General features: G+C 39.1%; 2 protein-coding genes across 6 annotated transcripts; both read right to left on the bottom strand.

The window, feature by feature from the left end:
* Positions 1–1,046: 1,046 nt before the first annotated feature.
* On the bottom strand, positions 1,047–9,079 carry CBLN4 (cerebellin 4 precursor). The gene is made up of 4 exons (XM_069871632.1): positions 8,804–9,079; positions 6,581–6,697; positions 3,733–3,868; positions 1,047–3,642 (listed from the first exon to the last, which is right to left on the bottom strand). The coding sequence occupies exons 1-4, from the start codon at positions 9,077–9,079 to the stop codon at positions 3,434–3,436; spliced, it is 738 nt and encodes a 245-aa protein (XP_069727733.1). The 3' UTR covers positions 1,047–3,433.
* Positions 9,080–10,670: 1,591 nt separating this feature from the next.
* LOC138728525 (uncharacterized) lies at positions 10,671–60,406 on the bottom strand. 5 transcript variants are annotated; one of them, XM_069871948.1, is made up of 18 exons: positions 60,229–60,406; positions 49,555–49,659; positions 48,155–48,241; positions 46,054–46,227; positions 44,401–44,549; positions 42,059–42,235; positions 41,022–41,448; positions 40,672–40,834; positions 38,363–38,474; positions 34,561–34,651; positions 33,911–33,997; positions 31,924–32,076; positions 30,201–30,330; positions 30,033–30,065; positions 28,228–28,331; positions 27,459–27,542; positions 25,142–25,270; positions 10,671–11,615 (listed from the first exon to the last, which is right to left on the bottom strand). In XM_069871948.1, the coding sequence occupies exons 1-17, from the start codon at positions 60,262–60,264 to the stop codon at positions 25,166–25,168; spliced, it is 2,217 nt and encodes a 738-aa protein (XP_069728049.1). In that variant the 5' UTR covers positions 60,265–60,406; the 3' UTR covers positions 10,671–11,615; positions 25,142–25,165. The 5 variants fall into 5 exon arrangements, with proteins under 5 accessions (XP_069728049.1, XP_069728052.1, XP_069728051.1 ...); XM_069871951.1 differs by lacking the exon at positions 10,671–11,615 and adding an exon at positions 19,065–19,083; XM_069871950.1 differs by lacking the exon at positions 10,671–11,615 and adding an exon at positions 23,517–23,754.
* Between the last annotated feature and the right edge of the window lie 542 nt (positions 60,407–60,948).

Consider the following 60,948-nt stretch of genomic DNA (forward strand, 5'->3'; position numbering starts at 1 on the left):
CTTTTTAAGCAAAGACAAAACTGCTGGTGAAATTTTCAAAGCTACCTCAGTGCCCTTTCCAAAACCACTTCCACTACCCAGGCTCTTTTGAACCAGGCTCTTTTTTGGCTCTGCAGTTATTTGGCATACGTAGCCTAAACTCTTCATAGCAAATAGGATTCAACAGGACAGCGCATCCCTCTACACTGGGTGAATCTAGGAGGCCAGGGTATTCCTGGCTCTACCAAGAACATTTACATCACCTGAGGAGGACAATATCCTTATCTTTTTTTTTTCCTTGGTTTTATAATAAACCACGGACAAAATATAAATAAATCACAGATAAGAAGGTAAAAATACTGATCTCCTTTGTAAAGAGATCATAGATAATAACAATATGCGTGTTATTGTCAGGAAGTAACATTTTTCTTTTATCTTTACCACACATGGCCAGAAAGTTTCCCTGCACAATCAATCTTCGTGGGCTATAAAGTTGACTGCAAAGTCGGTATGTGGGTATGGATCCTCAACATGTTCTGCAGCAAGAGATGTGCACAGACTGGGATATTCTGCTCTCACCAAAATCAATAAGACTAGCGTCATCGAATTCAACAAGATCAGAAATTCGGCTCTAACCTTTACAGTGCAGCTCAATGGAAGTTTAAGTTCTGTAAAAAAAAAACAAACCTCTAATCTTAAAAACCCTTTGAAATTTGTAGTGTATTCTGAGCTGTTGCTTCTGAAGAAGGAAACTGCTGTAGTAGTAACATGGGAAGACAGGAGGCAAAGGAATGAGGCAAGAGAGAGAAGAAAATCTGTAGTTTCCAGACCCAGCTCCATCTAGGCCAGCTCATCCTACCCCTTCTGGGAGAAACTCCTACTGATGGAACTGAAGCGTGGGACAACACAATGAAAACGAGCTCAAGACCTGGAAAGTTGCTCAAATTAAAGTTTAAAAACTTCAGTTACTTCTCCAGAGGCCACCTCTGAGTGGAGTCAGTCCCAATGCTGTGTGAAGGTAACACAAGACACTTTACAGTGATTTCTCTGAAGCTTTTTTTTTTTCTTTTAACTAGCAAAATAATTAGTTAGTAATTCTGATTTTAGACACGGAGGAGGAAAATTTAGAATATTGCCATCAAAACATAACTCCTTAATTGAATAACTTCCTAGACTCTCTAGATAAAGTTTAAATAACTGCTAATGACTCTGAAGGGATCAGAAATGTTTTGCCAAAGGGAAATCAATAGTATATTAAGATAGTTCATTATTATTGCTGAATGCTAAAGGCAGCTTTTAAAGATCATATGTTTACAAATTAAAGACATTAGATACCTTTGATCATTCTGAAAATTATACTGACAACTTTAATGCTATATTTCTTCTGTCTGTTTAGGAACAATGTTTCCTTTACATTACATATAATTCAGTGGGTAACGTGAGCTTTCAGATTTTACTAACTTTATACAAAATACTGATGTTCCCCTCTAAAATAAACTCTTATGACAAATAATTTTTTTTTTTAATATCATGCATACTATGTGCTGCAATCCCAGGGAGGGTTGGATATACATATATATATATACATATATATACATACACACATATTTTTGGGGTACAGTGGGGATACATTTTGATTAGTCATAATGGAAAACTTTTTTATATTTTTCCACGATATAAATCATTCACTTTCTTGCCATGTCCTTCCACTTCCTCCCAAACTGCACTGTTCTGTACAGAAACAATACTGTGTCTAACAAATTACCTCCTCATCTGACTTATCTCATAGGAGTGCAAATATATCCAGCCATCCTCCTGAAATTCCTGAAAAATACTGTATGTTGGGTCCAGTATAGTAAGGAATTTGGGCACAATTCTGTGCCACTGATTCCCTGACATTTTTATCAGGAGCATCAACCAGCCATGCATTAGAGTTTAAATCAATGAAATACTCATTTAGAGCAGTTAAAGTAATATGACACACTACACTTGACTAACAAGTGAAGAAATTTGGAACAGATTACCTAAAACAGCAAATCCAAGCCTCAACTGGCCTTTAGAGAAGGTCCCAGATCACTGGATATCCAGAAACATTCTCAAGTATATAGTAATTTTTAATTTAGAACCATATCCTTCATGATATGGAAGGCACAAATATCCATAAAATTCAGTGTGTTTTGGGCATGAGGGATGAAGGTTCAATTAGCAATACATGTGAAAATCATTTTTAATTGATACCCAATTTGATGGCACTGGAGTTGAATGCCAATACAAAACTTAAAGCACAGGTTTCATCCAAAATCCTTTGGAATCAATTTGGTTCTTAACATTAACTTTAGTGAAAACAGGATTTCTGCCTCAATGTTTTTTAAACAAAATGCATAGGTTATTTCTAGATCATTCTGATTACCTCTAGGATTCTGTGAGACTAAATTATGACACTTTGCCTGCCTCCCGGGACAGTTTCTGTGAGGCCAAAAATCTTACACTTTGCATATAATTATTATATCCAATAAAAAAATAGTATGAAGCAACTTCCAAAATCCAAAGCTCAAAAATTCAGCTAACATATATTAATCTTTATTATGTAACAATGATATAATAAATAAGTTTATGAATTCATATGACCTGTACAAAAAGCCAGAAAGATATTGCACCGAGTTAGGTACAGGCTATTTGCATTTAATATTTGTTAAACACGTGATCTAAAATTATATACAATTTTGGAGTTAAGGCAAAACTAGATGATAACTTTAACACAATGGAAGGTTTGGAAAATAGACATAATTACAAACAAGGGGATCTCATCTCCATCTAGTGAAGTGGTTGTGTCTAAGGAAGGAATCTCATAGGTTTTTAATAAAGCAGTTATTATCAACCGTGTTAATTAAAATTTAAGAACTAGTGTGAGATTTCCTGCAGGGCAAAACTGGTTTTCAAAGTTGTGTCTGAATGGTCACCTTTAACCCTGGTAAGAATATTTTACTCAATGGTTATGATCTGCTCTCCTTTTTTTAGAAAACAGCACATGGAAAAGAGGAATATCTTGCACATCCAATTAAAATACAACCATAACCTCTTAGCTTTATGTAGGCTAGACTTGATTGTGACCGGTGAAAGAGCATAAATATACGGGTGAACCATCCAACACACTACACGCAGAGGAGAATTAACGTCAGCCACTTATCAATAATAATTACCTTTCTCAAGACAATGGAATAGATCATGTCAGTTAAGTCCCAATGACAAAAACATTTATGACCAATATATCAATATACAGTTCTTTGGCAGCAACACACTAACTCTTGATTGAAGTCTGAACTCAAACTCTCCTAAATTATAGACCTGGTTGCCAGTCTTTTCATAATTAAAGAAAATCCACTTCTCCCATGAATCCAATAAGTCCAGTAAATGAAATCTGAATAAATCTTGCAGGCAGCTTTAGACTGTGACATTAAGCATAGATATTTATTGTCTCCTTTAGTCTCAATCCAAGTATATTGTATTTAAACACACAAAATTCTGTGAAACCTCTAAGTAGTTCAGATGGTGCCAAAATCCATAAAGAGAATCCATATCCACCCATGAAAAACCAATAAAGAAACATCAATCCCATGATGCTAAAATGATCTTCATGTAACAGAGGCAATGATGAGTCCACACCTGGATGAATGTCACAGGAAAATTGACTTTACAGGGGAAAGACCAGAAAGCCAGAAAACGTAGAATACTGCCATCCACCGACCAGATTACCTTTCTCCAGTTTCAGGTAAACCTTATCCTCCTTGTCTAGATAGAGCAGGACTCCATTAGTGGCAGCTTCACGTGTGACATCCTTGTCCCCAGCAAAAGCAGAAATTACTGGCTTCCCATTTAACATCAAATTAACCTAAAAGAGAAAAAAAAAAACCACTGAAAAACTCTAATTAACAGAAAAAGATCAAAAAATATCACTGAACATTAACTGCAGTGTAAGAGGTCTGCTAGGTCTCAGCTTCACTGCTTTGTTTATTTGTTTTAAACTATTTATTCGGAGCGTACAAGCACATTCATGTTTCATGGGCTTGACCTGCAGCTGAACGAAGCCTGTGGGACACCGTCCACTAACTCCCAAGGTCCAGGCTCAGTCAGTGCCAAAGGTGATGTGACCTTGCTTTCTTCTGCTGCTTTGGCACATTGTTGTAACTCTGGTAATATGGATCTGTGAGCTATTACCTTGGTTTTTTCCACTCTGCCTACCTCACAGGTTATTTAAACATGCACCAGCAAGAAGACATATTCAACAAACTCAGGCACCCAGAGATGCAATATAGGCACTTGATGACACATAAAATGTACTGCAGTGGGGTGAGAGCTTACACCTCAAAACATGTCCCTTCCATTACTGACAGCAGCTTAGGTTTAAAGTCTAGAATACTCCTTTAGCTTCATGAACTACCGCACTGTGTTTTGGTACCAAATCCATTTTTCTCTAAAACACTTCTAAAAGTCAGCACAGCCTCTACTCTGAAAGCAACATCACACAGACACTCTAAATAAAGATGGGCAGGGGCTGGGGGAATGGACAGATCCAGGAATTTTTCACATCCCCAGTGGCAAACTATTAGCTTTCTTTGCTTTTTTCCTTTTTAAGTGGCTATAATGCAGTCACAGAGGAGAGAATTATGAAATGCTTATTCATATCAAGTATGCTGGCCTTGCATATGCTCCCATTAATTATAATGGGAGTCGCCATGGAATAAATTAGTGCTCAGCATAAGTCAGGGCAGCAGAATCTGGCCCTGATTTGGGATTCGCCTATCTAGGAAATCCACTTAATCAGATGTTCCCCAGGGAACCAATTTCAGTTTAATGATATTTAATGGCAATAACAGATGTTCCTGGGGCATAGTAATATCATTTATGTAGGAAGCCTTCGGGTGATTTAGTGGTGTTTAAGTCTGCACGGAGCTACCACTCAAGCTGGTTTGCTCCACTGCAAACAAAGGTCCTCCCCCTTTGTTTTCACACATAAAAATGGGGCATCAGGACCTTACTCATTGCTTGGTTTTTGTCTATCTCATTCCTTCTGTACGATCTCTCTAGGTCAGGTTCGTCCTGCAGATTGTCTTACAGCTAGTTAAATCACAGCCGAAGACACATGACAGGTTTGCACCAGATGGTCTCACGTTAACTATTAAAAAATGGAGCCAACCAAACCTGTCCATCATTTTAGAAACTCTTCATCTATAAAAATTTTCAGGCGATGTCACAGGTTGGAGCCCCAAACTCCCAAGCCTGTCTAGCCGGTACGCGAGATACCAAAGTCTACACTGGACTTCCAGAATCCAAGCCTTGACATCTTTCTTGGCAATATGTCTTTTAAATTCAACAACGCTGGCTGACATACAGTTATTTTAGGCCATGTCAACCTTCAGCATTTAAAAGAGTGAAAGGAAGAATGTTGGAGCATATTAAATAGCTTATAAGCTCATTATGTGGATTTTCATGAGGTCAATATTTCATTTAAGACTTTGACCTGGATGGAATCTGTTGTCATGCACTGGCTTTCTCTGCCTTCCCTACCATTCACACTTTTCTCACGAGCTCTACTGGCAACCAAAAGCCAGAGCTGCCACAAAGAAATGGCTGTTCACTCCTCCTGAAGAAACCAGTTTCATCTCAGCTTTGTACACTGAAAACCAAATTCAGGAGCAAGATAGAGCAGGGAAAAGCTTCAAGTACTCCTACGAATCTGGTGGTCTTAGGGGTGGAAAAAAGGGAAGCCTTGTTATTCCCAATCTAGAAAGCCAGTATGTATGTCACAGAAATTGCATGACTTGGCATGAAGATTAAGGAAAGTACTTTAAGGAATTTACTATTGGCTCAGCAAAGAGATGTTCAGGAACTTAGAAGCTTTTCCTCTAAGCTAGTACATACTTGTATTTAATTAGGTAGTTCAGCTGCTATTAAGCTACAGAAGAAAGTGCAGAATCGCTCTTTTTTTAATATATGACACTCTTTTGTGTATTATATGGTGAAAAAAAAGTTTAAACTGCTATAAAGGTTCCCTAGAAGACATCCCTATAGAGGTATAACATTTCAGCGTAGTTACAGAACAAGTAGATCACCTTAAATAACCTTGATACACAGCAGACTGATGCCATAAACAGATGCCTGGCACCATGAGCCGTCAGCCAGGTCACAAAAGGTTACAAAAATAGTCAAATTTGGCACATATCCCCAGAACTCCTGTGTTGGAGACAGTGAGTTTAACTTGTAGCAAAATATAACTCTTTGATGGTATTTATGCAATAAAGCGGAATTTAGAACTCTGTTCTGCTCTTGGGTGATTAATTCGATTCAATACTTTATATCACCCCAGATATTCAGTTCCTATGGTATGGAAGTGATGCTATAGCAGCTTATCCCAGGTGAGCATCCTACCTTATTACAGCTGTTCAGCTGTACTATTCACTCTACTGCTAGGCACTCTACACCACAGGTTGCTTTAAGCTATTTTTCCTTGAAAGTGTGCTAAATACTCCTGTGTTCAGTCAAGATCCTATTCTAAATAAGCATTTTAAGTAAAAGATATTATAATCATACTTGATCAACGTACCTGAATCGTTTGACTCTGATAGACTTTAATTACGTGAAAACTGAAACTGTAAATTCCTTTTCTTGGTGCTACAAAGACAGACTCCAACGTGAAAAAATTGCCCACGTTTACTAGGATCTACAAACAAAAAATATAGCATGGGAATTAGTAGAGGTATTCAGTGATAAATAAAAAAATACAGACTTTAGAAACCATTCACCAATAGAATTTTTTTAATCTACATCTATGCTATTTTATTCAATGTTCTCTCAATTAATTTGGAGCATTACTCATTAAATGGATATTTAGCTGTATGTCTAGTACAGCTGCACTGTAAACTAACTTGGGTGAAAAATATTTCTTACTTTGCTACTATATCATAACGTCAAGACCTTTCTTCTATACATGTTTAGAGGTGATTAAGATAAGGCAGTTTTGATCATCATTCCCCAAAAATGGCATCAAAAGCACCAGTTCAGAGAGTGGCAGACTGCTTTTGGCTAAAAAGCAATGGCCAAGTCAACACTGCCTTCCTGAAACCATGAAGCTGGCAGGAAGGATGCACACAAATGACACAATCCATTCACCAGTTTAGAGCCAGACTGAGTTACAAAATACCTGGCTGTGAGCCTGTGCTGCTTTATTTGTTTTTGTAAGCATTAATAATAATCTAGGTTTGAGACAATTAACAGAGGGAAACATATTAAAGGAGTGCATCATCCATACACTAAGTATCTTCTCTAATGACTACATTTTGCTTTCTTTCCACTTACTCATGCCTTATTTTCAATTGATATTTTTCAGGTTCCTTTATGCCAGATGCAGCCCTAGAAAGCCACAAGGAAATCCCACAAACTTAAGAGTAATTTGGATTACTGGTGCTAAGCTGCGTGAGACATCTGGCTTCAGTTGTCACAATTCACCACTCATTATGCTATAACATAAAAAGTGAAATAACCATCAGTCTCAATTACTCTGGGGTTGCCCTAGGACAGGGGTGGCTTGTGCCATGTGTGCAGGCACCTGTGTTTTATCACTGACTGAGATCAGAGGGGCTCTACTATGGACCTGTGGTGGTTATAGAAAAGTTACACCATTTTTCCTTAAGATTCCTTCTCCTTTCCCACCTCAAAGGCTGCACCCTCCGTCTAAAAACCATATAAACACCCATCCCCAAGCCTCTCGGGGCCGCGTCCTCGCTCAGCTCCCGTCGCTGGGCTCTGGTCCCTTACTCAGACCCATTCACCGCGGAACCTGCGCTCCGCATCCCTCACTCGGACCCTTCAACAGCGGAACCTGCGCTCCGCATCCTTTACTCAGACCCATCAACAGCGGAACCTGCGCTCCGCATCCTTTACTCAGACCCATCAACAGCGGAACCTGCGCTCCGCATCCCTCACTCGGACCCTTCAACAGCGGAACCTGCGCTCCGCATCCCTCACTCGGACCCTTCAACACTGGAACCTGCGCACCGCATCCCTCTCTCGGACCCAGCCACCGCGGAACCTGCGCTCCGCACCGCTCTGCCCCCACCCCCGAGGGGGGCAGGCGGGACCCCAGGGCGAGGCGTGAGATGCTCTCAGCGGGGGCCTCTCCGCTCCCTTTCCGCGCCCCTGGGGTCCGGGGTTTCCCCGCTGGCAGCCGCCCCCCAACTTTTTTTAAACAACTGGGAGAAGTGGGAGCGTGGGAACCTGCTGCGGGGCGCGAGAAGCTCCCGCGGGGGCGGCTGACGGGTCCCCCCCGCCCGGCCCCTCCCTTTCTCCAGCGCTGGGGTGCGGGGACACCCCAACTTTTTGCTGGAATTGAGGAACTGGGCGAAGCGGGGGCGCTGGGCGGGGGGACCTGTTGATCGCGCCCGGCTGCGTGCCGGGTACCCATCACAGAATCGCCAGGTTGGAAAGAGCTGTTGGATCATCGAGCCCAACCATCCCTATCTGCCGCTAAACCGTGTCCCTCAGCACCTGGTTCGCGCGTCTTTTAAACCCCTCCAGGGATGGGGACTCCACCACCTCCCTGGGCAGCCGTTTCCAGCGCCAGGTAACCTTTTTTGTGAATTTTTTTTTTCCTGATGTCCAGCCTGACCCTCCCCTGGTGGAGCCTGAGGCCATTCCCCATCGTCCTGTCCCTCGGGAGAAGAGCCCAGCTCCCTCCTCTCCACAACCTCCTTTCAGGGCGTTGTAGAGAGCGATGAGGTCTCCCCTCAGCCTCCTCTTCTCCAGGCTGAACCCCCCCCCCGGCGCTCACCTGGTCGAAGTAGATGATGCGCGTCTTGTTGCTCATCTCGGAGGGCTCGTGGTTGGTGCTCCTCACGGCCGAGAAGGCGACCTTGGAGTTGGCCGCCCGCACGGAGATGCCGAGCGGGGAGGAGGAGGACGAGCCCTTGGCGTCGGTGGCCGGGTTGGAGTCGCAGACCACCAGGCACTTGCCCTCGAGCACGATGGGCTCCGTGTCGTTCTGCGCCCGCGCCGCGGGGCCGCCCAGCGCCAGGGCGAGCAGGACGGGCAGCAGCCGCCAGCCCATGGTCCGCGGCGCCCGCGGCGCCTCCGCTCTCCTCCGCCTCCTTCCCTCTGCCTCTGCTCTCCTCTCCTTCGTCTCTTCTCCTCCTCCCCCCCCGCCACCACTTTCAGCCTTTATCTTTTTTTTTTCTTTTCTTCTCTTTCTTCCTTTCTTTCCTCGGGTGCTTTCAAAACGCGCCACAAAAAGCTGCCGGACAAAATAAGCAGTTTCCAGTGCCCCCTTTTCTCCCCTCTCTCCACATCAAAAAAAAAAAAGAGAGTGAGAAGGTTGGATTGGGAAAAAAAAAAAAAAAAAGCAAAAAGCCCTCAGGTGGATTATTGATGAGAGAGAGGAGAAGAGAGAGGTCACGAAGAAATAAAACCATCTGATGTTGCCATGATTGCTGCTGCTGGCTCGTTCTCCCCTTCACACCGGAGATCCGGGATGCTCTGAGTGGTGGAGCGGCGAGGTGGTAGCTTATCCCAAAGCTGCCAGATCCTGTGTCTGGTATCACTGCCAGGCTTCCGCAGGCTCCACTTCGCTCTCTCGCTCTCTCTCTTCCCCCCGTCTCTCTGCCACAACCCCCCCAAAGAGTTATGTCGTAACAAACCTGCCCAGCTCTCACCTAGCTGGGCAGAGAAGATGCCTCGTTACTAGGGTCCCTCCTCTTGGAATTGCCCCCTGTGCAGACGCACACGCTTGTCTCCCCAGACAACTTTTTAAGCAGCTACAAAGCCAAGGGGAAAACAACAACTCATCGCAATGTTCCGTGTTATAGGAGGAAGGGGAGAGAACTGCAGCCTGCTTGAAAGGCAGCGTCTAAACCTGGAGAAGTCTCCCCGCACACACAATTCACGTATTTGCATCTTGCACTTGGGCACGACACCCCAGCCCTGCGCATGCTGCCATTGATTCCCTGTTACAGAGGGGAGCAGCCCTCTTCAAAGCCTCTCGCTCAGACCCTTAGATCACTGCTAGGGCTTTACTCACTGCTCTTTGAGGATTAATGTTGCCAGGTGCGACCTCACGATGCTGCCAAATGGCTGCTTCTGGTGATGTTTTGATGAGACACCTCTGTCTAGTATTTTTTTTGAATTTTTTTTATGTGGGCCGAAAGAATTGGAAAGCTGAGCAGGTACCTTAGCTTTGTACTTCCATGTATTTCAAGATAATTGAAAACATTACTGGTTTGGTGCTGCTGACAGCTTCTAGAGAAGATCTCTCCTGTCCATTGAAATCGTCTCACAGTGTGATCTAAGCCCTCTGCAGGGACTAGTAAAAATGATGCAGTGCTCCCAGAAGCAGAATTGGCTAAACGAATTTCCACCCAAAACAACAACATGCCAATAGCTTGTAAGAAATTGAGCATATGATTTTTAGATAGATACCTTTCAATGCACTGATCTTTCTGTGCCTAAAACAGCTTTGCAATAAACCTGTCCCATGTCAGCTATTAACCACCAGCAGCCTTCATTCACTTCTTATCCAGAGGCACCTCCATCTGGGTGCAGCTTTTCAAACAGAACTGGGAAAGGTGCTGATCTATTTTGGAGCTGTGAAATGCCAGCACATCTTGCTGCCTCCCATTCCTTAGAGGAGGCAGTTTGGGATACAGAAAGTTCACACAGCTCCTCAGCTCTGTGTGCTAACAAATGCTGCCATAAATCTGGACACTAATAGATGAAGAAATTAAAGGAGCAACAGGAAACAAGGAGGCGTACCATAAAGCACTGAAACCCACTCTCTACTGAACACCAAGGCTTTCTGCAGGCAAATGGGAGCTGGGGCTAGTTTTCCCTTGATGCGGAGAACCAGGAGTGAAGAATTAAGTCTGTAGAACTCAGCAAAGTCTTCAAGAAGCCATAAAGCAGCTAAAAGTCCTCTTAGTTGGCAACAAATACAATACTTTCTCAAATTCAGAAAGCTAGACTCAAATTTTAAGGAATCCTATTGGTCAGACAAGAGGTAAGATGAAATTTCACTATTCTCTAGGAATGCATCCATATCCACTTATTCACTGGCACCAACCTGGACAGAAGAATAAAGCTGAGAAATACCATTTTCTGTAAACAACGGAAGGAAACAAGAAATACTCATAGCACAACTTTGTCTCTTTTGTAGAAATTGGATCTGCAGTTTAGAAGATTTTGCCAATGCATAGGGACACCTGTCCAGAGGATTCTTGCAAAACAAAACTGAATGAAAACAAGAGAAGGTTTTGTGGCACAATATTTTGTAAATAAATACAAATGTATAATTAATTACACACTATTTCAACATCTTGTGTTTAAAAACTCTTCTGTAACTCATGCTGCTGAGTAGCCTTTTACACTGCACAAATAAAAGCAAATAAATTTGTAACGTACATAAATTTAGATTGAAATTTGAAACTGCTGGCAGTTTTGAAAGATCAGTCACTTGATAGAGATTTAAAAGTTTACAATAATTTCAGAGAAGTTGTTGTAATTACATTTTGTTATGGACAATGACACCAGCTGTCTCTGTGGTGGGTAAAAAAAAACGGAAAATCAAGAAAATAGCCAAAACTCAGATTAAGAAACTGAAATAAAAAAGGAAAGTAACATCAGAAACCAAACTGGTCAGCAAGACAAGATGTAAGCTGAATCAGATTTTTCAGAAGCTGACTTTCCTTGCCTGCAGGTCAGGCACCCGCTAAGTCTGGCCTGGCAACAGCATTTTCCCCTTCCACTTCTCTCACTTGAATACCTAAGGACTTGTTTTGCACAGAGCAGATTTAGAAGTGCAGTCAAAGCCACGAGAAGCACCTCTCACTCGTGTGCTTGTCTCCCAGAGCTGTGCATACATCTCTGTATGCACGTTACTTTAGCTGTGTGAACAAATTAGGAAGTAAGTATGCAGCTAACTAATTACAGCCATTTGTGAACACAGCTACTTAATTTCAGAGCTCAGCTGAGATTAAGTTCAGCGCAAGCTAGGAACAAATTTGCACACATATTTCGCATGCAGAAACTTTTGAGATCACAGTCTGAAAAAGCTAAGTGCTCCTCATCTCCTATGATCTATTCTGGCAAAGTCAGAAAATATAACAACAATTCTATTAGAAGCACTTGTCGATCTGCACAGATAACACAAGACTAACGATACACGCATACACTAATGATTAACATCATATTTCTCATCACCTGTGAAAGGAGATTGAAGTGAACTCGGTCCTGCAGAATGGATCACATTTTCAGAAATGTCAACAATTTCCAAAAATGTTTTGGCAGATGGCATTTAATTTTCACATCAGGGTACCTAATCTGAAGGAAGTCCAATTAAATGAGGCTGCTAATGTAACATGAAGAAGGGAGCAGATTTTTCCCCTGTATTTTCCCCACACTCATGCTGCAAAGACCCTAATACATGGTTCCGGTCTGAAAATCCTATTTTATTTGAAAGACCTTTTGAATTGTGGTATTGGAAAGGGGAAAATCTCACACACCAGGGCTCCTTTTCCTACCTTGCTGCTTTTGACTTGGGGCATTTCTTCCTATTTACAACAGAGCATGGACAAACCCTTTTCATCATTTCATTATTTTCTTTTCCATCTCTAAAACATATTCTAGAGTACCACTGACTCTGACGTGTTTCTGGCTTGGTTATATCTCAGTAAAATTAGTAATTTGATTGAGTAATCATGATTTAACAGCCAACTGCTACAAGCACAGTGGAAATCTCTGGGAAAAGGAAAGCAAAATAGAGGCCATCAGGGAAAGTGTATTTTAGGGAGAAGAGCTGAACTGAAAATAAAAATTGATTTCTTCCTGCAAATAAAATGAATGCAAGCTGCAATAAAGTTAGCATTCTCAGACATTCAAAAGCAAAGCATTGCAATCAACCATAGTTAGATGCCTCCTCCCAGGTAAGAAGTAATAGGGCAAGAGGAAATGGCCTCAAGTTGTGCCAGGGGAGGTTTCGATTGGGTATTAGGCAAAATTTCTTCACTGAAAGAGTCGTGAAGCATTAGAACAGGCTGCCCAGGGCAGTGGTGGAGTCACCATCCCTGGAGGTGTTCAAAAAACATGTAGATGTGGCACTTCAGGACGTGGTTTAGTAGGCACGGTGGTGTGTTGATGGTTGGTCTCGATGATCTTAAAGGTCTTTTCCAACCTTAATGATTCAATGATTCTAGACAAAGTCTTTTTTGCTACCATGGCACCAAATCACAATTCAGAGTAACATGGTGATTAGAACAAATTCTTGGTGGCAACAGATCAAGCCTTTAAATGGAGACCGGAGCCTGCTATCAATAATTTCTGAACTAATAACGGGGTTGTTACGGCTGATCCTGCAGCCAGGGCCATGAAGAAGGCAGGGATTGGCCATGGCCAGAGGGAGCCCATGCATCGACCAGAGCAGCCGTGAACTTTGTTTATATGACGCTTCGAGGGGGATTGGATCTATAAATAATATACATAATTCAGCCTCAAATCCACGCCTAAGTAAACAGACTGAAGAGACCCCATAAGCAAAATACCTGAAACTCCTTTTTTCCCACTCACGCAGCAGGAGGAGAGCTTAAAGTTTATTAGCAACAGCATTTGCTTAGGTGGTTGGCTGGGTTTTAATTGCTGAACAAAATGAAGGAAGTTTGCTGGGGATGCTGTGGGAAAGCTGAGTGGAAAACTGACGTTTGCTTTTAATTTATAAGCAGCAAAGTTAATGATCGTTCTTATTTTATCTGACAAAGAATTTCTTAGTATTGATCCAGCTCCCTCTAACAGGGATTTTTTTTTTCTTCCTTTGAAAGAAAAATGAGTAAATAAATATCAACAATGCTCAAAATGGAAATTCAGTTAGATTAAGCTCACTGTTTCCTTCCTTTTCTAGACACGTATTGAGGAAGCCTAAAACTGTTTCCAGCTAGAAGAATTTTGCCGTTTCACAGGGAAATTTTTGCAGGTATGCTAGGCATCTTTCTGACAAAGGGAAGAAAGGGAGAACAAGGAAACAGGGAGAATAAGGGGAAAATACCAATTTTATATCTACGTTTTCTTTTACCTCTAGGCTTGTAAACATGCATTAAATACAATTTCTGTATCAGTATTGCATAACACATTTCGAATCTCTTTAGAAAAGAAAAATCTTGCTTTGTATAATTAGTTATTTGCCTTACAAAAGGGAGAAATAATCTGCCTCAGACTTCCTCTCCTGCTTTTGAGCTTCTTGCTCATGTCTAGAGGCCTTACAAATTCTCCCAACCCCTCAGTAACAGGAACCGTCCTTCCTCTCCTTTTCTATTTTCTTTATCCTAATTATATTTCTCTTCTGTCAAGCCGAGCTTTCTGTTTGCTGAATTTGTATCACAGTTTTGTAGTGAGCTGGCTGAGCACCCATCAACCTCCTCTTAGGATTAAACCCCCAGCTCTGGTGCTGCTCTACTTGGCTTTTCGCTGAACTCGTCCTAATGAGGATGCACGAGGTCACCCGGTGCGGGAGGAGAAGGGGGCAGAAAGGCTGCAGAATACTGAAAACAATTCAAACCTGTGCTTACGGAACTCGGTGGTCAGAATTTTACCGTCTTTTGACATTCTTTCAGGCTAAATATTGTATTTCCTAAGTTGGCTATCGTCTCCAGCTGGCTGTTGGCTCCCGTACAGACTAACTCGTCTTTCAGACAGCTGGCCCTGTAGCTTTCAGCTACTTACACAGTTTGTTGGCCAAACCCAAAATTAATTCACCTGGCTAATGAGCTTAGTGGTTCTTTAGAAGATTCTGCAAATGTTTTATATAGTAAATTTCATTTATTTAAGCATAAAATGTACAGAGATACTATAGGAATATAATCAAACCTTCAGCCACACGCATACATATGGCTGGAATTACTTAAATGAACAAGAATTTTTGCTATTTTGTTCAGACAGATGCAGAATCAGACCTACATTTTCCTTGCTTTATTTTAATCCATTTCATGTATATATAGATTTGTGTGTGCATGTGTGTGTGCTTCATCTCTGGCACCTTGCTTGGCTTTTTAAGTAAGCTTTTTCTGTCTGTTTGTCTCTCTTGTACCTCTCTTCATTCCAGTCCATCTACAAGATTTTTTTTAAGCTTTCTGCAGCAGCAGAACAAAGAAACCAGTGAAAAACAATTGTCTACTTATATTTTTTTTGGCTTCTTTAATATCCTCAGTGGTCTTCTATAATAGATTTGTGTTTTGATGGCCAACTTAAGAAACAGAATTCTAAAATTCTGTGTGAATTTTAGAGGTGATTAAGAAAATGAAGTCAGCAGGATGCTGCATGTGTATAAAGGTAAAATTGTTCAGATATGCTGACACCATTGGCATATGAGGTCTTTATTCAGCATTTCTTACACAGCCAGACCTTCTTGCAGCCAACACTGCAAACCTGAGCACACTTTGGGCCCAAAATCAAAATGCAACTGAGGGTCTGAAATGCTTTTGTCTAGATTCTGGAGCTCCTTACAGCAGAATGTTTCTGCAATTACTCCTTGATGGATGTCTGGAAATATTCCATAGTTATACTGTTATATTGAGTCCAATAGACATAGTCCAGATTTACCTGTATGCTCTTTCTACTTCTTCATAGATCCTAGGTAGGAGCCAATTATTTTCAACATCAACAGGACAATAAATTTCATCATTAATCTTGGCTGGGCTATCCAAACATAGTTTAATATTGCTTGTTTCCAGTAAGTCTCTTTCTAAATTACATGTTTAAACATCTTGTAAAAACAAGGCTTTGGTGGACTGAGAATGTAACATCAACTCACATATATTAACTCTCTTTATAGCAGGTACTTGCAACTTGTTAAAAAGTAAAATTTAATTCTTTTTTTTCTACTGCATTTCAGTTCACGTCTAGGAAAAAATCCACAATCCCGTTCTTTTCATTTTTTTCAACTAATTTAGCCGATACATTTGCATAATTTTATGAAATAAATGATTTTGCAAAGAGCTGCACTGACTTATTCAGTGATCTTAGATTTTTTTTCAACTGTATTTTAATGAGACAAGAAGTGACATTTTTGCCCAGATACAACAAAATCATGGTCAGAAAACCAGAAAAAATAGCCTAGCAGGAAAATCTTTCTATTGTAGCAGGAGGAAGGGGAAGAAACATGATTTGTTACTTTCTCTGAGCTTCAGAGCCCATTTCACTGAGCAGGGTGGTTACAGAGAACTCAGGATGGAGTTTATGAAGGCTGCAGCAATCTGCTGGCAGTCAATTTAGCTTAAACTGTTGAATACATTTTGTAGGTATAGTTTGCTAATTTGATGTCAAGGAAACCACAGAAAAATTAGATCATGAAGTGGTATAATTTAGTTCATCTTCTTTGACATCAATCGAGGTACACAGATTACTTCCCCTCAGGAGAAATCGTCCCAGGTAAGTGTCTCACTTAGTGGTTTTCATAGCAAGAACCGATGGAAAACTACAACCAGCATTACTGAGGGAATAATTTGCATTAAAAGAAGTGTGTAAGATAGAGAATTAAGAGACTGACCATTGGTTGTGGTGCTTGTTTGATATTTAAAGAGAGTGGATTGACTGGAAGACTTGTGATGATGTTCAGGAAAGAAGCCACAGGGAATGACTTCGCATTAAGGTTTTTAGTGTTGTCTGTTGAGATGTGCCAACTTTAATAGAAGGAAAAAAGCGATTTTTCTTCCCATATTGTAGGTTTTGGTTTTTGACTTGCCACCTTTCATTGCATCTATTTGCTGCTCAGACTAGTTTCCAGCCTTCTTGCAGCATGAGTCCTGCTACAGTCACTTGCAATTGGAAAACATGTAAAAATCACAGTATGGTACCTTCAAGTAGCTGGTTTCTCTCCTCTCATTTGAAAATAAATATTATAAAAGCAAATCTCTAGAAACACCTTAGCAACTGGGACAGAAATGTGCTACAGCATTTTTTTTTTCACTTCTCCCCAGTATTTGGCTTCCAACAAGTATTCTCTACTCCTCCAACAGATGTTTTAACCTCTCTGCAGCAGGTCAAAGCATGTTGGGATGGCACAGTAGTGCAACAACCGTAGGAAAGCTCCATATGGAGAGCCCTAAATGAGCAAAGCTAAGTTAATAAATTATTTCTTTAAAATTAATTAACCAAAGAAAAGGCTTAAAGGAATAAAACTACCTGGGGATCAATCAAAGTACACTTTCCACTTCAAAGAAATAAGTGGTCTTAGGCCAAATGAATCCCTTCTTTGAGAAAAGTAGAGAGGTTTGTTTTGTCTACAGACTTCACGATTAAATGGTGGTTAATGTCTGAAGAATGAACTTCCAAAGAAAAGTCTTGACATTTGTTTTGTTATGGTATGTTTAACACTTCCACTTTCCTTCCATTTCCTTTTATTTTTTCTCCTTGCTTTTTCATTTGTTCTGCTAGGGACCAGCAGCACTGGAGGGAAAAGAGAAAATTTGACCCTAGTTCTAGAAATTTCCTCTAAAAACTTGACATTTCCAGAAATTATTTGTGACTGTGAATGTGGAAAATTGCCTCAAAGCATCTAAATTTTACTACAGTCTGTCAGAGGGAGAACACGGTATCTCAAACCTTGCTTCTGCTGTTTCCCCAAAGCACATATCTTTTAAAACCAACATGTCATTTTCTCAACTTAATATTTTGGTTAATAGATTTGGAAAGCGAATATTATAATCTCCATATATATTTCCTTCTATAACATGTGTGGCTAACTTATGGAATGTGTATAATTTGTGTAACTTAAATCTTTAAAATATTTAATATCAAGTATCTATTCAGTTCTAATATTTGCAGTTCACAATTGGTAGTGGGTTAGAAAATGATTAAATGAGTCTTTCAATCAGAGAAAGGAAATACTACTATCTAATGTACCCAGATATTGAGGCATCCTGCTAGTAAGTCTTTTGCTGCACCTTTTCAGCTGGTAGATGTCTTTCTCAAGAGATAATCTGTTGTCATTTCTTAAATGCACTTTCTTAAGGAAATGAGGCTCCTGAGCTCACATTTTGCTTTGCTTTTGTCCTCAGCTAATAACCTCTAGAAACATTAAACTCACCAACAAATTGTGGAATGTCCATCTTCTCTATCAGCCAAGATTCAGAACCACACTGGACATGGTCTTGGGCACCCTGCTCTGGAGTAGATTACTTCCAGAGGTACCTTCCAACCTCCATCATTCTGTGATTCTGCTAAAACTCCTTTTTTTTTTTTTTGTTATTTCAAATGAAGCTACCAAAATATGTAAAAGAATTCTAGGCAAAACAGAAAGAAAATGCAACAAATGTCCAAACACCAAATATTTCTGAAGAGATGACAGTATTCAATAATCACTCCAATGTCAAAATACTAAACATGGGTGTCCTTACCTGATACTCCCATTCCAAAGTAATTTCTTTATATGCAGTATCTTGCTTCCCAGCTTTAGTGCAATCCCAGCCTATGGGATTTTGAGCTTGAATCACTGGCATTCTTGCAGCAGGTAAACCTTTAAGCTTTCTCTGTGGCTGCTCAAAGTTCTTCCACAGGCTGACTTCATCAAGATGATTGCTAATAAGCAATTATCTGAGTCTCAAAGGACTCAGATAAAAAAGCTTTGACACAAAAGCTATTTTTTTCCATGTATTCCAACCCTTTGAGGGAGGTGTCAGAACAGCCTTCCTTGCTTGCAGAAAGGGAGAGACATATTGATAGAAAGTATTTAACCACCTAAAACACAGGCTCTGCACAACTTTTGTGCATTTTGTCCCAAGAGCTGGATCCAAAAAACCAAGTGTAGTCACCATGTTCATAGAGACCAGGCTCTAGGGGTTCTACCTCCCCAGTCCACATGCTACAGCCTTGCCCTGAAGAGATAAATGTGAGCTCTGACCTCTGTATTATTGGTGGGTCTTTATTTCAACCAGTGACATTTCAATATAAAAATATACAAACATATCTTGAAATAGTGATTGACACTTAGGTTTCCTCCTTCCTCTTTCCAACTGACTGTCCAAATCTCTAGACAGTCATTTTCTATGTGCACCTCAATAATACTTGACAGATTTTGCACAACTGCAAGAGAAGATGTGGGAGTGAATTAAATTAATCACGACTGTTTTCTAAATTTCATTGCATGAAATGTCTATTTTTCACAGCACACCCGCACGGATACGGTACAATCAGTGCCTTTAAATGAGAAGCTGTGAGAGCAAGAGCTGTGCCCATCAGCTTGGCACGTGGCAGGTTGGTTGCACAGAGCTGGTTCATAAAATGCAGCCAGAGCTGTACTTTGGAGAGCAGAGTCATCACAGCTGGGTTGTCCTTTTGCAGGGCAAGTTCACTAAATCCATAACCAAAAGGATTTTGGTTGTTTTTAATTTTCCTAATCAGCTTAATTCTTGACAACAAAGTGAGACATCAGATTGTTTTAAATGGCAGGATTCCAAATAACAAACTTCAATTTAATCATTAATGACAGCAAGTTGGGATATTATCTAGGAATTATTTTCTGGCTGCGAAAAGTTACTGTTTTTAAATTGAGTCAAGCAAATTTCTATTTTTAATTACATCATTTCTGGCCAAGTCCTACAGAGCGTGTTCAGGAAAATTTCTAGGAGCTACAAGAAGAATTTTAGTATAAATACGCTCATCAGTACTTTACAGACAATAACCTTTGGGGTTATTTCCTTTTTTCAGTTCAATGCTCATGAGCAAATGATGTCACCAAAGCATATATCACCAGCTATTTATCCTTGCACAAGAAAAAGAGCGTCAGTTATTTGTTTCAAAACACATTACAGCATTTTTAAATTGCATCCAGAGACTTAAAACCCACATCTGAAGCCTTTTGTTTCAAATGCCTTATTTGTAAAATGACCTTTAAGCGATATTTACCTTCTTTGTAGTTTTCTGTTGTGTAATTACTGGTGACTGTCCTTGACTAAAATATTCTCAAGGGGTAGAATTCATCCCTGGGTACACAGGCAGCAAGAGTAAGGCTTAAGCATATTTAGCAATCCCTGCAATCATTTCAATGTATGCCCAAAAAAGCACAGTCTGCTTCTTAGACATATCACATCAGATGTAGTAATATGCTGTGACATGGAATACTCAAGTTAATGCGAATTAAAATCTTATTTACACCAAGTATTTATACCTGCATGAATGCAAGTTAGAGTTTTCATTGAAAGACTCTCCCTTTTTTACTCTGGGAATAAAGTAGACAGTTCAGCTTGTAGTACATTCTACTTGGGTGGTGAGCAGTAACAGTGAAAAAAAAATAATATTTGCATTTAGTTTGATGAGAAAACTTACCAGTTGAGCATTTTAGCCATCTGAAAATGTCTTTCAAATTAGGGAATGAAATCTTGAGTTTGTGAATATCCACAGCAAAACTCCTGCAAGCAACGCAGGAATGGATCTCATCAAGGGCTTTTTGAGTCCCTGTTTGAGTCAGAGCACCTCAGCGCTTCGTCAAAGCAAACCTACAGTTTGAATTTTTTAATGTATTCTTCTTTAAGGCAACCAGCTTGAAATATGTTTGTGCTTCTTCTGAGTCATCATTAGCAGCTACTTCTTAAGCACAGGAGTGAGTAGTTTCTAAGAATACTTTCAGGCTTTAGTTGTTGTACACTGAGTGCCCACCAGGTTCCCTTTTAGAGACCTCATGTTTTCATTCTCTTTGTCTAACACAATTTTTTTTCTTCTCTAGCAATTGGTATTTGTATTTGAAAAGCATTAATTCAAACTAAAAGACCGGCATACATAAGTGACTACAAAGCTTTTTTGCACAGAACACCTTCTAAGTGACCATGATTTTTATTTTTGCTTTACTGTTCAACTATACAAATTAGCAGGCGCTTGGCAGATCAAATAGAAAAGAAGAAAACTGGAAAGCAAAGTTCAGCCACTGTCCTGGGATAGAATTGTCCATTTATGGAAACTAATTTTTTTTCCTGTGTTTAATGTTGAATAACCTCAGGTCTTTAGATTTTTGATTTGAGGAAACTCTGGGAAATTTCCCTGGGGAAAGATATTTGTAATTCAATCTGTGAGTTCTTGTAAAACCCTTGTGAGCGCTGGTACACATGTAACACTGGCCTCTCTGGGAGCTCAAGGCAATTCTGTGACCCGCGCCTGTGTAAGCTCTGTTTCTTATAGCATTTCTTGGGGCAACTTGGAATACACTGAGACACTGGACTGGCAGATAAAGTTAGGGATTTTTATCAGAAGCTCCAACCCCAGAGTGCAGGGCTTCTCTCCCTCATGATTTTGCTGAAGGCAACTGATGTCTAATACGAGATCCAGAAGTTATCTTTCCTGCTTTTGCTAAAGTACTGGACGTACTACCAGCAGTGTGCATTTTAAGGAAATAAACTATCAAAAGAGATCTTGATTTCCTTCAGGGGCAAACGGTTCTTACAGAGCTGAGTTGTCATGAAGCGTTTGACCCACAGCCTCACTTTGTGCAACTGGATATTGTGATGAATTTCACTGGGCAGAACGACTTATATAACATCACTATTAACCTTTCATATTTCATCCTGTGCCAAATGTCGGCTTTGTGGGTTTCATCGGGAAACAAATAATCCAGGGGCAGAAATACTACAGTTTTATAGGTTACTACTTGTCAGAGTGCTCCCAATTGTATTAGTTTTCCCAAGCAGAAGGCTCATTCAATGTTTTGCCTTTCACAACTACAGGTCTGCCAGATAAAACTGTCAGCACTAAGGAAGAATTCCAAAGACATTATAGACACTATCCACATGGAGACTTAGGGCTTGTCTATATAATTACAAATAAAACTTAAGATGTAGTAACTGTTATTCTTTATATCACTAAAACTTAGCAATACGGTTGACTCTAAAAGACCTGAAAACCCCAGTCTTATGCAAAACAGCGCTTGGGGGAAAAGTATGAGGTAGCGAAAAAGCTCTATTTATTTATTTTTACATGTAAATCAGGAAGTCTCTGAAACTCACAGGCACTGAAGAAATAGCTTGTTCAAGAAAATTGAAACATGTCTCCTCAGTAAGCTCCCACTCGATAGGAAAGCTTCGTGCTCTCTGAAGAGGCTAGAACTTCTTGCCAAGAAGGATATTTGGACATTAATTTTTTTAATTAATGCTCCAGGATATTCACACAAAGACACAGATATCGACTACTGTGTAAAATATATTTTTAATTGGAAAAAGCCATGCCAGCTGAGCTATAAAACAAGAAGAAGCTGTTAGATATAATAATAGAGAAAAAAGACTAGGGGAAAAAAGTGAGTCATGGAAAAAAAAATTTTAAAAAACCTGTTTAGTTAAAAGAGACTTCCCAGGACTCCTGAGCTAAGGTAATAGTAGAAAAACATGAAACTTATCATGACCATCACGAATGCTGTTCAGGGATGCAGGGATCTTGATACCATGGAAATGGCACTTATATTCAGGTCTATCTTACATGATTCACATATAAATGAAGATAGTTCAGATTTTGAAGCACTAACAGCACATCAAAAACTGCAAGTGCTATTTACTGTTCATGTGCATGCACTGTATAAGGCAATGTGATAGAGATGTAAAAAACTAAAAGGAATTTAATTTTCCTCTTTCAATAATCAATGTGCGATGTAAGCCATAGCTCCCGATACACAGGTAGGTGCCACTGACTTCAGTGGCAACCAGATGTCTCTGTTCCGATCCTGACCTGAGGCAAACATAACAAATATGTTTCTGTGAAATTAAATCCCTTTATTGGCTTCTGTAAATAATTTTCTGTAAAGTAAGTATCAGGGGTACAAACTTTTCTATTTGGTTTTTATTTTTTTCCTTATGGCTCTGGGAAACATGACCACATGTTCTTAACTAGAAGCACAGTCCTAAGAAGACTGTTGAAAAGCTCAAATCATGAACTTTGTCGGAACTTATGGATGGCAGCAACACTGATGATACAAAGCTGAGGGGACACACTGGCTCCTTTGCTGCTGCTGCAATGCAGACCTCTAGCTCAGGCATCCTTTACCTCATGCAGGACAGTCTCTATACATGGTAGGTAGGTCCCTGAAAGATGATATTAAGCAGACGAAATAAAGAGTATGTTGAGCCTCTTGCTCAAAGAGTTTTTTTAGACATCCTCTAAGATAAGGTTTGTATTTAAGGCAGAGAAGTTAAGTAGCGAGCCCCATTGGCATCCACAGCTGGTGCCAGGTTTACTCCTCACAAAGCTGGAGGAGTGGATCTTCTTTGCTCATCAGCACCCTTGCTCAACATGTGATTCCTGGTGTTGAAGACATTTCCCTAGTGTTATCGCTCACTGACCAGGAATGAGATGCTGCCAGCTTAGCACACCGTTTGGCCACAGCGGTCCCCAAGGAGGAGGATTATAGGGATTTGAATTCTTCAGGGCAGGATTCCACTTCCTTGGTGACTCCTCACAATAGAGGTAGGAACTGTGATATTAAAAGAGCGTTTATGATCTGCTTGCTTCTTTGAGAAAGAGGTTGTGTGCACTTTTCCTCAGGAGTAGATTCGGCTTCCGAACAGGAGCACTTGAGAAGGGCAGGGATTCAGCTGCATCCCCTTCCCTCAGCAGATTAAGGTTGGTGTGAAGTGACACCCTTGCCTTTTGTGATGGACACATTAGTTGCAGGAATTCTTTTCTGCCTTTTCACATAAGGGTGCGGTGCCAGTCATGGCACATCAGAAGCAAAACCTGTAAGCTCCCCACAACAGCAGATTGCAGTTGCCCTTTAAAGTTCTGAGGCCAAGACAAGGAAAAAAATTAAACCTTGGACTTCTTTTATCGCTGCTTTCCCTACAGTGTTCAAGTGTTTCTGTATTCCTGGAGATAGCCCTTTGCTGCCTGACATGAGCAGCACGAAATGTCTAGGTCCTGCAGCACCTGGCTGGTGGGTGCCTGGGCTCTGTGCTGGACTTTCCTCTAAACACCCAGATGTTCAGCATTGGTCACATCCAGAACAGCAAACTAAATGCTGGGCATAAAGAAGTTCTGTATGCCAGCTGAAGGAGGGTTGTGATAATGTAATTTTTAGATATAAGTGCATTGAAGTCTTTCAGACAGTTAGCTCTAGCTCTTTTTAGCACTGAAGTCAGGGAGAGTGTACGGCATTTCTATCAAAGCCCGAACACTGTGAGACCCGGGCAGTTAGTCCTAAACTAAGTCAGGTAAAACATTTTTTCTCAGACAACGCTGTTTGCAAAACAGGTAGAGAAAATACCAAATTTTATTGATGACCTTTTAGAATTATTTTCTGCCTTCACTGTTAAATACATCCATTTTATCTTTGCATTCATAGGCCTCCTTTTCTCCTTGCACATTTGAGCTCCAGATAATTATTCTAATTAAAAATATGTAAAAGCCAGCAAATGCAATAGGAGTATTTTCTCTTTTGAGAACCACGGATAATTACCTCCAGTAACCATTACTTAGATACCTCATGACATGTTTTTATTTTGCTTTTCTGATATTTTTCTCTTCTTCCCATTGCAAATCTCACATATTGATTCACTTCTATAGTATTTTATTTGAATACATGACATTAGCCATAAAAAGCACTATTTTATTGCACTGCTCTGGAGGGGAAAAAAAACCAAACCACCCAGCCAGACACTTTCTCCATTACAGACTAAAGCTGCAAGGCTTTAAAAGCAGAAAGACAAACAAAAATTTTTCCTAAATATTCTCCTCTGTGAGTAACAGCTCCCCATTTCATTTGAAAACCTGTAAAGTATTATTTATAAAACTACAATAAAAATAATTAAAAATTAGATTCCCACACAGAAACTTATTCATTGAAAGCAATAGTTAAAACTGAGTCAGAAAACTGGGTATCAAAGGAAAATATTAAAAAGAGAAATTATAAAATGTCAAAAATGTCTTCTTTCTAACTGAAGGGTCACCTCAAGATATGAAAGCAAATACGTTAGAAAACATGAAGGAGAGGCTTGTAAGTGATCTGTGATCCTACAAGTCAAACACCACTTATAAATTACATGTTATAAATTGAATAAAATGAAGGTATACTGCTGTACAGACTGTGTATTGTCTATGTGCTACTTATTGGTACAGAAGCTTTCAAACCAATTAACTTAAGTGTTGTTTCCTGGACTTCTTATTCCCTCACCTCTTTATAAGATTCGTGTTGTCCTTATGGCATGACTTCAGCACAGGCCTTCCTAAACTCACTAATGAATGAAGATATCCATCCAAATAGTTCCTCAGAGTCTAGGTCTTGTGGCTCCCCAAATTTTACCTGTAAATTTGAAAGAAAAGAATATTTAACATTAGCATATCATAGAATCACAGAATGGTTTGCATTGTAAAGGACCTTACAGATCATCTAGTTATAACCCTTTAAAAGAGCAAAAGAAAAGTTAAATATCTTCATTATTACTATTAGAAGACTTAGAGCTGGTTAAAATCTCCAATAAACTGAGATCCAAAGCATCCCAAGTAAACTGGCCCCATGAGTTATCATTGTATTATCTCAGTAACCTGGGTTTCTGTATAATCCAGTCTCTGGCTAGACTATAGATTTCCAGCTGAAGAGGAGAAAAATAAGTAAATCATGAAGGTTCCTGGCTCTGTAGTTTGTCAGATGAACCCATTCATAAAAGAAAATGCGTACATTAGGGAAAAGGTTAATATTCCATAGTGGGTGTGGCAGCGGCATTTTCAAGCCAAAAAGTTTTCCTTTAGTGTCATTTTGCTTTGCAAACAGGCAAAAATATTCATGAGGAAGCAGACATTTTGAGGAGAAAAAATAATTTATCAGAGAGCCACCTTTCCCTATTCTTTCCTTTCCTTCACCTGAACAAGGTGAACAGATAGAAAGTATTTTACAAAAGACATGAGCAATATTGTCATCGTGCCTGCTCTGCTATAAAACAAGAGGTGATGGGCAGTCATACTACAACGCTCAGTACTAGGAGAAGGATTCCTGCATTAATTGAAATCACTACCGTATACGTTCTCCAGTTCCAGGGTAGGAAAGGGGTTTTGACATTAAATCTCTTGCTAAGGTTTAATTCAAGAGGTTTGTCATAATTTTCAAAGATTCCTCCTTAATGAGATCAATGAGTTAAAGAACACAACTCTTCCTACCATGGTTTTCTAATTGAGCAGAACAAATTGAGAGAACATGCTCCAAAGGCTTCATCAAAAAGTGTAAAAAGGCAGCCTGTGTTGCTACAAGTTCTTATCTTGGCTGTAACTGAAGCTACTCTGTAATTGGGGAATACAGATCTCCCAAGGCTGAACAGCACTGCACTTGTACTTGATTATTTCAGATTACAGCTGAAATACACAGAAAGATTTGGAGTGGTATCTGTCATCATCTACACGCATTCACCTGGACATCATCTAACACGTTCTTAGAAACAAACCCTCTGCCTGGGAAATACAGTCAAAGAAACCACTCACATAATCCAGTCACAAAAACTTCAACATTACCCAGTGACACTTGATTAATAGTTTTGCCTGTTGTGCTCCTAATTGCACCTCCTGGGTGCTCCAAGCCTTTGATCTTTGGCACGTCTCACCACTCACCCATGGTGGTACCATCAGTTAAACAGCAATGAGAGGTGAATTTCCTGGAGGCAGTGACCATCTGTGAGAAGCTGATAGCCCACAGCCAGACCACAGGCAGTTATCCCCAATTTATTGTTTGTTCTATAGAAGTGTCACTCGCCAAGGTCATCATTGATTTTATAAGGAGAATATAAAATCATAAAGGTAGGCCTGTGGATTTTTTGGTTTATGTGCAACATGATTTCCATGGCTACCTGCACACATATTTCCAGATCAGACATTTCCCCAGGAAATCTGGACTACTCCTTCCTAGTGCTGTTGAGATTATAGCCTGGTCCTTGATCACTCATCCTATTTTTATATTTGCTTTACATTTTTGCTGCTTTATAAATATGCAAAAAGATCTACCTAGAAATAACATTATTGAAAAGAATAAAAAATCCATTCTAAGAGAGAGAAGTATATCAAATGCCTAACTTTAGAGACTAACGGGGAAAGGAGGGCAAAAAGCAGCTGGATTAAAACTTCCAGCTACATGACCTAACAGACGCACTTGCTGGTAGGTGCCAGAAATCATTTTGTTTTCCATAACGTGTTTTCTGTAACATGGTTAAAACATTCAACAGTTAAACTCATCAAAATTATGAAGTTAGTGAACATTTACTTTTCTTTTTCATACTTGAGTCATAGACTCTCTAAAAAGTGGCCTGTAAGTCCTCAAGAAAACTGAAAGCCAGATTTTCATTCAAAATATTCCACCACTGTTAGATGGGTTGGGTTTTTTCAGTTTCTGTGGACAGTACAACTATGAAGCATGTGGAATTATGGAAACATCTTGCTCTTCTTTCTTTCTTTTTTTTTTAATAAAGAAATGCAGATTTCTTTTCATTGCATTTTAATATGATATATACCAGTATGTTGCTATAAAGCTTCTTCATTTCATCACATCTTTTTGACAGCTGGGATAGATCCCCTTCATATTTTTGAATTAAATCCTGTAATAAAATAAAACTTCTTAATTTGGTATAGGAGCATAATATTAAAGCAGAAATCAAACCACAGTGAAAACAAGATAATTCATGTCAAAATTTTCACGTCACAAAAATTTCACATTTCACAAAAGATAAGCATACATCAAGCGCACACATTTCCTTCCAAGTATTAAGACATCAAAGACAAAAAAAAAAAGAAACATCAACGTTAGAGAATTTTTTACTATATCATCCAATGCCACTACATAAATCTATTAAAATTGACCGAATGAGATAAGCATTGTAAGGTCCTAATTTTCACCCACGTTTGGCATAGTCTAGGTTTTTTGTGTGTGAAGTAAAAACTCCTGGTTGCCAGTTGTTAAGGAGCCAGAAAGAAGGCCTTAGAAAATCAATTTTTTAAAATAAAATTTCTTGATCGCAGATCCTTTGTAACGTATAAACTTATATATACATATACCAGACAACTTAACAAGTATTGAAGAGGGATAGCATTGAGCTGTGTTCCAAGAGTGAAGGAAAAGTTGAAAACCCCTTCCTATTACAGCATGAGAAACTATTAGAGGTAAACAAGAGGCCACTTTCCCTCAAATACTTCTGACCACCTTGCCAGGGCAGGACTCTGCAAAAACTAAGCAGATAACTCATCTTTTACATCCAGCCCACAATATGGTTGTAATAATTTTACCTTTAGTTCTCTGCAGAACTGTGACTCCTGGGGTGCTGCCTTGATTGTCTTGGGTTTAATAAGTCGCCTGCACTGAATAATGTTTTCCAATTCTTTTTTTAATACTAACAAAAGACAAAGAAAATGAGAATTTTCACTAGCATGCAGTTGTGTCCTAAGAACCGCAAATATTGAATTTAGTACACATGGAAAATTTAAGTTATCAGTCTAAAATGTGTTCATCTACCAATATTAACTCCCTGTATTGAAACATAAATCCTAAAATAGGCATGGGTCTTCTGGAAAAAAAGTAGCACATGAACAGTTCACAAGCAACTGCAGAATAATGAAGAGGTCAATGGGATGGTTATGCAGCAGCTGTAAATCTGACCTTTCCTGGCTTTGAGCATTGGGATTAACAATGAAAATAACATTCTTCAATCCTACGTTTTTGTGTGGGAAGTTCAGGATTCCTTTAAAAATAAAAGAATAAAAACTCTACTCAACGTAACAGACTTGTATGGTGGGACCTATCATGGTGTGAAATTGGGTGAGAGGAGGGTACAGACTTGGCTCCAAGGACTCAGTCCTGAACCGATCCAGGCTGCAGTATCTTCCTCTCCTTGTGCTCATTCAGTACTTGCAGCCCCAGGATGTGCCTTGAACTACATGGTAGGAAAGGCTGGTTCAGTGGCATTTGGACCATCTCTTTCTCTCTCTGACCTGCAGAACAGGACTCAGAAGACAGGAGTGATCTACACTGGGCCTATCAGGAATCCATGGAGGGAAGAGGTCAGTCAATCTCTTCCACTTCCCATAATTCGACTCCCTCAATAGCCCCCAACAGTTTCTGGTACCGTGTCTATTGTACCACATTTTATCCATGACTTTCCAAAACTGTCCTTAAAATATTTAGTTATTTTTAATTGCTGCCAACATCGTCCCCAAAGAACGTGAGTGACTGAAGGTAAACAGTGCTATTTTTAGTTATGTATGTCTCCCAAGAAGTTAATTGGAATTTCTTGGAACAGAATATAAACACACTTTGGTAGCTTCAAGCTACATGCCTGGCTGACTCCCAAAGCCCAGCAGAATAGGAGCAAGGGTTTCTCAAACCAAAAGCTGAGTGACTATCATTCAGGTATGTTATCAAAGGCTGAAAGAGCATACATTGGTCTGTAGTTGGAGTCAACGCCCATGCCACATTTTCAGATGAAAGAATTTTTTTTCTTTTTTTATAAACCTTCAGCACAATACAAGTAATTTTCACCAACTCAGACACCTTCTCTTGTCAGCCCTCAAAGGGGACAATCTAAAATCCATTGACTTCACTGGTCACTTTGTGATGCTGTTGTAAATTGTAAATGTCTCCCAAAGTCTATCTTACATTCGAAAAACCTTATCCTATTCCCTCCTGTCAACTTCACTACTGTTGAACCCCTTTCTCTAGAAAGGCAACAGTTTGGCTCAAAGAAATTCTTGAACTCCAGGACTGAACTATAGGAAGTTTTCTCCTGCTGCTTGCCTGCTCCCAGAGACTCTGCACGTGTACCACTTACAAATTTGTAGCTTATGATAAACTCTATTTACCATGGGCAGTATGTTTTTTATACTTCTAAACTACCTAGACACACTTTAATATTTCTTTTTTTAAAAATTCTTCACAGTAACACGACAGGTTAAGTATCACTGTAGCAACACTTTACCTCAACGTTTGGAACCTTCACCTCTCTTTTCAAACTACAGAAGCACAATGAAAACCTGTTCTAAACGACTGCATGATGTATATAAATCTTTCTCTGACTTTAGGAACCACATTTACATACCATCAACTTCAGCACTGAGGCCCTTCACAGAAGCTGGAAAAGAAGACAAAGAGAAAAAAATATTAATACAAGTATCATTCACATCATGAGGACGGGAGCTTCTGCAAAAGTTGAAGGACTTCATTTTTCTATTCGTTGATTACTTTTTTTTCCCCTCCGTCCTCTTACCATCAGAAACAGCTTCAAATTCTGTCAACTCATGAGAAAATTTAGCCAAATCAGGCTCATGTAAGAAGATCTGTTCCACAAGGGCGTGAAGCAAGGTGAACGTCCTCTCCTTACCCCGCAACAGAGGTAACTGCAAAGAGAATAGAGCAATAATTGACAGTCCAAGCTATTATACTTTAAGGAAAAAATAAAATAAACTAAAACAGAAAAAAGGAACACCAGGGATTCTGATAGTTCCCAGGTAAGTTTGACAAGAATAGAAAACACAATGAAATTAAACATCTCCTTTCCAATCTGCCGTTTCAGACATTCTTGATTAAGATCAGCTTTACGTTTTCATATCCATTGACCTGCCTTTCTCTTTTGTATCTTCTTATTCACAGGGGTCTTTTTTAAGTTAAGGTATCCTAACTGATTACAACTGATTTTGGACCTCCAAACACAGCCATTATTCCTTTCCACTTAAAAGCACTGTGCCATGCTCATGGAGGTAGTAAAGTTCATTAATTGAATCTGGGAAGATGGCCTATGCTAGAAAATTATTTTGTAGGCATTTTTCATTATGACAGATGTAGTATGAAAACCATTATATATATATATAAAAAAAATAAAAGAGAAAAAGGCAAGTTGTCAGAAGAGTTACTGAGTTATAAATCACTCACTCATACATTAAAGTCTTGAGATGGCAAAGATACCTAACAAAAACCAAATAAAAATTCTTCTCTCTTCTATTTACAGATCAGACATAATCTTACAGTAGTGTTAAAGGTACAAGGCAGCTTAGGAAATTTGTATCTGTTTCTTACTTTTTAAGATAAGAGTATGATGCTCTGCCACTGTTGGGGGGAGGGGGGAGAACTCTGCTCAGTAGCAGCATTTTCTGATGGAAAAAACTGATGAAGAGAGGAAAGCAGTTCCATGAAAACTAATGGAAAAAGCCTAATGTCACTCAAGTGGTAGGTCAGTGAAAAGACAATTAAAGAACTAAGAGCAAGGTCATGCTTCTTGGAGAGCAGATCTCTTTCAGGAAAGAGTGAAGATCATAACTGCCATTTTCATCCCCCATTAAATCATCCAGCAGAGCAATGACTGGGGGGGGGGGGCACTGAAGACATATTTCACTCCCTTTGAATTTATGAATTTATTTACATTCGACTTCCGAAACTTTAGTTTAAAATGGCATTGTAATACTTTTTGCAAAAGACCTTTACACTGGAGTAAAATGAAGCACTAAGAAATTGCTCCTGTGCCATAAAAGTGCAACCATTGTGGAAGAAAAGCTGTAGTTACAGCATCTGACCACAGTGAAGTGAAAAGAGTCCACACAACAGTGTTCTACACAAAACCACAACATGCTATTTATCTGAACTTGCATCTAACCAGGGACCTGCAGCTCTTCTAGCCAGGGGATCTTAATATCAGGGCAGTCAGCATTTGGATGTTCTACCTCATTAGAAAGTCAGTGTGTTCAACACCAGAGTGCTCCCATCTAGCCAGTGCTGCAGTCTAAAATGGGGAAATGCATCTTGTTATAACACACATTAAACAATACATTGTTAAAGAGGATTTTATTTCTAGTGTGACCAAGAGCAGATGTTAAAATGTTAGCTACTCATTAAAAATGATTGCCTTTCCCCACACTTGGGGCAAAACTGAGTTAATACTAATGGCTTACATACCTTATAATATGATATTTTTAATGAGAAGACGCATATTTACTCACTTTGGTCAAAGACGACAATCTAAATCCTTTAACCTTCTGTTTTCCAGCCTTTTCGTTTAAATGGTTCCCGATGGCTAAAACGTATTCCAAGACACCAACAAATTTCTGGCTGGATTGCAGCTGCTTACTCGCTTGGATTTTCTGGTTTATTAGCTGCAACACATAAATCTTCCTTCAGTTCAGGTTGGGAAGTGCGAGTAAAACCCTGGTGCCTGCACCTTCCTCCACCTGAAGGAGGTCACACTTTACCTACTGGATACCTGCGTTCAACTTCTCTGGAGGAACAGGCTGGGATTTTCAGGAAGGACCAGTTAAAAGTCGACCATCGAGATAAAGCTGGTGTTGGCACAGTTACCCTGCCCCAATGAAGGTCACATCCTTTCTGTTTGCCAATCCAGCCCTGCCAAAATGACTTCAACCTCATTTCTTAAAAATGTTTCTGAAGAAAAGGTATTTTGTTGTTTGAATGCACCAGATTGCACCAAATGTCAGGCACCAGGGGAAGCCAATAGCCTGCAGCGCGGTATAAGGTTCTCCATCCTTCACCTCCCTCCCTTCTGTTTATACCCACTGAAGACTGTTATCTTATCAAAATTCTTAGCACAGTTTCCCCACAAGGAAGAATAATAATATCCTGTAATCAAACTCAATATCAATTTCTGTTTTCCTGGGGAAGCCACCTCCCTTTGAGGGCTACAAACACAAGAGGTGGGTTTGTTTTAGATTAGGAAATGTGGTTTTTTAGCACCACACCTCTCTTCATCAGTCACCAATGCTCAATTTTAAAAACAGGGGAAGGATGAAATACACGAGAGAGCTGAGAGCTGTTGTTAAAACATTCATAGCACATCACAGGGCCAGAGGCTTCTGAAAGCCAATATTCAGATTGTCCCATAGAATTTTAAAGGTATAATCTATGGTTTACAAACATGTGTTAGTATGCATAAGTAAGAAAATACCTAGATAACTAATCATCTCCTCCATGAATATTAAATATCCTTCAAAGAAAACAATATATATAATTGCTTCCAAATATTCAAATATCTGGTTTCAGTGGAGGACAGTAAAGGTGTAGGATTTTACCAGGCAGGGTCAGAAATCTGCACATCTCCCCAGTGTTTTCCATCTGTTCTTTTTCTGAGTTTTGTTCCTGTTACTATGGTTTTAATCACAGCCAGACAAAGGATAACAACTTGGACTTGCAGAGCATTCAAATTTTGTCTTCATTCCCATGCATAATAAAAGGGAAATCTTTGAACATTTTCATAGAAAGAGAATTGTGTTGAAATAATTTGTTATGAATCAAAACGTATACAGGTAAGGCAACAGTTTGGAAAAGGAAAAGACAGTCCATGAGACTGGAACACAGTTTATTTGCATCACCCCACCCCTAGGTCATCCTGAAAAAGGCAGAAAGGGACTTGAACTCCAGTTTCCAACATTTCAATTCAGTGCTGCACTCCTTAGGGTGAACAGCCTCCTTCAGCCTCCTCAAAATAGCAAATGACTATTGGATGCTGGCTGAATAAACTTGTTGTAAGGCTTTAGATTGATTTTTTTTTTCAGCCTGTGGGGCAAGAACCACCTCACAAAAGGAACTGAATTTTATTAGAAAGATTTGCTTCCATGTTATCACTGCCCAAAGAAAGAGGAAAGTTTAACAACCCCAATAAAAATTTGAAAATCCTTTCCTGATCTTTTCTCCCTCCTTTGCAGCTGTCTATTCCACTGCCAGGCCCACTAACAATCGCTTCTTGAACTTTAGTGGAATAAGGAAAATATTAAATGCACATACACGTATACACATGCATATCAGAACCCTCATTTGCCTTAATTTTTTTTTTTACTGTATTTTAGTTTGAACCAGTACCGTGGAATACTTTAATTAACCAAACACATTAAAATTAACTGGATTCCCAAATGCCCTTTACTATCTAACGGCTAGATTTCGATTACAAAGACACTGTAAAGGAGTAAGGTTACTTACAGGTTCCAAATCTCTCATACTCTGGGGGAGCTCACGTAAGGTAAGGAGGAGATCCAACCTCTGGCCTAAGTAGGGGATTTTACACATCTGCATCAAATTGAACAGAAAAGGAAGCAAACCCCGTGTTTATACCAAAACACGCACACATATCTTTCATAATATATTGAGTAATTGAGCTGCACTACAGGTTTCCTAATTTCCGTGCTCATTTTTCATTCTAGGTTTTAAGTCTGTAGGTGTAATATGGCAAATATTAAAATCACATACCTGAATATGTGTCTTTTGCATGTGCAATTCAAGAAAACACTGTGCTAGTAGAGCCAGATATTATTAAAATCAATTACACCCATTTCTTTTGAAGAAAATAGTTAAATGAATATAATTTTACACTAAAAATTGTAGAAATCTAACTCAGAATAAATCAGCTCCTACTTTGGAGAAAGCAAAGGGCACATGACTTGAAGAAGCAGAGAGATTCATATTTTTTTTTTCATATCTGCCTCAAGTCTTTATCAGATAAATCCTCTTATACCGACTCTGGCTGAGATTGTACATTTAAGTTTCAAACAACAGTTTCTTGTAGTGGTTTTATCAAGAAGAGAGCATGCTAGAAATAGCATGTGGTATCATTTGATGCTATGACTTCTTACCTCTAGCATAAACTGATCAACCACATGCAGCTCTGAAGGAGACCCCTTGAACGACTGGTACCTTTCTGCATCTTTTGGTGTCGGCATGTATCTGTAAGACAGTAATTGAAAATCAGATGTTGTTTTCCTCTTCATTCCATGCATTGGAATTTCTTACTGCTTAGTATGCTCTACATATCACATATTTATGCTTTAACATTGGAACTTTATAGACATTTGAGCCAACTACACACTGGAAAGCAAAAATGATCTGCAGATACATTAGATGAACATCTCAAAAGCATCTAGAAAACTTTTAGCTGGTTTTGAGCAGTTATACCTGTGCTGGCTCGGCTTGTCTTCAGCAATGGACTCTTTAAAAAATTAGCACAAAAGCAGAGCAGAGTCATGCTATGGTGTGATCAGCCAGTGGGCCCCACAGACTGACTGACTCCTACCTCTAAAACTTTCTTAATTGCTGAAGAAACAGAAATAGGCAATGATGGTTCTGTCTCTCTACACGCCGCATCACATCCAAAATCCATTCACTGTTTTTGTTGTGATAGTACATAACACAGACCTGCAACTTTCGGGCTTCTGCATAAAAGTAAGGGAATATTCTCCCAGAGTACTCCAGAGCTGCAGATTTTTAGAAAACTGACATCTTTAAAACATGCCTTGGCTTGGAAAAACAAACTCACACCACCACAGTTCCCTTCCTTTGGAGATCTTCCTGCCTGTCTGTCTGATACGCTCTGGGAATTCATAGCATATCTTAAAGAAGAAAAATGAAATCGATGTTAGAGCTAACATATGAGAAGGAGTGTTCAGAATCTTAAGTACTCAAGTCTACAATCTTCTCTTCTTTCTCTGCAAACAACCCACTAAGTTTGTAGCCAGTGTGATTAAATATTCAAGAGGATAGATATAAGTTTAAGAAAATTTATTCAAAGCTGGAAAAAATAAAGCAAAGATTTTAACATAGAATCATCATAGAACCATAGAATCACCAGGTTGGAAAAGACCTCTTGGATCATCGAGTCCAACCATTCCTATCAAACACTAAACCACGTCCCTCAGCACCTCGTCCACCTGTGCCTTAAACCCCTCCAGGGAAGGTGACTCAACCCCCTCCCTGGGCAGCCTCTGCCAGTGCCCAATGACCCTTTGTGTGAAGAATTTTTTCCTAATGTTCAGCCTGAACCTCCCCTGGCGGAGCTTGAGGCCATTCCCTCTTGTCCTGTCCCCTGTCACTTGGGAGAAGAGCCCAGCTCCCTCCTCTCCACAACCTCCTTTCAGGTAGTTGGAGAGAGCAATGAGGTCTCCCCTCAGCCTCCTCTTCTCCAGGCTAAACAACCCCAGCTCCCTCTGCCGCTCCTCGTTCTCCAGCCCCTTCACCAGCTTCGTTGCTCTTCTGTTAAGCAGAAGACAAACAGTAAGATATTTTTTCCTACTGTCAATTATTTAATATGACACTGCAATTGAGTAATTTCTGGGGTTTGAATTATGAAATCTGTATTAAAGCAAATAGAAAATATTGCATTCATCATCCTTCATCACCAAGAAAAAAAAATTCTTATTTAAAAATAAGAGTTATCTGTTGGCAAGTGAAAGATTTTTTTTATTTATCATTAGAAATAGTTCACCTTTTTAAGCTAACTCAAAGAATATTTTTGTTAAAGCTGACAAAAAATATCTTCATTTAATCTGAAGTCTCATATTCCATCAAATTGTTTTAATGCATTATGTATAAAAAACAAAACTATCAGATTATCTAGAAGGTTTAAAGCACTAAACAACAGAACCCATGGAAAAGGAAGCACAAGAATATGTGAATGTATTTTATAAATATATTTCTACATTAATGCAGCTCTAAAGGAATTTTTGCAATGAAAAAATCTCACACTGTTCTGTAACGTTAAGTTTATAGAGACAAAGAGTTCTTTGCTATTGATTTTAAGATGTCAAGATAAAGAATCACTCCAAGAACAATGGAAAGATTTCCATATCAAAATAAGTCCTGAAGTTTTATTATAATAATATTCCACTACCTCCACTAACCTTCACTGGATACATGAGCGGAACATTTTGCTCACTGGTCACAGTCTTGAAAATGTAATCTCAGATTTGACTTTAAATATTTTTCATTTTATGATAGTAGAATTTAGACCTCCTGCTCAGGCTTAGACAATATGACAGGTATAATTTGCATGGAGATGAATTTTCCAGTCCCCTGCTATCCTGTTTAAACTCCTGTCATAACCTCAAGTTCTCAATTAACAGGAGGTCACAGTTTTCAATGATAAAATTTTCTACCATGGCACCTAAATCAAGTGGAATTGTCTTCAAAGGCGCAGAGTGTCTTGCTACTTGTGTGATGGCAACTCCACTAAAGTGCATCGTACAAGGGAAACTTCTGACTGCTGGTGTTTCAAGGTACGCATCAGCCCCTTTGCTCTGAATGAGAGCTGTAAGACACAGAACTATCTTGGGAATCCAATCCTCAGTTCCCAAATACATCTCATTTATTTCAGTAACATTTTAAACACTGTTGGCGTGGGAAAAATAAGCTTCCTTTCACTAAAAGTTTCATGCATTCCTAGATTTTGGCAAGAAATAAGAATCCCAGGAACAAAACCCTGCTGGGTAGCCTGATCTAGTGGGACGTCCCTGCTTGTGGCAGGGGAGTTGGAACTAGATGATCTTTAAGGTCCCTTCCAACCCAAACTATTCTATGATTCTATGAACCCTTGATCCTATGTAGCATACAGTAATGCAGCATCAAATATCTCTAATATTCTGTTGCCAGAAAATTTTTCCCAGTGTTATAACTATCAAAGGAAGACTCCAAAATCTTCAAGGAAAAAACAAAATCTTTCAAGCCTCATTGCCATCATTATTACTACTATTATTGTCAGATGGCAAAGAGCCCAGATGCTGTAAATCAGCGATCTCAGCGGTGTTACACTAATTTCAACAGCATAGAAATCCTGGACTGAATCTGTAGTGCTGTATTAGAGATTGAATAACAGAGCATGTTCAGTGTTTTTCATCAGAGATGTGAGTCGCGGCCGCTGTGCTGCAGGAGTGAAGGGATTCCCTCACTTCTAGCAGCTTCTAGGATGTTGGTTTCCCCAGAGACAGCCACGTGTGTCACCAGAGAGTACTCGGTGTCCAAGACATCTCACTGCAATTATCTCCTGATCAATTCCACCACTGCAATTGGAAACTGCAGTACTGCAGTGAAATCTTTCTTTTTTGAACAAAGCCTTTAAGATCAGCTTTTTTGACATTTACTCCAGCTCTGGAGCTGACTGCAACCTGCAAATTTCTGCCAGTCAGAACTACTGATATTCTTAATAACTGGCCATTCTATTAAGCTCCTGTAACACTTGTTTGCCTTCCTCCTCTTCAAATAGATTTTAAATTCTTTTATTTCTGATCCTGCAGTAGGCAGTAAGGCGTAGTAAGAACTGTTTTAAAGTTTTCTCATCGGGTTACATCTGCTCGCTGCCACAACTTACTTCTTTTTCTAACTCTGCTTCTTGTAACCAGTTCACAAAATCATGTGAGATTTGCTCTCGCTTCTTGCAATCCTCTTTCCTACACAACATGGGGAAAAGTGATATTTCAGGGACATATTCTAAAATCTCAGTTGCAAGGACTGAGATTTCTGTGTGCAACCCTCATATTCTATTCCGAGTCAGGATAGACCCAATGTCTCAGTAGCATCTTTCCTGAACTTTACAGTATGTCCAGAGGATTATGTCTTCTCCAAAAGGTGGCATATATTACAAACAAAAAAATGAACTCCAAAGATTACCTTCTTAGTGCTGTAATCTGCTCATCTGTAAGTCCACCACTCTCTTCATGTATAATGTATAGTTTTTCTTTCAGCTCACTTGGTTTTACACGGAAACTTTTCAGAAAAATGTCTGGAGGAAAATGGTTATTAGATTACTGGGAAGAAAATGCTCAGAGGAAGGAAAAATCACAAAAAAATTCCATATTTACTTTCCAGATTAAAAAAAAAAAATAAGAAAAGAAAAAAAATGAACAAGGAAAAATATACCCAGAGAAAACCCAAAACACTTCGTAGCTGCTAATGCTAAGCCAAAAACATGCTCTTCATACTTTCTCCAAATATACACAGCAATAGTCAAGGAAAAAATATATTTCTGTCAGAACAAAACTCTCAAGATATCATTAACAGAAGGCACTCAAGTACTTGCTTACACATTTCTCTTGTATTCAGCTCAAAGTAATTTTTTTCCAAAGAGCAATACAATGCAGTGGGATATTATAATATTTTGAAGGCTAAAGAAATTAAATTTACCATTTGTTTTGATTTTATTTACTTGCTTCAATTTCCAGGGCTCAAAAGAAAGTAGTTAGAGTCCATGCAAGCAAAATTACTCCCAAAAGGAAGGCAACTGGGAAAGAGAAGTGCTCACTTCCTCCATGCTGCCTGATATTCCAAAACGTGATTTAAATAAGTTTAGGGTGTGGCTCATGATAGGAAAATGAAAATAAGATTTCTCTTCCCCAAACAGGTGAGGCTGCTTTTCTTGTCCCTCTTTCTGATACTTATTCTTTATACGGCAAAACTATATTTTGTCTGCAAGAAGCCACTAGATAACTTAGCTTTCATTTGTGTTTTCTCATACATTTAGGTTAGAATTTATTGTGTAGATCTTCTCTTAGAACACTAATTTTCCCCTTGCGTTCAGATATTCACTCAAATTCTCAAGAAATTTTAACCTGCTGGCATTTTGGAACTTCATCTTTTCATTCATTAATTTAAGAACTGTGGTTTGCAGCACTTGCAGGAAGTTTAATCAGGATTCTCAGAATCAAATTAACTTTTGATCTAAGTAATGTCCATTATAATAAGCATATGCCAAAAATCTCACTTCTGGGACTTGAAAAATAAGATTAAGAAACAGATGTATAATGTCTCAATGAAAAAAGTTTTTAGAGGAATCAGATCAAAAGGAAGAACAGTGCTATTTGCAAACCAAAAGAAATTTCCTCAAAGAAACTGCAATAATTTAGTAGATAAAAGTGCTATTACATGATTCTTTTTACCTGCAACAGCACTTCTGTATCACTTACTTCCTTTTAACCCTTCAAATTGTTAGTCAATGAATTCAATAATTCTGGCAAGTTATCTCTATTTACAGTTCCCAACTAAAAATTCACAAAATATACTCCTTCTTATCAATATTCACAAAGACAAAATCATTGAATCTTCAAAATTAACTGCCCCAAATTCTTTACACATGTAATATTGTTTAATACACAGATAGATTATAGAAGTTTTTTGGAAAGTCATCTAATGTAGTAGAAATCAGAGTAGTCTTTGAAGAACAATTATTCTCACTCCTTTAACATCTGCCACTTCTCATCAAAGTAAATGAAAGACCTTTACATCGTTTTACTTGTAAGACCAGAACTGTGTGTTGAACTACCTCATTTTCTGCGAAAGGCTGTTCTAGGTCAGGCCTTTGACAGAATCACACCTGGGATCCGAGAGGAAAGGATCCTGCTCATGATTATTCAAAACAGCCATTCATATTCTAAGCTACCAGCCAGAAAAAGGCCAAGAGAGTCCTGTGACCTCAGAGGCTTCTTACACCAACCCATCTACACCTAAATGAATATCCTTGGGCTCAGTGTAGGAGAAAGACTGAGCACAGTGCTCCAAGTTGTACTTTGTACTACTATTTGTTGGACAAAGTGCTACTAAGCTGTTTCTGTTGACTTGTTCTACCTGAATTTGAAAAGTGTTTAAGTTCAGCTTCTTAACATTGATTTCACAGGTGTCATACATAATTTTACACATCTGCTCTAAGACAACAGCGCTACAGCTCAACGGCATATCCACATGTTTTGTCCAAGTAGAGAAGAATCTCATTGTTTCTACTTTACATCGTTAAGGACCACATTTAGAGCAACCAAGACATGAGGCCTATTTTTATAAATGAGAAGAGGGGCACTGAATTAAAAGATTAATTAGACACAAGCTTGTTGCATTGCCTGTTGAATGGCAGGAACTACAAATAGAAAATGCATGCAGTGCTCACGCCAGTCTTCCAGATTGGAGTATGCAGTTCTCATTAATATACTTACTGAAGTTATGTGCAACTTTTTGATCTAACATGATATGCTGATTCACTGAAGGTTCGTTGCCCAAAACTATTGCCGTGTCCTGAATCTGGAACTGATCACAGAGTCTAGATACATCTATTTTTCTCTTGCTTGGCTCACATGATCCCCAGACAGATTTCTGAATCTAAAAATATAGGAGTGACAAAGTAAACAAAAAGCCAAGAGAACAGAAGAATTTTGTTCCATCCAAACAGAGAATGGCATCCAGATTGCTTTGTGGCACAGCTGTATTTTTATAACTATAAATATAATGCAGGCTACGGCATTATTATTTTTTTTCCTTCAACAGGTACCATCAGTTTCATTCTCACCTTATCGCAAGGAACAACGTCCCAGTGAAAGGCTTTGGTTCTCTTTGTCGATGGAGAAAGGCTGTAGCCCTGCAGGAGGGCAGGTGGGGCGGGTGGTACCTCTGCCTTACTTATGGAGAGTGGAAGAGCTGGTGATGCTAGGGCTTCTTCCCCTTCTGCGGGCTTTGTATGGGGGCTTGAAGACTCATTCAGACTAGCTGTTGTAGAACTCACATCAAGGTAGAGGGCCTCCTCTTTCTGTTCATTCAGAGGTACAGTAAAATCCTCATAATCCACTTCAGAGGAGGTGCATCCTTGAGATCCCTCCTGAGGCAGCGAAGCGTCCTTGCATAGCTGACAGTACCTCTCTATGAGCAACACCCATTCATTCTGGAGCTTGCTAACATCCTCTGGCCTGTTATTTTGGACAGTAAAGGGTATTCTAAACCTGAAATTTAAGAACTTCATATATAAATGCAAGGAAGTGTAAATAACATGCTGACTAATACAGCCACAGATATTTCTTATTTAAGCAGAATGATATTCAGCAGCTTTACCTGTCAAAGGAGCCCAGTGCTGCTGACTCTGACCTTTTCAGACAGAGTTAATTGCTTACGTGTCTAAGGTTAGAGAGCTGAAATTTTGCCATATATTGACTTTGTGGTGCAGTTACCTCATAATTCTTCTTCTCCACCTTGGGGGAAGGTGAACAATGTGCTACGTCTTATTGTGCTTGTTGCTGGTCAGAGAACCTGTTCACACATCTGCGCTATCAAGCTGAACGGTACATCTCTGCCTGCTCCTGACATGTCAACTAGACAAGTCTTTGTGGGCAATATTTTAATGTATTTCCTCAGTTTCTTAATGCAGTACTTTTGATTCCTTCTTAAAATACTCATCAAATCACTGTAGAGCAACGGGAGGGGTAGTCCATAGAATTCTGATGGCCTCTTTTCTCCATGGTTGTATTTTTTTCTGAGACATTGAGATTCTCTGTTGCTTCACCTTGTTTACAGTAGCTCTGCTTTAACAAATCATTAATTACCAGCTATACTTACAAATAATTGTGTTCTTTGGTCTGGATTGAAAAGGTGCTGCATCCATTCTCCTTGCTGACAGTCACATCACCACCTGACAAATCGATTCTATTTGTCATAGGGTCTGCAGTCTCGTTCTTTCCTCCCAAACCTATGCAATATAAAGTCAATTCTCCTTCCCGTAGTTGTACCAAATACCTGAAGGACAAGGAATGGACATACAGTTCATTCTTCACTGACTACTTATTTACACAAGCCTCGCTTTTGTTTAAGCATTTTCTAATGTCATAAATTTCTACATTTCTATAACATCTTCCATGGAACAGGCAAAATGTATCAATAAGCATGAAACCTTTGAGATGAGGGATTCTTGTTCTTATCCAATACATAAGTAAACTGTGACATAAAATATGAACTTTCTGCCTGCCATGCCTAATGAGAGAGCTAAAACTAAGACCATCTGACTGTCAACTAAAAATCACACAAGTTGTGTTAATTTCTTAGCTGCACTCTGTCCATCTCATGCTATTTATTCCTCTGGTTTGTTTGCCATGGACTTTGTCTTTTGGACTATGAGCTGTTAAAGGAATTCACTATGTGACCCAGCAGCACAAAATATAACAAGGTTTCAGAGTTTTGCGTCTTCCAGATTGCTGTCAAGCAATATATGTCACCATAATATGTTAGTTCTCAACCTTATATAGTCCAATAACTTTCCCTCTCTTGAAAATGCCTCTGCACGTGCCTTTACTCCATGAGGACTGATCCTGGTCCCCCCTCACTCCCACAATTCACTTGGAAAGATGGGGTCAAAGTATTCTGCTCTCAAGGGCTTCCATCAGAAATGACAGTGCCACAGTGTGGGTGTTACCTATTCAAATGACAAATTAATCCTGGCATACACAGCTTCTATTAGAGCAAAACATTCCCTCTTCTAAGCTTCTGCTCTGTTGCTTATAACAAAGCCCCCACATTTAACAGCAAGTAGGGCTTTACTGTATGTGGGTTTTATTCTTATTTAAGCATTTGCATTCTCATTTTTCTTAAGGGTTACTGCATTTCTTTATCATTCTGACAGTTCTATCAGAGCTTTCTTTCCCTCCACACTCTCTTCAAGGTGTGGCCAGTTGATTAAGGTGTTCTATGAGGAATTTAAATAAGTTTAGCTGCTCCAGAAGAATTAAACATAAAATATAAATTGCATCTATTCCCACATAAACAGTCAAAGTGATAAGAATTGTTTAATGGAGCTGGCAGTTATATTGATCTCTCCTTTCTTTAAAGCAGGGACTTACAGTTTAATCGGATCTCCAGATGTTTCCACCATTATTTACTTTGCCAAAAAAAAGAGAGGATTAATATCAAGAAGAAAGCAACAAGGGCTTTGCTTCACAAGATAAATAAAAATCAATTTTTGTTTGTTAACGAACTTGTTAAATGTTGCAAGGCAACAAATCCTGGGATACGCTTGAGGATAGTGTTTACAAGACATACAGTGGTAGCCTTTTAAAAACAATTAAAATCATTTTCTGTGAACTGCGAATTCTCAGATAATTGTCCTGTATAGATAATTACAGTGTTTTGGTTTTCTTATTAGTTTTTGCTAGGCAGAATTTTTTTTTCTCTCTCTCTTTCTCTCCTTTGATAGAATAAGCAATTTCCAGGTATTTTAGGAGATGGCTCAGGGGAAGAGTGGGTTGTCTGTAGGATGGGTAGCAAACCAAGTAAAACCATTGCGGCTGGTTCACCAGTTCAGCAACAGCATAAGCAGAAGCCATGCTTATCTGTAATGGTTTAGGGAATAAAATGGTGTTGACCATCTATTTCCCACTGAATGGTGATTCCTGTCTCTGAAACCACCACCTCATTAGGCCACTATCCTTGGTCACCCCCACAGGAAAGAAGTTCAGAATATTATCAGAACAAATTGTGAATTTTGGGGCAGCCACTTGGCCAACGTGAGTCAATGTTCTCTGGCTGGACTCGTACATTCCTTATCTACTTTGCCAGCCTTTTTCTCCTTTACCTATTACTTATGGTGTAAAATAAAGTAACATGTGGGGAGGTAAAGATAAAGAATTCTCACCATTAAAATCACTCTGAGCACCATCACCACTATGTATTTGTGTTAGTAATGCACACAGCAGTTCTAGCACACACCAGAACTTAATTTTGTTGGGTACCACTACTGCACTAACAGATAATTCCAATGCTTTCATCTCAGGCAGACTTGGCATCTAAATTTTCTCTTGAAATAACAATTAAATAATTAACTCATTATCAGCAAATTAAAACCTTAAAGTATTTATCAGAAATTTTAACAAAATCCAGAACCCAGGTGTCTATGAAAGTTCAGTTCTTACTTCACCCATTCAGTGGATGTAAAAGTGTTTTGCTGCAAATCCAGTAGTCCTTCATGTACCACATCACACTCTGCAGGTCTTCCAGAGCAGGTCTCTGCCGGTCTCTTGTATAAATTGCTCTGTATAACTCTGCTCAGAAGGTATATTATCTATATTTTAAGTGGCAACATAGAGAGTATATTTTCCATGTTAATTCCCTTCAATATGGTATTAATAGCTGGATTTTTCAAGTATAAAAATAACAGACAACACTATAAGCAGCTGCCAAATAGGCAAAATAAATTAATGTAAAATAAATAGGGTCTTTCTATGATGCTAAACTACTTAGCTGCAATTTGGTTTTATGCCTACAGTCCTAAACCTGTCAGTGTAAGGAGAAGGTAATTTTATTCTGGAGGGGTTACTGTAAAACGTAATTTTACTTTTTTCATTTCATATGCAAAGCAATCTAGGAGAAAGTTTCCATTCAGCTCAGTTCAAGCCCAAGCAGTGCTTGATTGATTTAGCTTGAAATCTCAAACAAACCCAGCAGAATAATGAAGGCTCGCCGACAGTTGAAAATACCATGGATTAAAGTGGGTGTGAATTTAAAATGCTGTTGCACAGGGCCACATTTGAGTGTTCTTAGCACAGAATGTATGCACCTTTTTGAGCTCTTCTGCTAAATGTAATCTATTTTGAAAATTAAGCTAATCAACCATGAGGGGCTGTTCTGGAATAAAAGTTCCCGCATGTGGAGTGAACTGTCACATTTCATGAGGGATGAATCCCTATGCAAAAGGCTCCTTAAAAATGGGCCACAGCGAAGTTTGGATGCAAACTTTTCCATGCTTTTTGGGAGTCTGTATCTCAACCTAAACTGTGCAGCTGACTTCAGCACCTCAGCAGTGGGATGACACAAACCCCAAGACTCAATCACCTCTGAACACACGGGTTAGCTGCATTCAGCTGAAAAGCTAGCACTAACGTCTCAACTTGGGTTTCTCAAATTCAGTTTAAAGTCTAATTATACTGACTACTTGGAATAGTTAATTGAATGTAGAAGTCAAAAGAAGCTAAGACCTCAAAATGAAACAGCTCATACAAAATCTTGCAACACTGAATTATTTAATTAATGGAGTTTCTAGTTGTACCTAGGCTGTCTTCCTCTGATCATGTTATAATTTCAGTGTATTTTGATGGTAAAAGTTGTACTACTAGGTCTATTTTTTTCTTTCCTCAGCATCAGGATGGCCTCATTCACTCCTCTTAAAAGTGTGTATTTTTAAAAATCTGACATATAGAAAAAAATAACTGCTTAGAAAATGTAAGTTAAGATTGTCATTAGTTTTATTTGCTTGTTCTAATAGAATCTCAGACCAGTTACATTCAAGGTGTAGTTGAAGAAATGCATCCATTTTCATATCATGTCTTAAGCTGGTTTTACACCTTCAGTCCTAGCAAACTATGGCAAAATCCTAAGGCCAAATGTTATCCTGAACTCATATTCCCTTTGTTCTTTGTACGAACACACACAGAACAGAGACATATCTACTTCTTCACTTGCACAATGCACAGCATAACAATTCCCATTTATGACTGGAACCTGCTGGGTGCTACCATAACATTAGCTGTTATTTATAGCAATCTGTCTGTAACATTATAAAAACTTACCTTCCTTTTATCATCAAGAGACACTGCTTCCAGCTCATAATCTTGTCGCCCATGAAACACAATGCTGAAGCGCCTCCTTTCAGTATCTTCACAGGCTTTGACTTGTGAGAAAGGGAACTGTTTCTTAATGATTCCTTTTTCAATGTTAAAAATGGTCTTTGTGTTGAAATCAATCTAGAATAGAAAGTTCTTCATTACTTGAAACCACTGCTTCTTATTGTTGAAAGGCAAAGAGACCATCCTCAATACTACCATGCAAGGGCATTTAGATAAAGGGTGAGCTTAGAATATGCATCTATCTTGCCGATAAACAGAATAAAAAATTACATTCTATCATCAAGATACTGTATTATATTTGTTTTGGTTACAAAACAAACAGATACTCATTGTAACTGTGCTTCCCTATCTCTTTAGATGAATATGTATCCATTTATCACTCTGAAATATTATTTCTTTTTAAATTCCCCTTGTCTTCTACAACCCAGTGCAAAAACCTCCCATTCAGCAATAGTGGGAACACAAACTAATGGCACGACCATCTCAGCAGAGATTCAATTACCAACTGGTTCAACCTATGCCCCAGTACTAGAATGAAGTGAAGGTGGTCATTTTTATAACAGCACTCCCATGTCATGAAAAGACAATACTATTGAGGGATTTCTTCCTGATATAAATACAACCATGTTTAGATCTTATCTAATACAGATTTTTTGTATGTGTATATATATATACACACATATGTGTACATATAGCTGAAGGGATACATGATAAAAGCCAGTATAATTATTTTATTGCTGTTTCACAGCTACAACAATTAAGTAAAATTATTCTTCTTCCACTGCACAAACTATATTTGCAGTGTTAAAAACTGGCATAGACAGATTCCAGTATCTGTTCTGTGTGTCAGTCCCTGCTGAGCAGAAACAGTTTTGTTGATACAATAAGATGTAAATATTATCTGACTGCCCAGCTTCAATGAACGCAGCCCACTGAGAAGACAAACTCAGAAGAGTCTTAGATCTCGCCTGAGTTAGCTGTTTACCTCTGATCAGAAATTATTCTTGGCACCTTTCATTCCCCTAGTGCAGACTATACCAACCACATGCTAGCACCGTGGCCTTTCCCTCTATCCTGTACATAGCAGGAACTTTCCAAAGCAGAACCATTGTCATTATTATCTCTGACTTTTGAAGGCTACTGGTAACTAAATGACTGAAATTAAACTATTCCAGATTTCCAGACTGATCACTTCCGCTTCTGATATAGATTTCTCCATTTTTCCATCAGCTTTGTGTCTAGACAAATAATCTTTTAATTTGAAAAATGGCAGATGTTGAGGGAAATAAGGAGACTATACATTCTACAATTGAGATGTAGTAAACAAAACACCCTCTAGCACATATGACTTGGACTTGCACATTATCAAATTTGGTCCAAACTGCAGGAAAAATACAGTGAAATCCAGGTGCTTGAAAACAACGTGAAACCTTTGTCAATGACTTTATGAAACCAGGAAATCACCGTGAGGTGTCATTGCCAGCAGTTCACTTTAATATTGTTCAAACGTTGTCCCATTATAACACAGCAAGTCAATAAACCTTAAGGGTTCATATTGCCAAAAATAGAATCCATAGGACAGAGTAACCAGAGGTGAAATGCAGAGCCTGCCAAAAGAATCTTCTGTGTATCCCCAGGAACGTTGCATCCCAAGGTTTTAGAGATTGCAGTTAAAGTGATGTCCTGTCAAAAGGGACAGATATTTAAGCATGCCTACGTAACTTGTGTGCATTCACTATTGCCAACCAGTGAAAACAACTCCCAGGCAGAGCCTATTATAATCAATCATCTCTGTGACGAATAATGTTTTTTAGAGGTGAAATAGCCTCTTAGATAATCAAGGCCATTCTAGAGCTCTGCCAGGGGCTCAGCAGAAGCAGAATACATTTGATATAGAAGGTAGAAAGTTGGTCAATATCTGGCACCTCTCTGGTAGGTTGCGGAACCACACGATGTATTAAGTTATCCCATAATATTTATTGAGCTACATGAGCATCCTATATATTTTAAATATTTCTTCAAAAGTGAGAATCATTAAAGTTACCTGCAAAATGCGTTTCTGCCACCTATAGTGTTTGTATTTGTAGATGCTGAAGTTAAATTGTGAGCCAGTTAGCAAATCATGTGAATCCTGAAAAACAGAGCAGAAATCAGCAATATGGCCACACTGTTCTTTATTATCTGCTTAAATCCAATTGCGTTCTCTGATGAAATCTCTCTCAGTGAACAGCGTTCAAACAGCACTGGAGGTTTTGCAGAAGAGCTCCAGCATGGAGAGACATGGAAGTCTGATTTTCACAAGCACAAAGTATCCACAATTCCTGCTGAACTAACGAAGGAACCACGGGTTAGGATGGAAGGCGAGAAAATAGAAAGCTGGAAGATAGGAAGGGGAAGAGCAGAGCCCATGGAATTGTACTAAACCTGTTTCAACACGTGAGTACAAGGAGTTTATTAAACAGACTACGTAGCAAACAAGAATCACACCTGACTTTAAAGAAAAGTATGTACAGAGTATGAATGCTGTACAGTAAAATGGAAGATCTTTGTTCCTTCTCATTAGAAGAGGACATACAATTTGTTTTCTGGTCCACTACAGCAGCAATTACTGTGTGCATGGAAAATGATTTCATGATCCTCAGGAAACTACAGAGAATGGAAGGTCACAATTCAGTTGCATAAAATTTGGATTTGTTCTAATAATTACCTGTCATAAAAACTTTAATGCAGCAGGAGTAGGAAAGGAACCTTTTGACTTCTCACTCTGAGAATATATTTCCACGTTGCTCTACAATGCTCATTTTAATGTTTTTGTTGACGCCAGCCCTTCTGCAAAACTTGTCCTGCTTTTTTATTAGGTTTTTTTTTTTGCTTCTCCTTTCTCCCAGCCAAAAAGTTAATAAGCAGTTCAGAAAGTTATTTTTAAAACTTCCCAAAAGCACCAGGTTTATCTCAAAATCACTACTAGCTCTTGCAGTGCAAAAAAATTCAGATTGTGTCATCAGCACATCATAAGATTTCAGTTTCCTGGAGATGCTCCCATAGGGAGGCTGGTTCAAAAATCCAGAGCAGAAGGGGAAATAGATAGTGAAAATTTCTCCAAATAATTATTTTGCCCTACATTTATTAGTACAGTGCTTGATGTTGTGGCAGAATAACAAAACTTATATGGATACAAAACTCATATGGATACATCTGAGCTAGATTTAAACTACTTAATCCAGGTAATAACACCAGTGTAGCTGCAGCATCTACATGGTATATCCATTACACTGGAGACAGGTAGCATTAGCCATTAGTAACTGATCTATTTGTCTACAGAGCGCATATACATTTGCACAAGTTGGGACTGTATCTTTGAAAGAAATGCAGCTCAACCAGGCTTTCCAGAACATGCTCATACTTTTGAATGTCTTGCAAAATAGATCAAAGGAGTGATGTTACCTTTTCAGCATACACCTCCTTCTGTGCCAAACGCAAAGCTCCTTCAATGCTCACTTCTTTATTTTTCACCATGTTCATAATTTTGAGGATTTTTTCCTGGTTTAACTGCAGGAAAAAAAAAAAAAAGTCAACCAAATATTTTTAGAGACTATTTTTTCATCTGGCTATTGAGGACACAGTGTGCTTGCCACAGTAACTGCCATAAAATTACAATTTCATTCATATTTTACATTCTATCGACAACATGCCCAGCAAATATAATCTCCCTTTGAAACCTGATGAGAGTACACCAGATATCAAACATACAGGGGCTTTTACAATTTTAGAAGACAGGGTGGCAATATCTCACAATAGAACTGCCGGGAGGAAAACTTTTTTAGTTAGAAAATCTGGTAAGAAGTGAAAATATCAATTTTGCATGCTTGCCTGTGTCTTACCCTTAGCGTAGAGTACTGCATACAGAAAACATGACAAGAAAAATCAGGACCTCTCAAAATTTTCAGGGTGAAAGGGGAGGGGAAAAATTGATGTTGGCACCAGCAGGTTCAGCTGTCACAAGCACTTATCTAAACACGTTAACAAGCCAGCATTACACTTCCCTTTTCTTTTACCAAAAAAGGAGGTTGCACTGTCAAATTTGTATCACTTTTTAGGCTTATGCACAAATTTATGTCACTTTTAAGTGAATCAGTTGGGGTTTGCAATGCGGATATCGAGCAAAATAAACAGGCAACTGGAGTAGCCAGGGACCTAGAACTACAACAGCTTACACTGTTGGTAAAACTATTTCACAGACTTTGTAGAAGGAATAAACAACCTCCTCTGAGACAAACCAAAAAGTTCCCCATGTGATATCCATTCCTCAGCAGCAGCAGAACTGGGAATTTGGAAGGAGCGTGTAGGTTTTACCAGGAGAATTCAGGTATTTGTGTTATATCTAGTAGCTCAAGTATTCAATTACCTACAACAGACATTTCCTATCGTCCTGGAGAAAGACCACATCAGCAGGACGTAAGGTGCTACAATGCAATATTTCTTTCAAATCTTTCAAAAGAGTTTTAACTCTTCCATGTGGACAATCAGGTGAAGAGCCCTCCCCAGGAACATCTCCCAGGCTGCACAGGAGTAAGGGGAAGGGGCAGGAGAGAAGTCTTGGGGAACAAGAACAGGACCTCCCCTGTATCCCTATCGCTGGAGCTGAGGTGGGGATCATGCATTCAGAGCAAGGCAGCTCAAAACATCTCAGCACTGCAAGCAAACCTGAATTTGGCTACTCCAAGGATGTGGCACCAAGACCTGGATGAGTTTTGCTGTTCCTGCCATAGGAAAAAGAAGGTAATCCCTAGAGAGACAGGTTTGCTGCCTGGGAGGGCAAGCGTAGGTGGTAATTTGGGCTCCTGAGAGCTACCAGCTTGGCTGCCTGAGACTCGTGATTGCAGCAGCAGCCACCAAGGTGCTTCCCAGGGCTCTGTGGCAGCACCTTCCTGCCCCAATCAGCCACTTGTTTTACCTACGCCTACAGCTTCTCACAGATATAGCAGCCTCTGTACCAAAAACTCCAGCAACACAGCCTTGCAGCAGAATCCTCTCCACCCATCCAAACGCCACAGTCACTTGGCACAAGTCTGATGGGCAACATAAAAAAAACCAGTCACACCACAGAGGTCAGGGACCAGTGAATCCATAGGTTCTTTTTTTTTTTTTTAAGAAGTCACACTACACCAAACACACTTTAGCTTACTGAATTTCTAACATCTCGACCAGTTTCTGAGCAACAGACACATTGTATGCTTTTACAGCCTACAAATAAAACTGGGAGTAAAAGAAGAAGAAATATTTTGTTTTTAAAACCCTGGGATTTTCAATGCTAATATAAAGGTAACTTATGGCATAGCTCCCAGCTGCAAATAGTAATGTGAACAGCGAGGGAAGAATGAAAGCAGTCTGATAATTCATTCACACTTGCTGAGGCACAGAAGGTTCCTACAATGACCTCCACAGTCTGTATTTGAATTTTAAACGGCCATATATTTACACCACACATACACTGTATACGATTAGATCTTAACAAGATAATTCCCCGCTGAACAGGCTCTGTGTAAGCAAACAAGAATATGGATAGATTTGGATTGAAAAATATAGTTTCCTTAAGGCTAAGCTGTGCCAGCTTGAAAGTGCAAGATCCTATTTATACAGGATAGCAATTCTTAATAGGAAGCTGGATAGTCTTTTGCAACTGTTAGGAGCTTTTGTACAGAGAAGGTTTCAATGATTTTGCATCAGAATGACAATAATAACATAAAGGTAACATCACAGCCTTATGTCAAACGCACAGGCTGATTAACATAAACAAAAAAAGTATTTATTTCCTTTGCTTCAGTACACAAGTAATTCAATGAACAAAGTCAGTTGTCATTTCAATCTTGTTGTGTTGTCCAGTTATATGATGCATCATGCACATCTGCATGGATACTTCCTAAGAGTGGCCAAGAAAACAAGAGTTTCAACTTCAAAATGATGAGGCTTTGAGTATTTTTGTTCCTAGGATACAGGCAATTTGGGTCACCATCCCCGTTCTGGCCAAATATTCTCTCTAGGACCAAGAAACCTTATGACAACAGCTCTGCCAAAACCAAGACATTTTCTTGTAATTCACTGTGTTTCTCTTTTGCATTGCTGAAAATTTTCAAAGCATTTTTGTTTGTTTCTTTTAACTTTATTACAAAAAAAAAAAGAAAATACAGAAAGGAATGCATTTTTGGCTCTATAAAGTATCCAGCTCTGGATTCTACTTACTTTCACCAAAGTCTCTTTTTAGACTAGAATCAAATTCTGCCCAACACATGAAAACAACAGGGAACATCTCTTAATTTGCTTAATAATATGTGAAGATAAAAGTTTGCAAAAGAGAAGCAAAACATTTTGTATATTACAAATTCAGGAAGGTTAGTTAGTAAGTTAAACTACTAACAGCTAATGCATTCCCCAGGGAGCACACAAAAGACAGTGCTTGATACAGGTTATTTTTAACAGCACCCTGTTGTTTTAACGTCTCTGTTAGCTCTCTTCCTCTCTGCACATCTGTAAGCAGGCAGGGAAACATTTCAAAAGACAAGAGAGGCAAAAAAGGCACTTTCAGCTTATGAGAACTGTCAAAATTATTTGTCAGAAGTCTGTCTAGCTCGCTTCGTTTTTTGACAGCCACACGTTAGCGTGGTATTTTTACTTGCAAGCAAGACTTGAGTAACAGATCTTGACCTTTATCATATTGTGTCTGTGGGGCTTTTCTCTCAGCACATCACAATTTTTGCAATGCTCATTCTCGTGTTTGTTTTGGTTATGTTTTTTTCTTAAAAAGAAACAATTTTTGTCATATTATCCACCAAAATGCCACTAAGTCAGATCATGTTATATTGTCTAATATAACATGACTGGTGCAATCAAACAGAATGTTTTTATGCAAGGTTGGTAATGTAACTTAGGAAAAAAAATAAATTACTCTATTTCAATGCACACTAAAGAAATATATGAGATTGTGTTAGTAATGTGTTTACTTACCTGCCAGGCTAAAACAGCTTGTTTAATGCAGATTAAACTTTCATCATCCACCCAAAATTCAGTATAACCATATAAAGGATTTGAAAAATTGACGCTTACAATTGAAGGAAGAAGGTGGGACTGCAGGCATTCTCTGCGTGCCCATTACTCTGCAGGATGAGGTTTTTATATTTTTGGCCTAGATATGGCATGAAGCGTGTTTAGTGGCAAGATATGAGATTTCTGGTTTATTCTTGGGCAGCTACCAACTCAACACGCTACATGATCCCACCCAGGGCTCCCCGACACTCTCTGTTTACCCAGTATATTCTCACAGCAGGCCCTAAGAGGCATGGAAGGTTTTGCAAGTAGTCTCCACGCTGGAAATATTACCATAAATTACTCCAGGAAGGTCCCCAGCCCTTCTGGGCAGCAACCAAGAGAGGTTAAAGCCACATCATCTGAGTCCTTTACAGCTGATTGAGCAAAGCAGCACACACAGAACGTGGGTAACCATTCAAGGATAAGACATCCTGTGTCTCTTTTGTCTCTCTCTCATCCTCTAATACACACTGGTTCTTATTCCCCAACCAATCACAAGGTTGCTGTGACTCCTATGAGGTCAATGGAGATATCTGGGCTTCTCTAGGTGGCAACTCACCACATGTAAGACCTGTCTCGTTATCTGCAACTCTTTCTCTCCACTACCTACAAAGGAATTGGAGCTACGCGGCATTTGCTCAGCTTATTGTTATTCTGTGGAATTCCAAACTGAATCATAATAATATGACAGCAATGTAATGCAAAAAGACTCCTGGAATGTGGGCGCATACACCCATGGAGATGCAGACCAAGAAATCTGGCTGTCAGTCAGCTATAAATATGATCTCAAGTATTACAAACACTGGCACAAATCAGCGAGACATTATTTCAGGTTTACTCAGATGAAGATCATAGCTAATACGCACTATCATTTCCTGTAACAACAAAACCAAGTCATGCAGAAATCCTGCCCCCTGTACAAATGAGGAGAAATTTTTATTCAGGTCTAGTCAAGCTTTTCATTGTTAAGCATTCTTTACACTTGTCCTTATTAAACATTAACAGCGGTAAACATTCTCATCTGCTTGCTGCAAGGAATAAGAGACAAACCAGCTCCTGGCTGCCACGAGACCCCAAAGAGAAGATTGGACCAAGAGGGCTTCTTTCTCATCCTCTGCACTCCACAGTAGCATCTCCCTTTTAATAGTTTAAGCGTCAATGCTCCAAGGGACACAGGGGCTCAATCCAAGAGGGAAGAGTCAAGTAGTGGCACATATTTCTTTACAGAGATCGCATGAACTTCTGTGTGTAAATCTGACCGAACGCTAGGGTGGTCCACATGAAAAAACATGCTATTTTAACACACCTGCCTGGCATTTTTTATCCAGCGTTGGGTCATATTTTCATTCAATTTGGAGTCCAGTTCTTAATAATAGAAGATTTTGTTTTCTATCCAGAACAGTAGGATAAAGTAACTTTGAGGTAAGGCCTTCTGGGGATTTTCTGTTGATTCAATGCCTTCCAGCTACAGTGCACAATACTTTCTGCAAAGCAAGTACTGTGGAGAAGCCTAAAAATAAGCGCTAGGATATAATGCGGTGATTGACCTATGATGAAATCTCAAGTAGCAACTTCCTTTTCCAAGCTGTGCTTTTAAAGAAAATAGTTTTGGGCTTTTGGGGTTTTCTTTCTTTTTTTTCCCCTTTTTTCTTTAAATCAATTGCACTGGCTTAGTTTACTATGGATATTTATCTTTTTCCCAGTATGATGATGAGCTGCTCTCTGCCTGCACGTTGAACATATCATTTAAGTGATTTTTAAAGACAGAAGACACAATTCAGGCTGCTTTAAAAGTTCCAGTCTATTGTTATCAACTTTTACCTCCCAATACGTTCACTTTTACCAGGACTGAGCTTGGCCCAAAGCGTACTGAATGCTCCCATATATTTACAAGGGAGTGGCTGTTTCTGTGATTGGGGTATCTGAAAAACCTTCACTTGTACTTTACATAAAATATCAATGCAGATGACTGATGTGAAATTTTTACGTGGCAAGACCATCTTTTGTAGCCAGTCATAGAGATAGACTAATATTATTTGTCAAACAGAGTTGCTATTCATCAAATAAATTATCCATCTGTAATAATGTTTTGCACTATTTGTTCAGATCTATATCTGGCTGAATAATATCTGTCAACATTTATTCAAAGAAGGCGGCATTCATCAGACAAGAGCTTGATTTCCTTGAAAACACTGGAAATTCTGCCACTTTCAGTAGCAGCCAGAGAAGCCCAAAGATATTTTATTATCATTTATTTTTTATTGGTATAAAGGTATATAGTGATTAAGTACAACAACAAAAAAGTCTCAAAAAGCTGGTCTCAACAATATTTAGGAGCCCATAATATAAACTGGTGCCTAGTGACATGTACATAGTACAGTGCACAGCACAAGCTAGTCTGCCTGCTTCCAGTTTTGAAAACATTTCTGCACCAAGGAATCTCAATACCTAAACATTTCTTAAAGTTCCCTCTGAAAAAGTGGCAGTTTATAGGTGTTGCATGAAGCAATTACTTACAGTTTCCCTCAATCACCACTTCAGAGACTGGCACGTTCTCAGCAGGACCCTCCTGCTCTAACAGCACTTAGAACTTGTCAGGAAATGACACTTGCAAAGTAATTACCAGGGTTTCACTGTGAAAACCCAATGGACAAATTGAGTAGCGTTGCACAGGAGTCTGACTTCATTTTGTACTGTTCCATGTTTTCATTAATGACCTGCTGATGGACTAGCGATTGTGTTTATTAAATCTGCAGACTTCGCCATGAAGGTGGAAGGAACTGCAAGTGGGTTGCTAGAGGAATTCAAATTCAAAACAAGCTTGACAAATGAGAGAAGTAATAATACAAAATTCAACAATTGGGGACAAAAAGAACCTTGAAAAAGTTCAGCAGGAATTACCAGCTCTGCAAGGACTGGCTGAGGAACATATTCTCTTCAGAAAAAGACCCAGAAGTTACTGCAGCTCACAACCTGACACAAGCTAACAATACCACGCTGTTGCAATAAAAACAAACGCCCCACTGGGAGGTTATGGATAGCAGCACAGTCTGAAAAACACAGGTAATCTTCCCGGTACCCAGCACCAATAAAGACTTCTGCTGGGATAGCATGTGAAGTTTTCCACATCTCCAGAAAGAGTTGGACGTGTTGTAGGAGTTTTACTCCAAATGTTGGCCTCTACAAAGATGAACTACATTAAAAAGGTATAATTACATTATGAAACACAATAAAGTGAATTCTTCAAAAAATGTAAGATTTTTGTGTGGCAAGAGACATTTCTTGCTGAGCATTGCTGTCAGTCAAAACTAATTAAGTGGGTGCAATTTGATTTACCTAAATAAAGGTAGTTTGCCTTTGAAGTAGCTGCTATGGGAAGATTTTCATAAGCATTCAGGGACAGCTTTACACTAGTCACATTTAGTACAAGAGTAAAACACTCATGGATTTCAGTGCCCTGCCACCACAGAAACATACAGTATATGTCCTGAATGATACTTGATTTCAAAACAATACTTAAATCCAAATTTACCTAGTAATTCCTTGGTGTACTGAGGTATAACTTAAATGCTATGCTACAAAATGGATTGAAATAGAATAAAGGTGATTCATACAGAAATATTTCAGTTTGTTACTGAAATAATAATGTTCTATGCCTTTAGTTACAGTAATTTAAATGATCCACGGTGATAAGAACTACTGAAGATTACCATCTTTGCTTATTAACAAGATAGTCCAATTAACCTTGCAAAGAAACAAAGATTATTAGACTATTTATCAGTGACATCTATTGTGGAGAAAAGTATGCATCCTCCTGTTCGCAGGCTTACGATCTCATCTTGTGCCCTCGTGTCTTGCGAAAGAGACACATACCAAGCAAGAATTGGGCTGCTAAGGTTATTAAATGCTGAACAAGACTCATTTCATTATACTTGAGGTTTATTAGATAATATTAGTTAATACCTGCTGAGCAAAAAGCATGAAGCACAATTTAGAGGACGCAACACTGATTTCATGCCTGTTTAACTGAGAATCCAGGGTCTCCACGAATTTTACATTAATTAGCTGGAACATTCAACGTACAAACTCTTCATTATGTTCTAATCAAAACAAGGTCTGAGAGCTAAGAAAAAGCCTCAACAAGCATCCATCTGCTGATATATCATTTCTGACCTAACTTTTTTTTTTTTCCCCTCCCAGGAATCTAGTTATTAATAAATCATCCTAGTGAGATATTTAGGTTAAAAGGGTCTATTTCTCCTTGTCACACTCCTCCTAAATTCTGACAGATTTAGCAGAACATAATCCTTTTCTTGTTAGGTTCATAATATTTCCCAACAAAAATACACTACATTTTCAGAACAAGGATCCATTAGTTAGACATCTATTTATGCTGGGTCTTTAAGACCTTTCTTAAACTCAGGAAATAATTTCCCTTCAGAAAGAGGCTTGGCAATATTCATTGTGCTCTCAGTTTCAGGAACTTGCTCCATATTGAGAATGAAACAAGACAGATGGAGCTGCAAATGGCTCAGTAGCAGGAAATTTAACTGAGGGATTTCACCTTTGTATAGGGGATGAGGAAGACATATCTCAGGACAAACTTCATCCCTGTCCCACGGTCATTTCTTGTCTTTGTTGTTTTATATGCTGCTTCCTGCTAAGTATCAAACTCATGAAAATTCAGTGCAGCCTCCCTGGGTCTTTTGGTCTTGTCTTATACATTCCCAAGCTTTGAGGTGTTTTTTTAGATGAATCAAGGAAAGGTGAGCTCCGACTCCCACGCAGACTGTTTCCATATTGATGTTTTAGTCTGCCTGCAAGTAATTCTGCCTTTAAGTATAGGTGCAGTCTCAAAATAATATGCACTTTTACTGCACATCTCATCTAGCAGTTCTGCAGAACCTACAAACATCCATGTTGCTGGTCCAAGGAAGCTGAACCATCTCACACGCCTTCTGCTCTGGCTTTACATCGGCTACAAGGAGCAGAGTGTACTGCATCCACATCTGTGCTGGACTAACCACTCTATATGTACAGTCAAGTTGTTAAAAATCCCAGTAGATCAGCAGAACTTCAGATTTCTAATTTGTAGCCTAAAAACAATAACCCATCTCAGAAGCTACAAGAGCTTCTCCCAATATTCATATTCATGAATATATATATATGTATCAGAAGATACGGAACCATTTGGCCTTATTTAAATTGAATTTATCCCTTGGTAAATATACAGTAAAAATCTGCTTTAATCCATCTTGGAAAAGACAAGGGGAGAGGGGGTGGGGGGAAGAGATGGAAAATAAAAATTACTCACCTAAGAGAGGTGGCCTTTAATAAAATGTCTAATGAAAATTGTACTGGAGAGCCATAGGGATAAAGCAGTTTTAACTCGATTAAATTAGGAGAGGGTGGAAAAGCAAAAGGGCTGACAACAGGTCCACCTTGCACTGTGATCTTATCGCCTCTCAGAAGACTTAGATGAAAAGCCTCAGGAAGACATATAGTCAAGTTTTTAAAGGCGTTCACAAAAAGTTTAAGAGACACATTTTTCTCAGATGCAGTGTTGTTTTGCGAATATTTTGTTACAACCTGAGCTTTGTGCTTATGCTTTATTGCAGGCCTTGGGGAGTGAAAGAAAGGGAAAAGTGGCACCATCTGGTTACAGTTTTCTGATTCTCACTCATACAAGCCCTTTCTGGCAGCAAACGCTTGGTTATTTCCACATCTGTGCTGCCCCTGACCTCCCCAGTGGTATGTAAAGTAAGAAATAAGAGCAATGATTCATAAAATGCAACTCGGGCCATGCATCAACACCAAGACGTAAACAGAGGAGCTGCAGACAGCAGGGAAAGGTAAAATGCTTCCAGCCTGGATCTGTGCCTTTGCAGCATCACTACCTCCAGCATCTTCTCCAAATAGATCCCAGCAGCTCAGTGCCAGATGGGACCTGCAATTTTGTTATACTTCAGGTGCTATTACCTCTGGTGAAGCAGTTAATATCTGTCAAACTAAAAGACTTAGTCTCTGGATCACCTGTTACAACACCCCCCACAATCTCACAAGGCTAAGGAGGCTGATGTTATATGGAGGTAACCAAAGGCAGCAAATTGTTCTGTGCTCTTTTTCCTCTTCAGCAAACCAAAGAGCAATAAAAAGGTTTCACCCTGGTTTATGAAATCACTCTGGTTTTTCTAGAGCCTTGCCTAGAAAATCTGTTCTATGAACACCTTGCACTTCTCAGGGGAAAAGGTAAATCATGCAAACAGGGCTGGATCCAGCCCCCCTCTCACGTTCTGCTCAAAGCCGCAGTAGTTGGTAGCCAAGCCTCCTGCAACAGCTGCCCAGGATCAACTCAGGCTGCTCCACCTTCTCAGCCTACACATAACACAATCATCCTTTCTTCTAATTGCTCTTTGCTCCAGGTCACACACCAGGGAATCTCTGCCAACGCATGCTATCAGTTATCCCAGTTAGAGAGTTTCCCATTGCTTAATTCACCAGGCTTCCATGCATGCAAATACTGGAACAAGCAGAATGCTACAACAACTATATATCTGACTAATTCAATAGTGCTGCAAGCTGATGTATATTCAATTCTGGCATATCAATCACTTCAAATTCCAGTATGATTATCAAAAGACTGTATTTGTCTACAATATAAACCGCTTCTTTTCCTGCTCCTTATGGAAATTTTCAGAGCAGATAATATATAGTATTAATAAATCCTCTCTAATGTGGCAATAGAAAGACAGATTTTCCCTTTGTCCCTTTCTTTGATTCAGGAAACCCTCACACATTTCAACTTTGTTAAGAATAAAGCACAGAAAATATTTGTTTCGTACACATCTTCTGCAAACACTTGCTGATATATTAGACCAGTCTGAGATCATATCATAGAATAATCAATTACATTAAGCAATCTACTGCAAATTCCTTGCCAATAAAATACAAAGCCATTTTCAGTTTCTGATATGCCACCTCTTCGGTTACAACAAATAGCACTTTCACACAAGCCGTAACAGTTTCTGCCTTTACCTGTGAAAAAGTGTCTTGTGTTCTTGTATTATCCATGTCTCTGAAAATTCTGTTTATTGCATCAGTATCCCATATGGCTGCAAACTACAGTTTATTCATGAATCACACCTGCTTTTCCACAGCATGATTCTTGTTCTTTCTCTCTGCTTCTCTCTCTCTTATGAAATCTTGCAGCCAATGGCTTTTATTAAGTGTTACTTCCTTTTATGCTGAGAACTGAAAGAAACAATGTTGTTTTGCTTCCTCATGGCAGCTCTGTGAAAAGGCAAAAAAACATAGAACTAGTTTATTTACTTTTCCTGAACTGATATTTGTGTTCCAGTGACTTCCCAAAATCATTGAGCCATGAAGGCTGAGATTATGATTTATTACTGTATGTTGGATCTATCTGAACACCCAACACATTAGTTAACCAAACAAGTTTCACACTAAACAAAGTTTGCCTGAGGAATTACACACACGATTCTTGGTTTTCACAGCCATATTTTTATGCACAGTAGCAATCTTTAACATACGCTTCAAACCCCAGCATGAACACGTGCATATTGGATGAAAGCACAAAAGTGCCTGCAGGTTAACATACAAGATTCTTGTCAAGATAAAGAGCATTTTAAACTCTCCCTTTGTTATCTGCATCTGAGGAGAGAGCCTAGTGATTAGAAGAGGGAATTAACAGTAAGGTATTCCTAAAATCTTACCCTGGCTCTGACAAAAATTGGT

The sequence above is a fragment of the Phaenicophaeus curvirostris genome, chromosome 18 (assembly GCF_032191515.1).
Source record: "Phaenicophaeus curvirostris isolate KB17595 chromosome 18, BPBGC_Pcur_1.0, whole genome shotgun sequence".
Classification (NCBI taxonomy): Eukaryota; Metazoa; Chordata; class Aves; order Cuculiformes; family Cuculidae; genus Phaenicophaeus; species Phaenicophaeus curvirostris.

Excerpts from the sequence above, each read along its gene's own strand:
- LOC138728525 (XM_069871948.1), bottom strand. The coding sequence starts at position 60,264 with ATGGATAATACAAGAACACAAGACACTTTTTCACAG. Across the intron at positions 40,835-41,021 it reads ACGTTGTTCCTTGCGATAAG|ATTCAGAAATCTGTCTGGGG; the intron begins GTGAGAATGAAA and ends CTATATTTTTAG. Across the intron at positions 25,271-27,458 it reads AGCTTTATAGCAACATACTG|GTAAAATTTGGGGAGCCACA; the intron begins GTATATATCATA and ends TCAAATTTACAG.
- CBLN4 (XM_069871632.1), bottom strand. The coding sequence starts at position 9,079 with ATGGGCTGGCGGCTGCTGCCCGTCCTGCTCGCCCTGGCGCTGGGCGGC. Across the intron at positions 6,698-8,803 it reads GCATCATCTACTTCGACCAG|ATCCTAGTAAACGTGGGCAA; the intron begins GTGAGCGCCGGG and ends TTTTGTTTGTAG. Across the intron at positions 3,869-6,580 it reads ATCAGAGTCAAACGATTCAG|GTTAATTTGATGTTAAATGG; the intron begins GTACGTTGATCA and ends TTTCTCTTTTAG.